A 61,224-nucleotide genomic window follows, 5' to 3' on the forward strand; every position below is an offset into this window, starting at 1 on the left:
CTCCTCTTCCAATGTTCAGTACAGCACCCGCAGTGCGTCCCCGTCGCCTTATCATGCCAGACAACATTCCAGAGACTATTGCTCGCCTGAGAGGCGTTATCATCGTGATCCAGAGTCTCACCGTGAACGTCCTTCTTCCCCTGTTCCCCAGAGGTTCAATGAGTGGGACAAATGTGAGAAACACGATCAACGCACATACCCTTCCCAACAGCCCCCCCAGTATTCCAGGTACAATTACCCTGACAATAACAGATACCGACGCAGTCCCAGTCCTGCTCCACGTAGAGTTAGAGATGCTGCGTCCTACAGTAGGACCGGTGTTCGTTTCCAGTCCCCGGAAAGGCCTGCACATTTCACCTCCGGCCCACAGGGAAACTTTCATTAGCTGCTGTTGAGGGGCAAACATCAGCTACAGTATCAGGGCCCCAAAACCACATCCCCCAGTTCCCCTCAGAATCTGATGGCTCAGTCTCCTCTAACGTCTTGGCTATTGTCGAGGGCATTGAAGTGTGTGCTCTAATTGACTCTGGTTCCTTTGTCTCCCTTGTGAGTGAAGATTTTCGAAACGCTCATCCAGCTTTGAAAAAACGGCCTATGGTAGCATCCTCTGTGCCAGCTCGTTCGGTCAATGGAGAACGTCTGGAAATCTTAGGCAAGTTAACCGTTGGTATTAGGCTTGGGACTCAGGTATGGCAGCAGGACTTTGAAGTCCTCAGAGGTGCTTACCAGCCAGTCATTCTAGGTTGGGATTTTCTGCAGAGGCACCATGCTCTTCTCGACCTCAAAAACAAAGTGCTGCAACTGTGGGACATGAAAATTCCCCTGTTGCCCAAAGGACATGAGGTGGCTGCCTGCTGTAATGTTTCCGTGTTAGCGCCAACCAAAATTCCAGCTATGAGCGAAACTCTGATCACAGCCTGTGTGTCAGCAGCCACACCGGCTTCTCCTGTTCCAACAGACTACTATGGTGTCTTGATCCCTAATCCAACATGTGACATTGTTGTGGCTCACACTCTCAGTGAAGTTCAGAATGGTACTACAGTGGTTCGAATGCTTAATCCCTCCAGTGATGAAATCGAACTGTACCCTGGACAGCATCTTGGTGAGTTTCATTCAGGCTCATCTGTTGATATCATTCCACTGGAGCAGACATGTTGTGCTACTTCACCTGTGTATGATTCGACTCTGCCAGTAGAAATAGATGAAACAAACTTGTCACACTCCCAGGTTCAGTCCCTGAAATCACTTCTCCAGAAGTATTCAGGAATCTTCAGTAAGCACTCAGAGGACAGAGGTCACACAGGCATAATTAAGCATCATATTCACACAGGTGATGCTACACCGATTAAACAAAGAGCCTATAGAGTGACACCTGAACAGAGAGCTGAAATACAGACTCAAGTTGACAACCTTTTAAAGGCAGGTGTCATCGAAGAAAGCTACAGCCCATGGGCCGCCCCAGTTGTTCTGGTGCGAAAGAAAAATGGTACGTGGCGTTTCTGTCTCGACTATAGGAAACTCAATGCAGTGACAATCAAAGACTCTCATCCTCTTCCAAGGGTTGATGATGCACTGGATGCCCTGTCAGGTTCTGCCTGGTTCTCCACAATGGACCTTCAACATGGCTATTGGCAGGTTGAAATGGAAGAGAAGGATCATGAGAAAACTGCTTTCACAACCGGCAGTGGACTTTACCACTTCACTGTTATGCCCATGGGACTCACAAACGCTCCAGCCACATGTCAGCGGTTAATGGAGATGGTACTTCGTGGCCTTCCCTGGAAAACCTGCTTAGTGTATTTGGATGATGTCCTCATTTACAGCCGCTCTTTCGCAGAACATCTCCAGCATCTGGAAGAAATTTTCGGCAGATTCCAGGCAAGTGGCTTGAAGCTAAACCTCTCAAAATGCTGTTTTGCCAAAGATCAGGTACAATTTCTGGGCCACATTGTATCAAAACATGGCATCCAGCCTGACCCCAGAAATGTGAACAGTGTGCAAGCCTGGCCTGTTCCACAAACAGTGACAGAAGTAAGGTCATTCCTTGGACTTTGTTCATATTATCGCAAGTTTATTCAAAACTTTGCGCACCACAGTGTCCCCCTACATGCTCTCACTGAGAAGCACGCAACTTTTCAATGGACTTCTCAGTGCCAGGATGCATTCATGTATCTGAAACATGCCCTCTCAAACCCTCCAGTGGTTTCATTCCCTGACTTCACATTGCCATTTTCTCTGTATACTGATGCTTCTAGCACAGCTATTGGCAGTGTACTAGCTCAAAAACAGGGACAGCAAGAGAAAGTCATTGCCTATGCTAGCCATGCGCTTACAAAGGCAGAAAGAAAGTGGTCGACTTATGATCGAGAACTCTGGGCCATTGTTTGGGCAGTTAGACATTTTCGGCACTACCTCTACAAGCAGCCATTTGTTATTGTCACGGATCACAAGCCCCTCCTGGGTCTTCGGAAAATACCCATTGACAGTGATAGAACTGGTCGCCGTGCTCGCTGGGCTCTTGAACTTGATCCTTTTGAGTGGACTGTGATTCATAAAGATGGCCACCGCCACCTCAATGCGGACGCACTGTCACGTCGCCCTGTCACTGGTGAAACCGTAGAGCAGGACACAGTCTGCACTGCTTCTGCTACCTTGAAACCTGAAGAGAGGTGCGTGGGTCCTGCAGGCCCGCCCAACCATAGTCCCTGCAGTACTGACCAAAAACACATTCCATGCAATGACCTTCCTGATCCACGACTGCAGTGTGCAGCGCTATCTGTTTCATCCACATTTGTGCTTGAGCTGCCTGAAGATGATCTCAAAAGTGAACAACAAAAAGATCCTGTACTGTCAGAAGTCATTGGCTGGAAAGCTAAGGGTCAGAAACCACCCTACTGGCGTATGAAAAAATGCCTACCTCAGGAAAAAGTGCTATGGCATGAGTACTCTAGACTTACCTTTCACAATGGCTTACTCTGTCGTAAAGCTTTCAACCCATCCCAAAAGTCAGTGTTGCATCAGTTGGTTGTTCCTGAATCTTTAAAAGACACTGTCCTACAGCTGCTGCATGGCAACCCAGTGTCCGGTCACCCATCAGCAGATAAGGTCCTGAAACGTGCTCAGCAGCTATATTACTGGCCATTCATGTCACGTGACATCAGAATATGGTGCACACAATGCCCTCCATGTGATGCCAGACGGAATCCCACACCTCATCACAGAGCTCCAATGAAAACAATTGTTGCTGCGGAGCCATTTCAAAAGGTGGCAGCTGACATACTTGAACTCCCCATTACGAGTCGTGGCAACAGGTACGTGCTCGTTGTTCAAGACTATTTCTCGAAATATGTCAATCTCTATGCTATCGCAGACCAACGTGCCACAACAGTTGCAAAATGCCTGTTTGACAACTTCATCTGTCAGCACGGCATCCCTGAAATGCTACACACGGACCAAGGACGTCAGTTTGAATCTGACCTGGTGAAACATCTGTGTCAGCTGCTAGGCATCCAGAAGACACGGACCAGCCCATATCACCCTCAATGCGACGGGATGGTCGAGAGGTTCAATCGAACACTTATTGACCAGTTAGCTAAGTTACTCCTTCAGCAGCCTGGCGAATGGGATGACTGCCTCAATCAAGTTGCTTTGGCTTACAACACCAGTCCTCACTCTACCACGGGGTTTACGCCATTTTTTCTCACACATGGACATGAGGCACGGATGCCTGCTAATATGCTGTTGCCTACCAACATGTCAGCATCATCTACTTCTGTTTCTCCTGCTGAATACGTCACCCAGTTGACTCAGAGACTTCAGTCTGCCTTCAGCACTGCTGCATGGAACAGAGATTGTGCCCACAACCAGCAGAAACAATTGTACGATAGGGGCATCAAACACACTCCTTATGTTCCGGGTGACTTGGTGTGGTTAAATGACCCCACTACAGCAAAGCAGAAACTTGCTCCACATTGGAAGGGCCCCTTTGAGATATTGGAGTGCCTTGGAACAGATGGAGAAAACCCTGGTGTCACATACAGGATTCGCTACCTCCTGGACCAATCAGACAAGACTCAAATTGTTCACTACAATCATCTCAGGCCGTACAAAGCACCTGTCCCTAAAGGTGGAACCAACTCACCTGCTGGTGACATACCTGTACAGCCCCAGATTCCACAGTTGACTGCATTATCAGGTGCGTTGCCCTTCACAGCTTCAAAATCTGCAGCTGAAGGGAGCTGGAATGTTCAGGGCCGCAGCCCTGCAACCTCATCAGACCCTCAGGTTTGTCAGCCACCACCTCTAAACCAGTCACGACCCCATTCCCACTCTCCTTTGTCCCCTTCTCCTCGGTCTGAGACTGTAACGACTTCCCCCTCTGGCCATGTGGTGATACACCAATCAGACATTGTCCCTTCAACTCCTCATCGAGTATCTGGTGTTTCACGGCAATGTGGGAGACGTCAAGTTGTGCCTCCCAGATACCTCAAGGACTATGTTTTGAACTGAACTTGTTTTTGGTTTTGATGTTGTTTCATTGTTGTCCCCTTTGCTCGCAGCATGTTGGGTTTTTTTTTCTTCCTTTTCTGTAGGGAAACGGGGACGTTTCTTATGTGAGGGGGGGGAGGAAAATGTAAAGTGTAGAAGTAAATTTAAATCTACTTTGATATACAAAGAGGTGTTTACAAAGGTTATAAAGCTAGTTATGTAGCTATTTGGTGGTTACGTGTTTTGATATTTACATGTTTACATGTTTGAATGTTTAGACATGCATGTTCAAACCAGTAATAAGTATGTGTTATATCTACCTGGTTGTTTTCCCTGTTTTGATCTGAGTATAAGATTTCCTGGCTTCTGAGAGGCCAGTGAAGTATTCATGAGGGCGGCACACAGGAAGTGTGGGTTGTTGTTGCAGTGTGCTAAAAGTAAAGAGGCTGCTAAAAAGTTATCCGTCTCCGTCTTGCTGTTCCTAATTATTCAGAGAGATTCCCAACCATCTAGTGAACCCTCACGTTACACTAGCGAGACAGTACAGAGACAGTGAGTGAATACTTTGGCTATAAATTAGGTAGTGAGTACACAGAAAGTGTGCTTCGGATGAAGCACGTGAAGATTATACTATGAAAAAAGAATGTATTTAAAAGTTGTTAATTTATATTGCTAAGCAAATAAGCTACTCAGAAACACCACTGTGTTTGAGCAGGAACAGGAAGTGATACTCTACCACAGAGCGAGCGAACACCAAGTGACAGCGCCACGCCTTCTGCTCTGACTCTACCACACTACCACCATTATATGTTACTGTTGGTATGTTCTTTTCTGAAATAGTGTGTGTGAAATGCACTACACACAGGTACACACACGCACAGGTCTTTGTCTCCAGATGCCTGTGTTACGACCGACTACAGTCTGACAGCTGTCGGTCTCAGCCGACTTCCCGCTCCCCTCCGCTCCTCTCCCGTCTCACTATAGAAGGGAAGGAAACCATCATCAGTCCAAAACGCCATCAGATGTTCTCACCTGCGTCTCCAGCACCGCCCCGTTGAGCTCACCGCACCACTCCTCCCCTGCAGCTGCGCCCGGGACCACACCTCCACCACACACCCTCACCGCCCAACTGAGGCCGGGGAGCCGTCCGGCCGAACCTACTCCCCCCGCTAGCGAGAGAGGAAATCGGCCACAGCCATCTGCGCCCCCGGCCTATGGACCACCTTGAACTTAAAGGGCTGTAAAGCCAGATACCACCGGGTGATCCGGGCGTTGGCATCCTTCATGCGGTGGAGCCACTGCAGCGGGGCGTGGTCTGAGCAGAGGGTGAATGAGCGCCCCAGGAGGTAATAGTGAAGGGAGTCAGAGCACCCTTTCGGGTGAGATCGGTCAAGGGGCTGGTCAGCTGCGCAAACCCCGGCACGAAACGGCGGTAGTAACCTGCCAGCCCCAGAAACCGTCTCACCTCCTTTTTAGTCTTGGGGCACGGGCAGGATGCGATAGCTGCCGTCTTCTCCACCTGTGGACGCACCTGCCTGCCCCCCAAGTGGTACCCCAGATACTGCACCTCCCTCCGTCCAACCGCACACTTCTTCGGGTTGGCCGTGAGCCCCGCCCTCCTCAGGGACTTCAGGACCGTGGCCACCCGCTGCACATGCTCCGCCCAGGTGTCACTGTGGATGATCACGTCATCCAGGTAGGCAGCAGCATATGCAGCATGCGGACGCAGCACCCGGTCCATGAGGCGCTGAAAGGTGGCAGGGGCTCTGAACAAGCCGAACGGAAGCGTAACGAATTGGTACAAACCGTACAGAGTGGAGAAGGCCGTTTTCTCCTTGGACTTGGCAGACAAGGGAATCTGCCAGTAGCCCTTGGTTAAATCCAGTGTCGTGAAAAAACGGGCCGTGCCCAACCGATCCAGGAGCTCGTCGACCCGGGGCATGGGATAAGCATCAAAGCGTGACACTTCATTCACCTTGCAATAGTCAACACAGAACCGTATAGACCCATCCTTCTTCACCACAAGAACGATGGGGCTACACCAGGCGCTGTGCGACTCTTCTATCACTCCCATTTTCAGCATTTCAGCCAATTCCCTCTGAACGGTTTATGCTCAGGAAGCCTGTAGGGCCGTGAACGCACCGTCACGCCAGGCTGCGTTTCAAAATGATGCTCAATGAGAGACGTTCAGCCGGGCAGGGGGGAGAACACATCAGCAAAACGCTGTTGTAACGTGACAACGTCCGCTCTCTGGGCCTGTGTGAGATGGTCATCGGATGATGGAATTTGGTACCTCCGGCCCCAACTCATCTCTCTCCTTAACCAGGCTTACCAGAGAAGCGGTTTCAGCCTCTCTTCACCCTTTAAGGAGGTTGAGGTGATAAATATGCGTGGCCCCTCCCCTGTCCGACCGAGCGACCTCATAGTCAACGTCCCAAACTCGCCGTGTGACCACAAAGGGTCCTTGCCACTTGGCGAGCAACTTTGAGCTAGAAGAAGGGAGTAATACAAGCACTTTTTCTCCCGGTAAAAATTGCCTGAGTCTAGCCCCTCTGTCATACAGGCGTTGCTGACGTTGCTGAGCCTGGAGCAAATTCTCCTGTGACAACCTCCCCAAAGTGTGGAGTTTCGCTCTCAGGTCCAACACGTACTGAATCTCATTCTTGGCGGGGCTCGGACCTTCCTCACAGCTTTCTTTAATCAGGTCGAGCACCCCACCCGGCTTCCTGCCGAACAGCAGTTCAAAGGGAGAAAATCCCGTGGAGGCCTGGGGCACCTCCCGCACTGCAAATAACAGAGGGTCTAGCCAACGATCCCAATTGCGTTCATCTTCTGTAATGAACTTACAAATCATGGACTTTAAAGTCTTATTCAGCCGCTCCACCAGTACATCCGTCTGAGGGTGGTAGACGCTGGTCCGAATAGATTTAATACCCAGTAATTCGTACAGTTCCCGCAGTGTGAGAGACATGAACGACGTGCCCTGGTCAGTCAATATCTCTTTCGGGATTCCGACTCGGGAGATGACCTGAAACAGTGCCTGCGCTACACTCTTTGCAGAGATGTTGCGCAGCGGGACTGCTTCCGGGTACCGCGTTGCATAATCCACCAGGACTAATACAAAGCGGTAGCCGCGTGCACTCCGATGAAATGGCCCGATGAGGTCCATGCCAATGCGCTCAAACGGGACCTCTATGAGTGGGAGCCGGCGCAAAGGAACTTTTGGTATGGCCGGCTGATTAACAAGTTGGCAATCCGGGCAGGACGCGCACCAGCGGCGCACATCCGCTCGGATGCCCGGCCAATAAAATCGGGCCGTTATTCGCTCCAGAGTTTTTTCGTATCCCATATGCCCTGCCATGGGGTTATAATGAGCCGCCTGGAAAATCATTTCCCGGCGGCCCTGCGGCACCAACAACTGGGTGTGTGTCTCCTCCGTGCGAGTGGCACGACTCACTCGATATAACCTATCTTTTAATAAAATGAAGCGCGGGTAGGTCCGCACGGCTTCAGGGCGCACCACGTGACCATCAATCTCAATCACCTGGTCAAAGGCTGAGCGTAGGGTGTCATCACGAGACTGCTCCAGTGGGAAATCACCCGTGGGGGACATTTCCGGAGCCGGCAGGGCCTCCCATGAAGGACTCGCCGTCTCCTCCGCCCCGGAGTCAGTGTCGGACGACCCCGCGTCACCGCTGAGCGCCGCGCAGAAACTACACGCTACTAACGGTCGTGATCGCATCTGCCCTAACAGATGATGAAACCCCTGCCAATTCGTGGCCAGAATTAGGGGATGCGACAGGCGCGGGCTAACCGCAGCCGTTACTCTATGCGTTTTGCCCTTATACTTTAATAACAGCGGCACTATGGGATACCTGTGAACATAACCATGAACACACTTCACCTCCACCCATTCTGCCTCCAGCAATGCCCCGGGGCGAACCGAGCTTTGTTGCACGAGGGTCTGCGTACAGCCCGTGTCCACCAAAGCATGGCGTATACCCCCTCGAGTCCTTACCGGAATGCTGTATGTCCCTCCTGGACCGGGAGAGGGTGATGGGGCACCGGCGACGTGGAACACCTGCCCCACTTCCATCAGAGGACAGTTCCTCCTCAGGTGTCCCGGTTACCCGCACTTCAAGCACTCCTGCCCCGGCGTCTGTGCTGCTCTCCATGGCTCAGGGGCGGCACTGCTCATTTCTGATCCCTGGGAAGGCACAAACGAAGCAAACCGATTAGTGGGGCTCAGCGCCGGCGCCCGCTCTGCCTGCCCTGGCGCAGGTACCCGGCGCCTCGGTGCCGGCACTGGGGCTTGTTTGCTCGGTCTCCGGCCGCCGTCCCCGGGCTCCCCCACTCTAGCGGCAAGGTGGTCCTCCACCAACGTTACCGCAACCTCCAGACTCGCAGGACGGTGGCACCGGACCCATCTCGCCGTCTCCGCAGGAAACCCCTCCACGAACTGCTCCAGCACCACCTTGTCCACCAGCAGCTTCTCTCCCTCTGACGATCCCGATACCCGGGACCACACCTCCACCAGAGTGTGTTACTTTTACGCCAGATATAATGAGACACATACCTTCCAAAAAGTTCAAATTTTGTTTTGTTAGTTCACAGAGTATTTTCCCAAAAGTCTTGGGGATCATCAAGATGTTATCTGGGAAAGCTGACATGAGCCTTTATGTTCTTTTTGCTCAGCAGTAGTTTTGTCTTGGAATTCTACCATGCAGGCCGTTTTTGCCCAGTCTCTTTTTTTATGGTGGAGTCATGAATACTAACCTTAAGTATGGCCATGTTGTTTTGCGGTCTTTTGTGACCTCTTGGATCGCACAGTTTTAAAAATGGCTTTATAGAAAACTTTTCCTTTTACTCAATTACTCAAATAATTTTCTCTTATTTGTGTTATCTTTGTCTAATATTTTTTATTCTTTAATAATTTCTTCGACGAGCTGAAACATTTAAGCGTGACAAGTGTTTTTTTGACGTGCAAAAAATAGGAAATCAAGAAGAGGGCAATCATTTCACACAACTTTAGATTGCCTTTGTCAATGCAAGTTATGGCCCAAGAGGGTTGGCGAGGGACTGCTATACAAAACCTTGCTTTGCTCATGGGCTGGTTAGACAGAAAATGTAAAATCTGCCACCCATGGTATAAAGGTTTTTTTTTACTTTAAGTCTCTGGCCTTGCCTCATACACTAGGTGAAGTCTAGAAGCAGGTGGAACAGATTAAACTTTGTTTAGGTTGGGACCAAGAACTCCATATTGTGTTAGGACAGGGTGGCCTGGAGTCAGGGCTACTAATCATCGGATGCTCCACTGTGAACATTAGTGGCAGCAACATCTAGCCTCCAACTGGTTAGATTGATGGATATTAATGGACTGAATATTTATTGTTTCACCACAACCCAAAAGGTTGATTCCGTTCAAATGTACTATATATACAGTTAGCGAAACTTGCAGTCTGCTGAAACTGAAGAAGTCACTTGGATGAGTGACATTTTCTCCCACTGAAAATGATACGTCCAGATAAACAGAATAAACTTTTTGCAATTTATTAAGGCTTTCACCACAACATTTTATTTCCTCATTCATGATACTGATTTTTTGTTTTCTATTTTCAACTGCAGAATCAGATCTATGAGCTGTATGCATTTCTGGAGCACTCTGGTGAGCTGATATCTGGACATTACACAGTAACAATCAAATCTCAGGATGAGGACAAATGGTTCATTTTCAATGATAACGATGTAAAACAGGTAAGTCTGATCGCTTTGCTTTAGTGTTGCTGTTCCCAAAGCATTAAAACATTAACACAAATTTATGTACTTCTGTGCTTGATGGAAAAACTATATAGCCTGTAACTGATCAACTTTCTGTTCTTTTCATTAACACCTTCAGTTCAGACCACACCAGCTGGACAATGTTAAGATGTACGTTTTTATCTGTAGTTTCTTTCCCACCAAAGACTTTCTAAATAACTGACCTTGGTAAATGACCTTACCTTCTTTTCCCATTGCTCTCCCTAGATCTAGAGGTGCTTATCTTCTGTTCTACAGGAAAAAGAAATGTAAGATTGAAAACATTATAAGAAACTGACTGGTGTACTGTCAGAATGACAGTTTAAAGTGATTTCATGACTGTTTTGATTTAAATTTCCAGTGGAGAATTCCAGTGCTGCAGAAGCTTTACACAACACCAACGCGGTGCCCACTGCTGAAGCTCCAACCACTGAAAAACGTCCACAACCTTTAATGCTCAGGTCAGATGTTGATCACCCTCATAAGGGCGAACAGAATAATGATGAGAAGAACAAAAAAAGAGCTAGAATGGACACAATGGAAGTAACTGGCAATGAGTGTAATAAACAGGTAAAAATGAGTGATATACAGCCACACAGAGTTGTGAAATACACAGACAATAACAATTTTTACCCACTCGGCCACACACCCACTCTGCTAATTGGCGATTTTGCTCTGAGACATGTGAAGCTAGAGACACCAGCAACCAGAGTCATTTGTCTTCCAAGGGCCAGAGCAGGTGACATTGAGGGAAATTTAAAACTGCTTGCTAAGAGTAAACGTAAATTCAATAAAATTATAATTCACGTTGGCAGTAATGACACCCAGTTAGAGCAATCAGAGGTCACTAAAGTCAATATAGAATCAGTCTGTAACTTTGCCAAAAGAATGTCAGACGATGTAGCTTTCTCTGGTCCTCTCCCTTGCTGGACCACGGACTTTAGCCGCGTGCATTCCTTAAACCACTGGTTGTCTAAGTGGTGTCCAAAAAACAATGTGGGCTTTATAAATAATTTCAAAATGTGCTTCAGCCATTTGAAAAGAGCAGCTCTCATTTCTAAAAATCTGGCCAAATTTATTACCCCCACCCCCCCACAAAAGGTGACTATGCAGAGTAGGGACCAGGAAGCAGAGTTGCAGTCTCACACGCCTCTCTGCAGATTCTCTCCTCCTGTTATTCCCCCCAAAGCCCCATCCCTTTAGAGGCTGCGTCAGCTCTCAAAAGGACAAAAACAAACTAAAAACAGCAAAAAACGACTTAAACATTAAAAAAATCACAAAGAGTGAACAATACAGTGTCCACATCTGCAACAAGGAAAACAGTAAAATGTGGATTACTAATCAGAATCAAAATCAGAATCAGAAATGGTTTTATTGCCAAATGTAGGATCTCTCTCTTTCTATTCTTATGTTTTTATTTCTTTCCCCTCATGTGACTGCAATGCAGGATGATTTTTCCTTTTTGTATCATATTGTAAGACATTTTTACTGACGATTTTTAGCAAAATGTTCTGAGTCAACCTTAATTTCCTGCTTCTATGTTTAAAAGGAAGATTAAGATTCATAGGTGTTTGGTATTAGTTATGTGACAATGTCATTTAAGGCTCAATTTAGTTGAAATTTTGTACAGGTAAATACTTGTACAGAAGCTGAAATTGTTGTCAAATAATATAGTTCTTTAAACGTGTGAAGACTTGAGGTCATTCATACCAGCTTGCTGCTTTCTCTCTTATGCTATTAAAACTTCAGGAGCTGTAGAAATGTTTAAAAAAAATTAAGTTATATTTGTGTAAACCTGTTTATTCATAAAAGCAGGTTGCTTTTTTTCCAGGTAGTCTTAATTTAGTTTAAATTTTGTTTTAGTTTAAATTTTCAATTGTGTAATAAATACAAATGTTATATGTAAGAGATGACAGGATCATCCATAAGCACTTTCATTTTTTTGCTGCTCAGGTCAGTTTTTTGTGAAATATTTGCAAATGCTTTAAATTTTTTCTTTTAGTTATTTCTGCAGGCTATCTTTAAAAATGTGTTAACAAGTTTATATGGATGTGATTTGGGGGTTGTTCATGGCAGCTTCCTGCTTTCACTGCTGTTGCAGTTTAATAAAGATGAATTGTTGGGCAGCACTCACAGTCTTTGCTTTTTTTGTCAATAATGATCAGTTAATATTTACATTGAAAAAATTAAGTAGGATTTTAAGCCATAGGTTCTTGTGCAGGAACATAATTGCAAAGTGTTTACATTACACAATATCATTGGTACCACAAGTTGGTGTTAAAATTTAAAATATATTGGCTTTATGCAATACATTGATATTATGGTAACATATAAATAGTATGTATATAACTTTTTAAATATAACCTGATGTAAATAAAATACCTTGATTTGACAAGCATTAATTACTTAATTAAATTAAGTCAGTCAAACTTATTCAAATTATGTGGGACCGATGTACACAATAAAATCAAGTAAACTGAAAACCTTTTTTTAGTGTGGTTTTCCATAAAGCGCACCACGTCTTCAGGGAGTGGCAATTCAGTTCAATTTAATCACAACAACATGCACCTCAAGTATTTAAGTATCAGCTTAATATCGTGTGTAGCCTACAAAACACAGTAACATATACTGTACTAGTTATTGAAACGAGGGGGAAATACTGATCACCTGACACCAAACAAACAACAGAGTCGACGAGAGAACTGCAAACATCCGTCCTGATATAGCTGAATACACTCTCATTAGCCTAGCACTTGGGCTCCCAGGTCTTGTTTTTGCATTTTAGGGAAATCAAAGTTATATGTTCATTGTGTGATCAACACAATCGTCTTTTAGTTGTGTTGATCTAATAGACTCTCAATATTGATTTCAATATCAATAAAACAAACAGAATAAAAGCAGACTGATCGTGCTTGACCATTATCAAGCATGATTACAAACTAGAAATCGTACTTAACATGATTCTGATGAAAAGCGAAAGCGAAACCCATTTGGTGGCGGGTGAATAATAAAAAGAGCTTCAGCTGTTGTTCAGAGTTAAGTGCACATGACTCGTTTTGACCTCTCCCGAAAAACACCCCACAAAAAACACAAACCATGGGTGAAGTCTACCAGGTCAAGGTTTTTGGGATTGAAGGCGAGATGAAGATAATTGACCTCTGCGACACGGAGGAGAAGATGATGAAAATGACCGTGCTACAGCTGAGGAAGAAAGTAGCTGAGAAGTTTCCCGACAGCACAGGTAGAGTAAACACGGGGGCGAAATGCAGAGTTCGGCTGTATCTTTGCAGTTGTGTGCACGCTGCTGAACACAACAACAGACTGTAGATAAAGTCATGTAAAATTGTACTTATACCACGCGTTTGAATAACGTTTATCTTTCGACTAAAATAACCAAACATTTTGATTTTGATTGTGACGCTGCGGTTGTACAGATGATCTACAGATGATCTTCGCAAACCAGCGGCTGGAGGGGGACACCGTCCGTCTGTCTTCATATGGAATTCTGCACCTGTCTGTTATCCAACTGGTGGTGCGGGTTCAAGGAGGACTGGCAGCCTGACGGAGCTGTATAAAGATCACAACCATCGTGGCAATGTGTGTTTACTGTTCATGAATAAAGTGTCTCTAAAACGGAATATATTTTACTCCGTACACAGACATGCTGATCTCAATAAAATCCAAATATATCCAATATACATCGTATCTGAGATATCCATTGACTTTTATTGCAATGTTAATTCCTTGATGACTAAAATGAAAAGTCGAAAAATAAATAATTTTTCACAGAAACAAAAACTACTTCGTCTGATGTCTCTGTACAGCAAATGTAATGAAAATGAATGATGAAGGTGGCTCTGACAAATCAATAACGTTTACGGTTTTATCAAAGATAAATGTGTCATGATTCGGCTGTGTGGCAGGCAGGAGAGGACCCAAACTCAAACTCACGGGGAATAAACTCAGAGAGCACAGCTTTATCGCTGGAAAGACAGATCACGAGTACTACAAAACTAAACTGGGAAAAACTAAATATAAAGCTCACCAAGAAACACCGGGAGACTGACACACAGCATGAGGGAGAACGCGACACAGAACTGAGGGAGACGCAGACATAAATACGCAGAGGGTTAACGAGGGAAGTGGGAGCACACGGGGAACACAGGTGACACTGATAATCATAACAAGACACGGCAGGAGTGAACTCTACACTGACGGGAGACGGGCAAAGTAAAACAGGAAGTACACAGAGGTGAATGATGAAGGTGGCTCTGACAAATCAATAACGTTTACGGTTTTATCAAAGATAATATTGTTGACGCTTTATTTCTATGTTCTCTGCTGAAAACTTGCTCACTTCAGTGGCTCTTTGATTAAAATGCAGCAACAAGGCTCTCACTATGTTTTCAGCTATTCTTGATTTGAATATAAACTTTATGGAAGGAAACCGTCCAGGAGGTCACTGTAACAGGTGTCAAAATATATTTTACGTCGAAACTATGAAGACAAACAAGAAGGATCTACAGGTGTAAAGATGAGAGCAGGAGAGTTAAATATCCGGATATAAGAGCTACGTGACGGCAGAAAGCTGAAAACGCGTGCGTAGTGACAATTTCTTATGAATGCAGCCGTAGGTGTGGCGTCCAGCGAAAGAGAAAGTGAGTTGCTGCAAGGTTTGAAATAAGCAGAATTTCGGTTAAACAGCAGGAAGGTCTGTCAACGACACCGCCTGATTCTAAAAACTAGAGGTATATTAATTTTGTTTCTTTTTGTCTACCTTTAATTTTATAATCAGATCATGACTTTTTTTTAAAAATCTTTTGTAGTTTAAAGTAGGCTGTATGTAATGGGGTGATATTTTTTAGCACATCAAAGGAGCCACAATGGATGGCGTTAACCGTTCTGGTAAGACGCACAGCTGTATCTGCAAAGCCAGCATTTGATCCAAAAAGATAAAACTACGTGTGATACTTATTATCACTCTCCAACAGACAAAAGATTCCATGGGTTAGTAAACCAAGGAGCAACATGTTACTTGAACAGTGTTCTGCAGGTGTTGTTCATGACCTTAGACTTCAGAGAAGCAGTGCAAAGGTCTGTTACAGAATTTTATATTTTAAAAAAAGGAAAAGAAAAGCTCTATGTTTTGTATTTGTTATGTTTAATTTATTTATTTTTAAATAGATACTCTGCAAACTGTGACAATGAATATATTGATCCACTTCTTGGAGACCTATTTACCACCTTAGCGAGTTCTAAAGGAGACACATGTCGGATCATAAAAAAACTGAACATCAGAGGTGCAGTATCTGTTATCAAGTCTAAGGAAACTTGAGAATGTAAAATTACACTTCGTGAACAAAACATCTTATCGAGTTAGTGGTAACTTGATATGATGTTTTGTCATAGCCACTTTAAGAATTTAAATTTTATGTCTTTCTGCTTTGGACTGATCAAGAATGAGTTAAACCAAACCTGAAAACCCAGCTGTACAGGAACTACATACATTATGTTTTTCTTTCTCCTCACAATCTCAGTAAATGAACAATGTGATGCTGCTGAGTACTTGGAGAAGATTTTAAGACAGACGGGACCTGAGGCTTCACAGGTAATTTCATTATCCTGTAGATGTTGTTTTAAGATGATCCCTGTACATTTATATAACTTTATTTCGGGCTTATCAGATGTCTCTGTATTTTTTGAACATTTAGATATTTAAAGGAGAGCTTACTCATCAGAATAGATGTAAGCATTTAAAACACACCACACACACCAGAGACCCATTCTGGAGTCTGCCTCTTAAAATGGAGCAAGACAATCAAGACTATAGTGTGGTAAGGAACCCACTGTAAACTCTGAAATGTGATTTTATTTGTTATTGAGTTGTATAAATAGGCCACTTACATAGCAGATGCCAAGTTAAGCATTTTATTATAACGATTTTGATCTTTTAAAATATAAAATAGAACACAATGTGTTGAGCATTGTAATATGTTGCAGTAAAGGAAATGTCCCAGGGGCCTGTGCTGATTAGAAGTGTGTTCAAGTGACATAATTTTTTCTTCTTTTTCCAGGAGAAAGGAGTTATTGATTTTTTCAAAAAAGTAGACATTTGTGGAGAAAACCAGCTGTACTGTCATCAGTGTGGAAAAAAAGCTGATGCTGAAATAGTGAGTTACTAAGAAATACATGATTTATGCCCAAAGGCATTGGATTTAAGGTGATATGCACACTGGTGGTAATGGCTAATAATGCCAGTTCAGTGGGTGTGTGTGTGTTTTTTTTTTATTGTTCAAGTGGATAGATTGATGGATGGATGGAGTTAAAAAGTAACTCCTGCGGTGGAGGAAAAGCTCAGGAACAGGTTCAGGGAAATCTATATACAGACAGATGGGGGAATAATTAAAACCAAGAAAATCACTGGGAAAACACAAGAGATTGCTACGGCCAGGGTTACACTAATGTGTGTCAATACAACAGTCCAGCGATGAGAAACTCTGAACCACCATCTTAAACAGTGGCCAGCAGACTGCCAGATAATGAGCCTTGGGTGTAGGATTGTCAGCAGGTGGTAGACATTGAGACCATGCCAGGGAAAATTTGTCCTGGCCATCTATTTTTTTTAAATCTTTTTATATCTCTATTCCGATCTCTTGTGTTCTGTACAGAAAAATAGTGTTTGACAAAATCAATCAATCAATCAATAAGTAAATAAAGGAATCTTAAACAAAACTTTGAATTACATTTGAACTGTATGTAAACATAGTCCCCTGTTCAGCTGCTCAGCAACTCAAGGTTTGACAGTCACCAATATTTAGTGTCATTTTGGGGCTTTATTTTGTTTTGTTTTCCACAGAAACAGTTTCCCTTTTTAAAACTGAATAATTTTGAAACATGTCATATAAACATTATATTTTTATGTAGGTTCTGATAATTATTCATCTTTATTTTGGTGCATCTGCATTAATTAGGAAACGGGAATGAGCCATGATCCAGAAGTTCTGACTCTGCTGTTGAAGAGATATAAGTTTGACCACAGTTGCAGGCGCTATGTTAAAATAAATTGTAAAGTGAGGATTCCTGACATCCTACAAATAAAGGTATGTCACAAGACAGAATATTCAATTGATGTAATTTTCATTTTTTTAATTTCTCATTGTATTTTAAATGTTTTTGTATAATTTATGTTTTATTTGTTTTAGAGCTTTATTCATTTTGTTCATTTTTAACTGTTTTTCTGTTTAATGGGATATTCTGCCAGGCTGCATGCTTTAAAGACTCAAGATTGGCTCATTTATACAATTAGGTAGTCTTATAAAAGGCTAAAAGAGCTAATGTGCTGCTGGGGGACAGGCTGCCAAGGGTCAATCGGCACTTGTGGTGTAGAGCTGCAGGTGTAATGATTAAGAAGGCCTACATAGGACTGGGTAGAGAAGCAAACTCAGGGAGAGAACAGAAACAGGAACACAAAGTGGATGTCTGCAAGAGACAGTGCTGTAGTTTCCTGTCATTACCCTTCAACTTGCTTTACACTGTTCAGGGAAAGTGCTCCTGCACTGGGTGACACCACTGACTACAATGGTTACTGGGAGAGAGGCTTGGGGCTCACCCAGTAACCATCTTAGTAGCTAATGGACCAACCATGAAGGTGCTATTGGAGGGAAAACGCTGCAGTCATAGGACCAGGGCTGGACTGGTAATCTGATTATTGAACATTTTGCCTGCACTTTTGAGCTGATGGGCTGGTTTGATTTACCACCACTTTTAATATGATCATCGGGATCTGGTTATTAGAATATCAGTCGTGTGAAAAAGTGTTTTCCAATTTCCTTATTTTCTTTCTCTTTTTTTGTATGTTTGTCACATGTAGTCAGATCAAACTAATTTAAATATTAGACAAAGACAACACAAGAAAAGACAAAATGCAGTTTTTAAATGAAATGAAATGAAATCAAAATTTATTTCTTTAGCACATAATAATACAACAAAGTTGACCAAAGTGCTTCAGAGTGGGTCAGAGCAATAGCATAGGACAATTAAAATAAAACAGTTAAAAGGAGGACAAGAAACAATATGGGTAAACAGCATAATTAGCCACGAAATAACCAACTATTTTGAATCAAAAGCCTGACTAAAATAGTAAGTTTTAGGATACAATTTAAAAGACTGATTTGAAGGTGTATATTTTTAGTGGGGTGGATCCAAACCTACGTGGCCCTGTGTGAAAAAGGGATTACGCCTAAATTTAACAACTGGTTGGGCCACCGTTAGTAGCAATAAATGCAATCAAGTCTTTGCAATAACTCGCAATCAATCTTTGCAGAAATGTTGTAACTAAGTCACACTGGAGAGTTTTCTGCCTTTTTAAGGTCATGCCACAGCATCTCAACTGGATTCAGGTCAAGACTTTGACTTGGCCATTCCAAAGTCTTCATTTTGATTTTTATTAAGCTATTCAGGGGTGGACTGGCTGGTGCGTTTTGGATCATTGTCCTTCTGAAGAGCCTTAGTACACTTCAACTTAAGGTCACTAACTGATGGCTGGACATTCCTTCTCAAGATGTTTTGGTAACAGCTTAATTCATGGTTCCATTTACCACAGGAAGTCTTTCAGGTCCTGAGGCAGCAAACCAGCCCCACACTACCACCATTATATGTTACTGTTGGTATAATGTTCTTTTCTGAAATAGTGTGTGTGAAATGCACTACACACAGGTACACACACGCACAGGTCTTTGTCTCCAGATGCTACGTTTATTTATAGTTTCCTGTGTTATGACCGACTACAGTCTGACAGCTGTCGGTCTCAGCCGATTTCCCGCTCCCCTCCGCACCTCTCCCGTCTCACTATAAAAGGGAAGGAAACCATCATCAGTCCAAAACGCCATCAGCTGTTCTCACCTGCGTCTCCAGCACCGCCCCGTTGAGCTCACCACACCACTCCTCCCGTGCAGCCGCGCCCGGGACCAAACCTCCGCCACACACCCCCACCGCCCGACTGAGGCCGGGGACCCATCCGGCCGTACCTACTCCCCCCCCCCACCCCACCCCACCCCCGCTAGCGAGAGAGGAAATCGGCCACAGCCATCTGCGCCCCCGGCCTATGGACCACCTTGAACTTAAAGGGCTGTAAAGCCAGATACCACCGGGTGATCCAGCGTTGCCATCCTTCATGCGGTGGAGCCACTGCAGCGGGGCGTGGTCTGAGCAGAGGGTGAATGAGCGCCCCAGGAGGTAATAGCGAAGGGAGTCGGAACACCCTGTTGGGTGAGATCGGTCAAGGGGCTGGTCAGCTGCGCAAACCCCGGCACGAAACGGCGGTAGTAACCTGCCAGCCCCAGAAACCGTCTCACCTCCTTTTTAGTCTTGGGGCACGGGCAGGATGCGATAGCTGCCGTCTTCTCCACCTGTGGACGCACCTGCCTGCCCCCCAAGTGGTCCCCAGGATACTGCATCTCCCTCCGTCCAACCGCACACTTCTTCGGGTTGGCCGTGAGCCCCGCCCTCCTCAGGGACTCCAGGACCGCGGCCACCCGCTGCACATGCTCCGCCCAGGTGCCACTGTGGATGATCACGTCATCCAGGTAGGCAGCAGCATATGCAACATGCGGACGCAGCACCCGGTCCATGAGGCGCTGAAAGGTGGCAGGGGCTCTGAACAAGCCGAACGGAAGCGTAACGAATTGGTACAAACCGTACAGAGTGGAGAAGGCCGTTTTCTCCTTGGACTCGGCAGACAAGGGAATCTGCCAGTAGCCCTTGATTAAATCCAGTGTCGTGAAAAAACGGGCCGTGCCCAACCGATCCGGGAGCTCGTCGACCCGGGGCATGGGATAAGCATCAAAGTGTGACACTTCATTCACCTTGCAATAGTCAACACAGAACCGTATAGACCCATCCTTCTTCACCACAAGAACGATGGGGCTACACCAGGCGCTGTGCGACTCTTCTATCACTCCCATTTTCAGCATTTCAGCCAATTCCCTCTGAACGGTTTATGCTCAGGAAGCCTGTAGGGCCGTGAACGCACCGTCACGCCAGGCTGCGTTTCAAAATGATGCTCAATGAGAGACGTTCAGCCGGGCAGGGGGGAGAACACATCAGCAAAACGCTGTTGTAACGTGACAACGTCCGCTCTCTGGGCCTGTGTGAGATGGTCATCGGATGATGGAATTTGATACCTCCGGCCCCAACTCATCTCTCTCCTTAACCAGGCTTACCAGAGAAGCGGTTTCAGCCTCTCTTCACCCTTTAAGGAGCTTGAGGTGATAAATCTGCGTGGCCCCTCCCCTGTCCGACCGAGCGACCTCATAGTCAACGTCCCAAACTCGCCGTGTGACCACAAAGGGTCCTTGCCACTTGGCGAGCAACTTTGAGCTAGAAGAAGGGAGTAATACAAGCACTTTTTCTCCTGGTGAAAATTGCCTGAGTCTAGCCCCTCTGTCATACAGGCGTTGCTGATGTTGCTGAGCCTGGAGCAAATTCTCCTGTGACAACCTCCCCAAAGTGTGGAGTTTCGCTCTCAGGTCCAACACGTACTGAATCTCATTCTTGGCGGGGCTCGGACCTTCCTCACAGCTTTCTTTAATCAGGTCAAGCACCCCACCCGGCTTCCTGCCGAACAGCAGTTCAAAGGGAGAAAATCCCGTGGAGGCCTGGGGCACCTCCCGCACTGCAAATAACAGAGGGTCTAGCCAGCGATCCCAGTTGCGTTCATCTTCTGTAATGAACTTACGAATCATAGACTTTAAAGTCTTATTCAGCCGCTCCACCAGCCCATCCGTCTGAGGGTGGTAGACGCTGGTCCGAATAGATTTAATGCCCAGTAATTCGTACAGTTCCCGCAGTGTGAGAGACATGAACGACATGTCCTAGTCAGTCAGTATCTCTTTCGGGATTCCGACTCGGGAGATGACCTGAAACAGTGCCTGCGCTACACTCTTTACAGAGATGTTGCACAGCGGGACTGCTTCTGGGTACCGCGTTGCATAATCCACCAGGACTAATACAAAGCGGTAGCCGCGTGCACTCCGATGAAATGGCCCGATGAGGTCCATGCCAATGCGCTCAAACGGGACCTCTATGAGTGGGAGCCTGCGGCACCAACAACTGGGTGTGTGTCTCCTCCGTGCGAGTGTCACGACTCACTCGATATAACCTATCTTTTAATAAAATGAAGCGCAGGTAGGTCCGCACGGCTTCAGGGCGCACCACGTGACCATCAATCTCAATCACCTGGTCAAAGGCTGAGCGTAGGGTGTCATCACGAGACTGCTCCAGTGGGAAATCACCCGTGGGGGACATTTCCGGAGCCGGCAGGGCCTCCCATGAAGGACTCGCCGTCTCCTCCGCCCCGGAGTCAGTGTCGGACGACCCCACGTCACCGCTGAGCGCCGCGCAGAAACTACACGCTACTAACGGTCGTGATCGCATCTGCCCTAACAGATGATGAAACCCCTGCCAATTCGTGGCCAGAATTAGGGGATGCGACAGGCGCGGGCTAACCGCAGCCGTTACTCTATGCGTTTTGCCCTTATACTTTAATAACAGCGGCACTATGGGATACCTGTGAACATAACCATGAACACACTTCACCTCCACCCATTCTGCCTCCAGCAATGCCCCGGGGCGAACCGAGCTTTGTTGCACGAGGGTCTGCGTACAGCCCGTGTCCACCAAAGCATGGCGTATACCCCCTCGAGTCCTTACCGGAATGCTGTATGTCCCTCCTGGACCGGGAGAGGGTGATGGGGCACCGGCGACGTGGAACACCTGCCCCACTTCCATCAGAGGACAGTTCCTCCTCAGGTGTCCCGGTTACCCGCACTTCCAGCACTCCTGCCCCGGCGTCTGTGCTGCTCTCCGTGGCTCAGGGGCGGCACTGCTCATTTCTGATCCCTGGGAAGGCACAAACGAAGCAAACCGATTAGTGGGGCTCAGCGCCGGCGCCTGCTCTGCCTGCCCTGGCGCAGGTACCCGGCTCCTTGGTGCCGGCACTGGGGCTTGTTTGCTCGGTCTCCGGCCGCCGTCCCCGGGCTCCCCCACTCTAGCGGCAAGGTGGTCCTCTGCCAACGTTACCGCAACCTCCAGACTCGCAGGACAGTGGCACCGGACCCATCTCGCCGTCTCCGCAGGAAACCCCTCCACGAACTGCTCCAGCACCACCTTGTCCACCAGCAGCTTCTCTCCCTCTGACGATCCCGGCTGCAGCCAGCGCACCACTGCGTTGTGCAGCTTCCGGGCCCAAGCAAACGGCCGATCCTCCGCGGCCAGCTGACAGGCCCGGAACCGCCGGCGATGATCCTCAGGGGTGAGTCCCATCCTGTTCACTACTGCCTGGCTCACGTGCTGGAAGCTGCCCCTCGAGGTCGGCGGCAGACTCAGGGCCGCCGACTGAGCCTCCACCGACAGCAGAGGAAGCAAACGCGGAGCCCACTCCACCTGCGGCCACTGGCAGGCCTCCGCCGTGGCACGAAAAGTCTCCAGGAAAACCTGGGGGTCGTCCCCGTCACCCATCCGGGGCATCGCCACCGACAGCGGGGGGGGGGCTTCGGCGGAGCAGCGGCTCCAACCAGCCACTCCAGAACCTGGGTCTGCTGGTCCGTCTGCTCCTGCAGCTTAGCCAGGTGAGCTCGCTGGCCTTGGCTTATCTTCGCCATCTCCGCCAGCATTTGCACCAGGAACTGCAAAGGCTGGGCGGGCGGCGCAGCCTGTGGGTCAGACATCCCCACGTCGGCTGGGTTTGGGCACCACTTGTGAAATGCACTACACACAGGTACACACACGCATAGGTCTTTGTCTCCAGATGCCACATTTATTTATAGTTACCTGTGTTATGACCGACCACAGTCTGACAGCTGTCGGTCTCAGCTGATTTCCCGCTGCCCTCCGCTCCTCTCCCGTCTCACTATAAAAGGGAAGGAAACCATCATCAGTCCAAAACGCCATCAGCTGTTCTCACCTGCATCTCCAGCACCGCCCCGTTGAGCTCACCACACCACTCCTCCCCTGCAGCCACGCCCGGGACCACACCTCCCCCAGAGTGTGTTACTTTTACGCCAGATATAATGAGACACATACCTTCCAAAAAGTTCACTTTTTTTTTTTGTTAGTTCACAGAGTATTTTCCCAAAAGTCTTGGGGATCATCAAGATGTTATCTGGGAAAGCTGAGATGAGCCTTTATGTTCTTTTTGCTCAGCAGTAGTTTTGTCTTGGAATTCTACCATGCAGGCCGTTTTTGCCCAGTCTCTTTTTTTATGGTGGAGTCATGAATACTAACCTTAAGTATGGCCATGTTGTTTTGCGGTCTTTTGTGACCTCTTGGATCGCACAGTTTTAAAAATGGCTTTATAGCAACCTTTTCCTTTTACTCAATTACTCAAATAATTTTCTCTTATTTGTGTTATCCTTGTCTAATATTTTTTATTCTTTAATAATTTCTTCGACGAGCTGAAACATTTAAGCGTGACAAGTGTTTTTTTGACGTGCAAAAAATAGGAAATCAAGAAGAGGGCAATCATTTCACACAACTTTAGATTGCCTTTGTCAATGCAAGTTATGGCCCAAGAGGGTTGGCGAGGGACTGCTATACAAAACCTTGCTTTGCTCATGGGCTGGTTAGACAGAAAATGTAAAATCTGCCACCCATGGTATAAAGGTTTTTTTTTTTTACTTTAAGTCTCTGGCCTTGCCTCATACACTAGGTGAAGTCTAGAAGCAGGTGGAACAGATTAAACTTTGTTTAGGTTGGGACCAAGAACTCCATATTGTGTTAGGACAGGGTGGCCTGGAGTCAGGGCTACTAATCATCGGATGCTCCACTGTGAACATTAGTGGCAGCAACATCTAGCCTCCAACTGGTTAGATTGATGGATATTAATGGACTGAATATTTATTGTTTCACCACAACCCAAAAGGTTGATTCCGTTCAAATGTACTATATATACAGTTAGGGAAACTTGCAGTCTGCTGAAACTGAAGAAGTCACTTGGATGAGTGACATTTTCTCCCACTGAAAATGATACGTCCAGATAAACAGAATAAACTTTTTGCAATTTATTAAGGCTTTCACCACAACATTTTATTTCCTCATTCATGATACTGATTTTTTGTTTTCTATTTTCAACTGCAGAATCAGATCTATGAGCTGTATGCATTTCTGGAGCACTCTGGTGAGCTGATATCTGGACATTACACAGTAACAATCAAATCTCAGGATGAGGACAAATGGTTCATTTTCAATGATAACAATGTAAAACCGGTAAGTCTGATCGCTTTGCTTTAGTGTTGCTGTTCCCAAAGCATTAAAACATTAACACAAATTTATGTACTTCTGTGCTTGATGGAAAAACTATATAGCCTGTAACTGATCAACTTTCTGTTCTTTTCATTAACACCTTCAGTTCAGACCACACCAGCTGGACAATGTTAAGATGTACGTTTTTATCTGTAGTTTATTTCCCACCAAAGACTTTCTAAATAACTGACCTTGGTAAATGACCTTACCTTCTTTTCCCATTGCTCTCCCTAGATCTAGCGGTGCTTATCTTCTGTTCTACAGGAAAAAGAAATGTAAGATTGAAAACATTATAAGAAACTGACTGGTGTACTGTCAGAATGACAGTTTAAAGTGATTTCATGACTGTTTTGATTTAAATTTCCAGTGGAGAATTCCAGTGCTGCAGAAGCTTTACACAACACCAACGCGGTGCCCACTGCTGAAGCTCCAACCACTGAAAAATGTCCACAACCTTTGATGCTCAGGTCAGATGTTGATCACCCTCATAAGGGCGAACAGATTAATGATGAGAAGAGCAAAAAAAGAGCTAGAATCGACACAATGGAAGTAACTGGGAATGGGGGTAATAAACAGGTAAAAATGAGTGATATACAGCCACACAGAGGTGTGAAATACACAGACAATAACAATTTTTACCCACTCGGCCACAAACACACTCTGGTAATTGGCGATTTTGCTCTGAGACATGTGAAGCTAGAGACACCAGCAACCAGAGTCATTTGTCTTCCAAGGGCCAGAGCAGGTGACATTGAGGGAAATTTAAAACTGCTTGCTAAGAGTAAACGTAAATTCAATAAAATTATAATTCACGTTGGCAGTAATGACACCCAGTTAGCGCAATCAGAGGTCACTAAAGTCAATATAGAATCAGTCTGTAACTTTGCCAAAAGAATGTCAGACGATGTAGCTTTCTCTGGTCCTCTCCCTTGCTGGACTACGGACTTTAGCCGCGTGCGTTCCTTAAACCACTGGTTGTCTAAGTGGTGTCCAAAAAACAATGTGGGCTTTATAAATAATTTCAAAATGTGCTTCAGCCATTTGAAAAGAGCAGCTCTCATTTCTAAAAATCTGGCCAAATTTATTATGCAGAGTAGGGACCAGGAAGCAGAGTTGCAGTCTCACACGCCTCTCTGCAGATTCTCTCCTCCTGTTATTCCCCCCAAAGCCCCATCCCAGAGGCTGCGTCAGCTCTCAAAAGGACAAAAACAAACTAAAAACAGCAAAAAACGACTTAAACATTAAAAAAATCACAAAGAGTGAACAATACAGTGTCCACATCTGCAACAAGGAAAACAGTAAAATGTGGATTACTAATCAGAATCAAAATCAGAATCAGAAATGGTTTTATTGCCAAATGTAGGATCTCTCTCTTTCTATTCTTATGTTTTTATTTCTTTCCCCTCATGTGACTGCAATGCAGGATGATTTTTCCTTTTTGTATCATATTGTAAGACATTTTTACTGACGATTTTTAGCAAAATGTTCTGAGTCAACCTTAATTTCCTGCTTCTATGTTTAAAAGGAAGATTAAGATTCATAGGTGTTTGGTATTAGTTATGTGACAATGTCATTTAAGGCTCAATTTAGTTGAAATTTTGTACAGGTAAATACTTGTACAGAAGCTGAAATTGTTGTCAAATAATATAGTTCTTTAAACGTGTGAAGACTTGAGGTCATTCATACCAGCTTGCTGCTTTCTCTCTTATGCTATTAAAACTTCAGGAGCTGTAGAAATGTTTAAAAAAAATTAAGTTATATTTGTGTAAACCTGTTTATTCATAAAAGCAGGTTGCTTTTTTTTCCAGGTAGTCTTAATTTAGTTTAAATTTTGTTTTAGTTTAAATTTTCAATTGTGTAATAAATACAAATGTTATATGTAAGAGATGACAGGATCATCCATAAGCACTTTCATTTTTTTGCTGCTCAGGTCAGTTTTTTGTGAAATATTTGCAAATGCTTTAAATTTTTTCTTTTAGTTATTTCTGCAGGCTATCTTTAAAAATGTGTTAACAAGTTTATATGGATGTGATTTGGGGGTTGTTCATGGCAGCTTCCTGCTTTCACTGCTGTTGCAGTTTAATAAAGATGAATTGTTGGGCAGCACTCAGTCTTTGCTTTTTTTGTCAATAATGATCAGTTAATATTTACATTGAAAAAATTAAGTAGGATTTTAAGCCATAGGTTCTTGTGCAGGAACATAATTGCAAAGTGTTTACATTACACAATATCATTGGTACCACAAGTTGGTGTTAAAATTTAAAATATATTGGCTTTATGCAATACATTGATATTATGGTAACATATAAATAGTATGTATATAACTTTTTAAATATAACCTGATGTAAATAAAATACCTTGATTTGACAAGCATTAATTACTTAATTAAATTAAGTCAGTCAAACTTATTCAAATTATGTGGGACCGATGCACACAATAAAATCAAGTAAACTGAAAACCTTTTTTTAGTGTGGTTTTCCATAAAGCGCACCACGTCTTCAGGGAGTGGCAATTCAGTTCAATTTAATCACAACAACATGCACCTCAAGTATTTAAGTATCAGCTTAATATCGTGTGTAGCCTACAAAACACAGTAACATATACTGTACTAGTTATTGAAACGAGGGGGAAATACTGATCACCTGACACCAAACAAACAACAGAGTCGACGAGAGAACTGCAAACATCCGTCCTGATATAGCTGAATACACTCTCATTAGCCTAGCACTTGGGCTCCCAGGTCTTGTTTTTGCATTTTAGGGAAATCAAAGTTATATGTTCATTGTGTGATCAACACAATCGTCTTTTAGTTGTGTTGATCTAATAGACTCTCAATATTGATTTCAATATCAATAAAACAAACAGAATAAAAGCAGACTGATCGTGCTTGACCATTATCAAGCATGATTACAAACTAGAAATCGTACTTAACATGATTCTGATGAAAAGCGAAAGAGAAACCCATTTGGTGCCGGGTGAATAATAAAAAGAGCTTCAGCTGTTGTTCAGAGTTAAGTACACAGGACTCGTTTTGACCTCTCCCGAAAAACACCCCACAAAAAACACAAACCATGGGTGAAGTCTACCAGGTCAAGGTTTTTGGGATTGAAGGCGAGATGAAGATAATTGACCTCTGCGACACGGAGGAGAAGATGATGAAAATGACCGTGCTACAGCTGAGGAAGAAAGTAGCTGAGAAGTTTCCCGACAGCACAGGTAGAGTAAACACGGGGGCGAAATGCAGAGTTCGGCTGTATCTTTGCAGTTGTGTGCACGCTGCTGAACACAACAACAGACTGTAGATAAAGTCATGTAAAATTGTACTTATACCACGCGTTTGAATAACGTTTATCTTTCGACTAAAATAACCAAACATTTTGATTTTGATTGTGACGCTGCGGTTGTACAGATGATCTACAGATGATCTTCGCAAACCAGCGGCTGGAGGGGGACACCGTCCGTCTGTCTTCATATGGAATTCTGCACCTGTCTGTTATCCAACTGGTGGTGCGGGTTCAAGGAGGACTGGCAGCCTGACGGAGCTGTATAAAGATCACAACCATCGTGGCAATGTGTGTTTACTGTTCATGAATAAAGTGTCTCTAAAACGGAATATATTTTACTCCGTACACAGACATGCTGATCTCAATAAAATCCAAATATATCCAATATACATCGTATCTGAGATATCCATTGACTTTTATTGCAATGTTAATTCCTTGATGACTAAAATGAAAAGTCGAAAAATAAATAATTTTTCACAGAAACAAAAACTACTTCGTCTGATGTCTCTGTACAGCAAATGTAATGAAAATGAATGATGAAGGTGGCTCTGACAAATCAATAACGTTTACGGTTTTATCAAAGATAAATGTGTCATGATTCGGCTGTGTGGCAGGCAGGAGAGGACCCAAACTCAAACTCACGGGGAATAAACTCAGAGAGCACAGCTTTATTGCTGGAAAGACAGATCACGAGTACTACAAAACTAAACTGGGAAAAACTAAATATAAAGCTCACCAAGAAACACCGGGAGACTGACACACAGCATGAGGGAGAACGCGACACAGAACTGAGGGAGACGCAGACATAAATACGCAGAGGGTTAACGAGGGAAGTGGGAGCACACGGGGAACACAGGTGACACTGATAATCATAACAAGACACGGCAGGAGTGAACTCTACACTGACGGGAGACGGGCAAAGTAAAACAGGAAGTACACAGAGGTGAATGATGAAGGTGGCTCTGACAAATCAATAACGTTTACGGTTTTATCAAAGATAATATTGTTGACGCTTTATTTCTATGTTCTCTGCTGAAAACTTGCTCACTTCAGTGGCTCTTTGATTAAAATGCAGCAACAAGGCTCTCACTATGTTTTCAGCTATTCTTGATTTGAATATAAACTTTATGGAAGGAAACCGTCCAGGAGGTCACTGTAACAGGTGTCAAAATATATTTTACGTCGAAACTATGAAGACAAACAAGAAGGATCTACAGGTGTAAAGATGAGAGCAGGAGAGTTAAATATCCGGATATAAGAGCTACGTGACGGCAGAAAGCTGAAAACGCGTGCGTAGTGACAATTTCTTATGAATGCAGCCGTAGGTGTGGCGTCCAGCGAAAGAGAAAGTGAGTTGCTGCAAGGTTTGAAATAAGCAGAATTTCGGTTAAACAGCAGGAAGGTCTGTCAACGACACCGCCTGATTCTAAAAACTAGAGGTATATTAATTTTGTTTCTTTTTGTCTACCTTTAATTTTATAATCAGATCATGACTTTTTTTTAAAAATCTTTTGTAGTTTAAAGTAGGCTGTATGTAATGGGGTGATATTTTTTAGCACATCAAAGGAGCCACAATGGATGGCGTTAACCGTTCTGGTAAGACGCACAGCTGTATCTGCAAAGCCAGCATTTGATCCAAAAAGATAAAACTACGTGTGATACTTATTATCACTCTCCAACAGACAAAAGATTCCATGGGTTAGTAAACCAAGGAGCAACATGTTACTTGAACAGTGTTCTGCAGGTGTTGTTCATGACCTTAGACTTCAGAGAAGCAGTGCAAAGGTCTGTTACAGAATTTTATATTTTAAAAAAAGGAAAAGAAAAGCTCTATGTTTTGTGTTTGTTATGTTTAATTTATTTATTTTTAAATAGATACTCTGCAAACGGTGACAATGAATATATTGATCCACTTCTTGGAGACCTATTTACCACCTTAGCGAGTTCTAAAGGAGACACATGTCGGATCATAAAAAAACTGAACATCAGAGGTGCAGTATCTGTTATCAAGTCTAAGGAAACTTGAGAATGTAAAATTACACTTCGTGAACAATGGTAACTTGATATGATGTTTTGTCATAGCCACTTTAAGAATTTAAATTTTATGTCTTTCTGCTTTGGACTGATCAAGAATGAGTTAAACCAAACCTGAAAACCCAGCTGTACAGGAACTACATACATTATGTTTTTCTTTCTCCTCACAATCTCAGTAAATGAACAATGTGATGCTGCTGAGTACTTGGAGAAGATTTTAAGACAGACGGGACCTGAGGCTTCACAGGTAATTTCATTATCCTGTAGATGTTGTTTTAAGATGATCCCTGTACATTTATATAACTTTATTTCGGGCTTATCAGATGTCTCTGTATTTTTTGAACATTTAGATATTTAAAGGAGAGCTTACTCATCAGAATAGATGTAAGCATTTAAAACACACCACACACACCAGAGACCCATTCTGGAGTCTGCCTCTTAAAATGGAGCAAGACAATCAAGACTATAGTGTGGTAAGGAACCCACTGTAAACTCTGAAATGTGATTTTATTTGTTATTGAGTTGTATAAATAGGCCACTTACATAGCAGATGCCAAGTTAAGCATTTTATTATAACGATTTTGATCTTTTAAAATATAAAATAGAACACAATGTGTTGAGTATTGTAATATGTTGCAGTAAAGGAAATGTCCCAGGGGCCTGTGCTGATTAGAAGTGTGTTCAAGTGACATAATTTTTTCTTCTTTTTCCAGGAGAAAGGAGTTATTGATTTTTTCAAAAAAGTAGACATTTGTGGAGTAAACCAGCTGTACTGTCATCAGTGTGGAAAAAATGCTGATGCTGAAATAGTGAGTTACTAAGAAATACATGATTTATGCCCAAAGGCATTGGATTTAAGGTGATATGCACACTGGTGGTAATGGCTGATAATGCCAGTTCAGTGGGTGTGTGTGGTTTTTTTTATTGTTCAAGTGGATAGATTGATGGATGGATGGAGTTAAAAAGTAACTCCTGCGGTGGAGGAAAAGCTCAGGAACAGGTTCAGGGAAATCTATATACAGACAGATGGGGGAATAATTAAAACCAAGAAAATCACTGGGAAAACACAAGAGATTGCTACGGCCAGGGTTACACTAATGTGTGTCAATACAACAGTCCAGCGATGAGAAACTCTGAACCACCATCTTAAACAGTGGCCAGCAGACTGCCAGATAATGAGCCTTGGGTGTAGGATTGTCAGCAGGTGGTAGACATTGAGACCATGCCAGGGAAAATTTGTCCTGGCCATCTATTTTTTTTAAATCTTTTTATATCTCTATTCCGATCTCTTGTGTTCTGTACAGAAAAATAGTGTTTGACAAAATCAATCAATCAATCAATCAATAAGTAAATAAAGGAATCTTAAACAAAACTTTGAATTACATTTGAACTGTATGTAAACATAGTCCCCTGTTCAGCTGCTCAGCAACTCAAGGTTTGACAGTCACCAATATTTAGTGTCATTTTGGGGCTTTATTTTGTTTTGTTTTCCACAGAAACAGTTTCCCTTTTTAAAACTGAATAATTTTGAAACATGTCATATAAACATTATATTTTTATGTAGGTTCTGATAATTATTCATCTTTATTTTGGTGCATCTGCATTAATTAGGAAACGGGAATGAGCCATGATCCAGAAGTTCTGACTCTGCTGTTGAAGAGATATAAGTTTGACCACAGTTGCAGGCGCTATGTTAAAATAAATTGTAAAGTGAGGATTCCTGACATCCTACAAATAAAGGTATGTCACAAGACAGAATATTCAATTGATGTAATTTTCATTTTTTTAATTTCTCATTGTATTTTAAATGTTTTTGTATAATTTATGTTTTATTTGTTTTAGAGCTTTATTCATTTTGTTCATTTTTAACTGTTTTTCTGTTTAATGGGATATTCTGCCAGGCTGCATGCTTTAAAGACTCAAGATTGGCTCATTTATACAATTAGGTAGTCTTATAAAAGGCTAAAAGAGCTAATGTGCTGCTGGGGGACAGGCTGCCAAGGGTCAATCGGCACTTGTGGTGTAGAGCTGCAGGTGTAATGATTAAGAAGGCCTACATAGGACTGGGTAGAGAAGCAAACTCAGGGAGAGAACAGAAACAGGAACACAAAGTGGATGTCTGCAAGAGACAGTGCTGTAGTTTCCTGTCATTACCCTTCAACTTGCTTTACACTGTTCAGGGAAAGTGCTCCTGCACTGGGTGACACCACTGACTACAATGGTTACTGGGAGAGAGGCTTGAGGCTCACCCAGTAACCATCTTAGTAGCTAATGGACCAACCATGAAGGTGCTATTGGAGGGAAAACGCTGCAGTCATAGGACCAGGGCTGGACTGGTAATCTGATTATTGAGCATTTTGCCTGGACTTTTGAGCTGATGGGCTGGTTTGATTTACCACCACTGGTTGGTTTACCATCACCAGTTTGTCCGTCTGTATCTGAAAGTTACACAGGATCTTAGCTCGCACATTTTCAACCACCCTAGGGGGCATCTCCCGTTTTGACGTCGGGACTTCCAGACCATATTCGGTACAGATGTTCTTATATAGTATGCAGGCCTCTGGATATGGCTTTCCATGTATGCCCTGCCTGTTAGCATCTTGGCGTCTTGTCTGGTATGGTAGATGCCAGCCTCTATGGATCTCGTGCTCAGAGCATGTTCCTGTGCTGTCATAATTAGTGTCTCTTTGCTGTCTTTCAGTTGAGCTTTGACCAGCCACACTGTTAGGATTTATGGATGTCAGCCACTTCCTCTATCTGCCGGTGGTACATATAATGCCTATCCTATTATTACTAAGTGTTATAAAGTCATATAAGATAGTATTAAGTGGACACAGCCCTGAAAAATAAAGGCATTAGACTATGTGTCCTGAATCTACAGAATCTACAGAATGCTGTAGACTCTTGCTCATGCTTGCCTGGGAAAAAGTAGATAACAGGGGACCATCTCTAATGGAAAATTACTGAGACACTGTTGTTTAGACTAGAGTGGGACGCCCTGCAATTAAACTGTTATTGGCACACCACCATTTTGAGATCCGTGGCAATGTGTCATGAAGGACGCATCTCCCTTCTACGACTAATGTGAAAGAGAAAAAAAGCATTAAATGGCCTACTGAGCAGTGTTTTGTCTTCCATCGGATGCCTCTGAGGAATCAAAAGAACTCGGTGAAGGGTTCATATTTAACAGTTCCTGATGAAGGCTCTTAGGGTCCTGTTGATTTTATACAGTTCTAGGCATTGCAGGATCCAGGTGTGAGACATCAAGTCATGGACTTCTTGTAATCAATCCAAGCAGTGCACAGGTTGGTCAGTCTAGTCTTGCAGTCTAGGTTGAGAGATTGGTCTGCTAGTTGCTGGTTTTTTTGCACCGCTCGTATTCTTACCAATTCCTTTCTGTGCTTCGCTCATGTATATGTATATAGTTTTGTCACTATTCATCATAGGCAAGTTTATTTGTATAGGCAAGTTTATTTGTATAGCACAATTCAACAACAAGGTGATTCAAAGTGCTTTACAGAGACATTAGAAACAAAAACAAATAAAAAGCATGATTTAAAATTTATTAAAACAAGCAAACAAACTAACTAACTAATTAACAAACAAACAAACAAACAAAACAGTATATAAAATCAAAACAGATAAAATCAGAACAATAGATAAAATCAGTAGTTAAAATGTTAGCTTTGAAATTTAAGCTTAAAAGTGTGGTTTGGTGCTTTATTCAAATGCAGCTGAGAATAGGTGAGTCTTCAACCTAGATTTAAATAAACTGAGTGTTTCAGCTGATCTGAGGCTTTCTGGGAGTTTGTTCCGGATATAAGGAGGATAAAAGGTGAATGCAGCTTCTCCGTGTCTGGTTCTGACTCTGGGAACTGATAAAAGACCGATCCAGATGACCTGAGGGATCTGGAAGGTTCATACTGCGTCAGGAGGTCACTGATGTATTTTGGTCCTAAACCATTCAGAGCTTTATAGACCAGCATCAGAACTTTAAAGTCTATCCTCTGACGGACAGGCAGCGAGTGTAAAGACACTATGATGCCTGGCAGGACCTTCTATGTGGTACTGAGGCAGGTTATTGGCTGGTAGTTGGATGAGACCAGTCCAAATCTTCATCCCGGAGACCCTTTCTTGGATATCTGCGCCACTTTGATGGTTACCGGATCTTACTGGTTACTGTGATCTGCTCTTAGATCCACTAGCCACTCTGGCCTTGATGGTGCTGTTCCCATATTCTTCCCTTGCCACTGAGAGTACACCACGGCTGGTTCTGTGGAGAACAACTTGTTTATTCTCCTACCTTCTGTCTCTCTGGTGTACCTCTTCAAGCAGCTGGCAGAGGCTGTGAGTCTTTGCTTGGCAGTTTCCAAGGCCTCAGGTATAGACAGCTTGCTATACTTCTTAGGCACCTTCTTCATCGCACCTTTCTGCAGCTCTGATAGTTGGCTAACCTCCCTCTGTGTTACCTTAATCTTGGCCTATAATCTCCTTCTCCATGGAGGGTACTGCTCCTTGCCGCTGTTTAACTGATAGCCAAACATCTTACTGATCACTGCTGCCGTGGTGTAGATCAGCTGGTTATTCAGTAATGGTCGTGGTAGGTCTCATCCATACTGCTGCACTCACATCATCTAGTAGATCTTCTGAGGGTACTTCACGTAGTCTAGGTAATTGGTTAATCTGGGTGACTTCCGAGTCAGTATGGCTTTATATTTATCTATCTTGCTTATGTCTGAAGTACACTTGGTATTCAGTCTGTATCCAGTAAGGGTCCAAGGCTAGCCAATATTAATAAAACACTAGTTGAAGCTGTCACCTGTGTTGTGATTTGGGGCAGGGGCGTTGTTACGTCCCTCTGCAGCCACTAATCTGCTCAGTGTGTTCAGCTGGTGCTAATTGACCACACCTAGTCAGGTGTGGATAAAAGCATACCTGAGGCATGCGTCCAGGGAGCTCACTAGTCTTTGCCTTGGTGGTACCAGCCATTTGAGCCAACCTGCTATGCCATTTTAATATAAAACCTCTTCTCACCCATACTCTGGTATTCATCTCCTTTTTTATGTTGCAGCTTTTGAGCCAGGTTGTAACATAAGTGGGGGCTCGTCCGGGATATTTGGACATTTTAGTGGAGACTGAATGTCAGTTTGTTTTGCTTTTAAGTGGGTGAGTGGTGGTGTTCACTGTAATTGAGCAACGTCCCTTTAGTCAGTGTGTTTCAGCTGGGTGGCTGTGCTGCCCTTCCAGCGAAGCACTTGTTTGTTGTTTTGCTTTGTTGTTTTAATTTGTTGTGTTTGGTGGTTATCCTGGGTGGGGGTACGCTTCGGAGTTTGGTAGGAGACTATATCTCTGGTCTGCTGCCTGCTCTCGAGTTCGCGTTTAAAGTTGCCTCGAGCCTGGTACACCACTGAAGACTAGGGTAGGTAAAGTTAGGGTTTTGTTGTTTTTAGTGTTTTAGGCTGGGAGTTGCACATAGTAAATCAGTGGCACCAAACTTGGTAGGAGGTTTGAGACCATTCATGATTATGGTCTGTAGCTGAGGCAGGTAGGCTGTTTTTAAGTTGGTGTTGTGTGTACACCATGTGTGTGCATATGTCAGTGTTGATGGATGCTAATGAGATCCTTGTGAGGTGAGTGTTTTGTGCTGTGACCTTTAGTGTTGTGGGGAATATGGCTATTTTGTTAGATCACTTGTGAGTAGGGATGGGTACCGGTGTCTACTACCGTTTATGTCAGAACCGGTGCCATCATGGCACCGGTTCTGACATAAACGGTAGTAACCAGACCGAAAAGCAGCGCACATTTCGGTGCTTTATTTCGGTGCTTTTTTTTCGTGAGCTGTGATACACTTTAGATTCTAGCCAATCATTTTACGTTTCCGAGGATAGTAGGCGGGGCCAGGTACGTACGTTCTTTTAGAGCAGAGCTACAGATTAAAAATGCCCAAGGAGAAGCGGTCAAAAGTCTGGCTGTACTTCACAGCAAAATATGCAAACTCAGCAGCCTGCAACAAGTGCTTTAAGCTGATACTGTGATGCTGTCAAAGGAAGTAACACCTCAAATCCGATGAAACACCTGGCGATGCATAGCATTTTTTTTAAAGCCGAGAAATGCTCCGTATTTGATAGCTTGCTGCGAGACCTCACACCGAGCGCATCTACTGCGGGTGGGTTGCCTGTTATCGGACCCGGAGTTAGCAACATCCACCAAAAACACAAAGAGTAGAGTCCTGGCCCCTAGCCCTGCCAGTGTAGCAGAAATGATGACGGATGATGATGGCAGCAGCAGCCGTTCTTCTCTGCGTGAGTAGCTTAATGTTGTTCGTGTGTAATTTACATTGAGTAGGCTAACCACGTTATTACATTAATGCATGTAAGGTGAACTAGCAAACACCGTTGTAGTTACATGCAGCTGTCTACTTGTTAGATGGCAGATACTCCCTTCACCCTGGCCAAAAAGGCTAAAATGACCAAAGAAAAAGTGGAAAACAGTTAAACATGAGAGGTTTTTGGACAAAGTTTGTGCTTTTTCCATTGTTTAAGCACTGCTTCCAGCCAAGAGTGATACCATATATGCCCCATAGCTGCAGAAAAGGCTAACATTGTTATCTTTTTTTTTTTTTTTTTTTTTTTTTTGTCCCGTTTGGATCTATAGCCATCAGAATTGTTGTCTTAAGGCCAAGAAAGATGCCAAGCGGATTTATTTTATCAAGTGGATCATCGTGGCCTTGCCATATTGGTCCATTTGATTGACCTTTATTATAATTATGAGTTTATTTTATTTTCAGTTGTTACAAACGGGACAGACATGACTGTGGGATAGGACAGGGGGAAAGAATGAAAGAGAGGGAGAGAAAGAAAACCAAAGGGGAGAAGAGACAGTGAGAAGGGGGGGAAGAGAGAAAAAACAAACAAACAAAAAAAACAAAACACCTGGATCACCTGTATGGAGAGAAAAAAAAACAGAAGAGAGAGCAAACAACAAAGAGCAACATAATAAGAAAAAAAAAAAGCACCATCACAATAAACTAGCTAGCAATAGATATCAATAGTTACTAAATAATAAACGATATTGTGCAGCACGCAAGATAGACAGCGCACAATGTGCTTTGAGGCAGCAGCCAAGAAAGCTGTAGTCCACGTCTGTGAATACCCATGCGTACACCTGTGTGCATACCTGTGTGGATCAGCATGCTTGCATTCCAAAGGTTTCTCCATGTAATGATCTGCTAGGGAGTGTGGGGAGCCACAGCCCTGTCCTCTATGGTATGAAGCAGGTATGGAGGAGATCAAAACTCCAGACATCCAGAGGCCCCCAGAGCACAAGAGACCAAGGAAGATCCACAGAGGGGCAGCCGCGCCACTGTTCTAGTAAGAGCTGAGGAGAGTCCCAGATGAGGGCTCATTCAGCAGCCGCGGAGCAGAAGCCAGGGGGAGCTGCAGTGACCTGCCCGTGAGCTCCGCCGGCAGCCAGCTGTGCCTGAGTGACCGAGCCCCAGGCCGAGAGGCCGGGGGCACCCCACCTCCGAAATGGCCCGAGCGAGCCCCAATAAGCGGCCGCCAAGGAGTGAGCCGGTGTGTACCCGGACGCCCACCCCCAGACACAAAGAACCACCAACGCACCGACACCTGAGGGAGTCCGCCACCGGCAGGGGAAGTGGTGGTGGGTGGAGATAGGCCCTCCAAGGTTTGGAGGCCTGAGATGTCCCCAGAGAGGTGGCGTCTGATACCCAACCTGACATATAGACACAGACATACAGGCACACACAGACACAAACATCCATTCCCACCCTCATGCTCTCATATGCACTTACACCACACTCAACTGACGTGGAGACAGACATAAAGAGACGCTGTATACACGATCACACTCCCCAAGCGTACTCTACCAACCGGGTCTAGGTACCCTTGCCCCTGGAGGGGGGAACTGCACCCAGACCCAGGTGGTGTTACCCTTTTCCCTGCGGTGGGGAGAGGCAGACCGCCCCGACTCCGCAGCAGCAGGGAGGCCCCACACCCCAGACCGCAGTCGGACGGCCAACTCCTCCTACTAGCCCTCCCGCTCCAGCAGGCCGCAGAGAATGGGGGTGAGAGAAGACTCCAAACCTCCCTCCACCCGCTCATTGTAGTGTTGATGTATGTGTGTTCTAAGGTGCAATTAAAACCCAGGAGGGCATGGAGCTACCTGCCAGAGAGCAGCAGGTAAGCGCATAGTCCCTCCTGCTAGCCCTCAATGTCTACGTGTATTTAAAATTGAGAGGTGGGCAACGATGCCAGGGGTGAGGTGTACACCTTGATGGTAACTTGGACTCCGTGTATCGTGCCCACCCCCAAGAACCTATATGTATGTGTAATGAGGGTGTGAGTAATGTGAATGTCTAAGTTGTGGGATAAAATTGAGGCAGAGGCAGCCAGAAGGGGACAGAGGGGGGGGGTAGCCTCCTCTGCACCCTGGTGACATACCCCTACTCCAAGGCCCTGCATGTGTGGGTGGTTGTGGTGGAGCGGGAAGAGGGAGGCAGCTGGAGATGGGGAGGGAAGGAAGGGAGGGGCAGGTGACCCCTCCCTGGGGCCAGCTCCCCCGCTGACCCCAGTAGGCACTCCCATACTCTGCGACCCACCAGGGAAAGGGGGCCCAGGCCCATCCAGACCGGGGCCCAGCGCAGCAGCGCCCCCCGGCCCCACAGAGCCCGGGACAGTCCACCCAACCCCACCACAGAGAAAACTGCACCCACCCCCCCATCCACTCATCTTCCAGATTACATGAGACGATAGACGCCCAGGCTGAGATCTTCCTCCACCTCTCCTGTATCTCCCCCTCCTGCAGAGAGTTCCTGAGGAGAGGAAAGCTCCTGCAAGGTGTGACAGTCTCCCCCACCAGTTGAAGAGCCCCCCAGGTGACTCGACACACCGGTGGCACCATGCGCCAGGGAAGGGCCCCCATGCACCCACCCGCCCACAACCCCGGCAACACACAAACCAGGACCCAAGGCTCCGAGGCCCGACCAGGGCCCCAGCCCAGAGACGGAGCGCCCCCAGAACCTCACGCCCATCCCGGACCCACCCAGGGGCAGACAGGCTACCAGGTCAGTAACCCACGTCCGTCAGCACAGACCCTCCCCTAGCCCCGCTGCACGCAGCCACGAGGAAACAGTCAGAAAAGAGCCCCCAACCGGACATGACCGCTATCCCGGGTTGGGCCCCCCAAGGAAGATGTCTCCGGGGAACCCCCCGACGCCCTAAGCCTGTCCCTACCCCCACACCAATCACAACGTTGAAGGCGGGACCAAACTATGACCCCCCCACCCCCACTAGGTGATGGAGCTGATCAAAGGAGCCCAGAGCAATTGATCTGATGTGGTGGTAGAGGCTGTATCAAGACTAATGTAATCTAATAGATAATTTCTATATTGGTTAGAATTAAGATTGTTTTTATTTTTCCAGTTCATGAGGACAGTTTTCTTGGCTATGCATAGGGCAATGAAAACCATATGGGCTATATTCTTTTCTGAAGTGACATTATCTAAGCTGCCCAACAAACACACTAAGGGGGAAGTTGGAATGTTACATTTCAGACACTTTGATAAGTCTTCACATACCTCGCGCCAAAACTTCTGCACTGGTGGACAGAACCAAAGAGCGTGGATGTAATTGTCTGGTGTATTGCCTTGACAGTGTGAGCAGTTGTTGGAAGATGTAAAGCCCATCTTGAACATCCGATGACCTGTATAGTGCACTCTATGTAGTATTTTGTATTGTATTAATTGCAGACTGGGGTTTATAATCAATTTAAAGGTTTTTAAGCATACCTGAGACCAGAATTTTTTGTCTAAACTGACTGATAAATCTGCTTCCCACTTTGCAATAGGAAGGGATATTGATTCATCTAATTTAGAAAGTGTTCTGTATATTTTAGATAGTAATTTGGGGGATTTAAGAGTAAGGAAATGTGCCGCACTTGGTGGTGTTTGTAATTCAACTTGACTGAGGTTAAATTTCTTTTTTATTATGGATTTAATTTGTTGATATTCTAAAAATCTTTTCTTGTTGATCCCATATTGTGCAACTAGTCTGTCAAATGGGATAAATTCTGTTCCCTCTAATATATGTTCTAAGTATTTAATTCCTTTACAACTCCATTCTGGGAAATTAATCATATTATTGTTTTGTAATATGTCAGGGTTATTCCAGATAGGTGTACGTTTGCATGGGATTAGTGAAGACTCCGTTATTTTTAGAAACTCCCACCATGCTGTCAGAGAGAAGCTGATGTTGATACTTTTAAAGCATTCATGTCTTTTGATGTTTGAGCTAATAAATGGTAGGTCTGAAATCTCTAGATCCTTGCATAGTGCCTGTTCAGCATCTAGCCAGGGCTCATCTAAGAAGGTATGTTTTGACCATTCTGAGATGAACGGAAGCCTGTTGGCTAAGAAGTATTGGTGAAAATTAGGCAGATCTAATCCTCCTCTATCCTTGGTTCTTTGTAGCGTTTTTAAGCTGATACGCGGGGGTTTATCTTTCCAAAGGAATTTGGAAATATATGAATCCAGAGATCTGAACCAATCTTGTGATGGTTTGTTAGGGATCATCAAAAATAAGTTATTTATTTTTGGCAAGATCATCATTTTTATAGTGGCGACCCTTCCCATGAGTGATATGGGTAAAGATTTCCATCTAGTCAGATCGCCTTCTACTTTCTTTAGAAGTGGGATGTGGTTTAATTTAGTTAAGTCTGAAAGCTTAGGAGAAACATTAATACCTAAATATTTAATATTTCCGGATTGCAGTGGGGCAGAGGAAGAATTATGGAAGGAGCAGTTAATGGGGAGAACTGTAGATTTTGGCCAGTTAATTGAATAATCTGAAACTCTTGAAAACCAGTTTATTAGAGTAATTACCTCAGAGAGGTTGGTTTGTGTGTTTTGCAGAAAAAGCAACACATCATCCGCATAGAGACTGATTTTATGTTCTATGTTCTTACATATTATGCCCTTAATTGTTGTAGCCTGTCTAAATGCTGCTGCTAGAGGTTCGATAAAAATTGCAAAAAGTGAAGGGGAGAGTGGGCATCCCTGTCTGGTGCCCCTCAGGAGACAGAAGCTGGAGGATGTCTGGTCATTTGTTCTGATACGAGCTGTTGGGGAATTGTATAATATTCTTATCCAGTTTATAAAAGAGTTTCCAAAACCAAATTTGTGTAAAGTTGCGAATAAAAATTTCCAGTTAACTCTGTCAAATGCTTTTTCTGCATCTAGAGATAATATTATGGTTTCGATGTTTTTATTGTATGAGTAGTCTATTAAATTAAGTAATCTACGAGTGTTTGTTGAGGAGTGCCGACCTTTTATGAAACCAGTTTGGTCAGGATGAATTAAGAGGGGGGTTATTTTCTCTAATCTCTTTGAGAGAGCTTTTCAGATTATTTTAAGGTCTACATTTAAAAGAGAAATTGGACGATAGCTTGAGGGAAATAAAGGGTCTTTGCCTGGTTTTAGCAGGAGACTAATGTTGGCAGAATTCATATTTGGTGGTAGTCTGCCATTTTCCTCGATTTCCTGCAACATTCTGTGGAATACTGGTGCCAGAATTGTCCATAATTCTTTGTAGAATTCTGCAGGGAAGACTCCAAAGACTCCATTATACTCACCATGTCTCCTGATTTTCCTGTGTCCTCCTCTTCTGTCATCCAGGAAGAGGCTGCCCTCCACAGGAACAGCCACTTACAGCACCTGGCATGAGTTTCTTTTAGGTCCTTAATTTCTCCTCTGGCTTTCCTGTTCACTGAATGTCCCTTAGACTCCTCTTCTAATTGTTTCAATTTCTGTTCACATCTCTCTCCTTCAGTTTTTAACACCAAGCTCAGAGCTATTTTATCACCCAGCCCTTTCTGTTGGGATGTAATAAGTTTGCTTACCTCAACTTCCATCGCTTGGCACTCCTTCTCTGCTGATTTTAATACTCCAGGGGAAGCCAAACGAATAGCTTTCTTAAGCTGTTCAAGCTGATCCTTCAGAGGTTTGCATCCCCTTTTCCCACTAGGTGTCGCACCCGAGCTGTCAGCCATTCTCTGAAACACAGACTTACCTCTTCCAATGGCGTTGGTCGACTCCACCTTCTAGGTCTAGGTCACCCAGACACGCTTAACTTTCGGTTTCAGTCTTCGTCTCGCTGTTCTCGCAACCACTGGCTCCTCTTCCCCTGCTCGGTGACACACAAAGTTTAACCCAGCACTTTAGACGCTGTCCTCGCGTTCTCAAGCGTTGACACTCAATCAAAATTATTCGCCCTCAAAGTGTTAATATATGACACCAGCAACCCTTATGCGCAACGCGCTCACCTCCGTATACTTACCTCTCCAATAGTTCCTCGGATTAGTGTTTTTCGTTTTTTCATTTATTTTAAACCCATTAACGGCGCTGCGCGTCCCTTATATACTTTACAGCAACACACCCTCAAGCGTCCCTCAACTTGTCCCGTACTAATAAATCTAAAACCAAGAAATCACCTTTATGTCATTATGTCAAAGCTTTCTCCATTTTGCACAGCCTGCCACATGTTTAACAAAAAAATCGCTGCCCGAGAAGGCTCCCACATATCAAGGTGGTCGTTCTCACAAATTTCCATCAGACCCTAAAATAAACAAAAACAACGACCCAGGCAGGCTTCCAGTTCAGCCTCCTCAATTTCTATGCACACCGAAAACTCATGGGGAGATTCTTCTGTCTCCCCGTGTCCTACACAATTCACCTCCAAATGATCCCCTACAATTGAAATTTCAGTGTGGAATGACGCAGAGATTAACATTCCCTTATTTATTTACTATATGTAACCTGAATTTTTCTCTCTCTTATCAAATAACAAAGGTTATCTTTAAAATTTGTTATTGAACTACTAATTAAGTTGCTTTTTATGGTATCAGTGGTAAACTACCCCTAAAAAGTCCACTTTATTGCGTGTTCATTGAGTTACTTCTATTAAGGCTATTTAACAAGTTCAATTTACACATACTCATTAATCTGTCACGCTTATTAGTGGCTCATGGTTGCTTAAAGCCTATGTCTGACTTGACCACAGAGTTAGAGCATCATTCAATCCTCTCAGGATGACCACTCCACTTACTCTGCATCCAGTCAGCTCATGAATTAACAACACTTGCAGACTGTAACCCTTTTTATTAACATCACCCTTTTATTTTTTGTTTATGCCTTCAAATCCACCTTAAATCTTCTTACCTAAACGTTGGTTTTAAACACAAACAATTCTTATATTCTACTTTGAAACGCTGTCACCATTCATATATTTACAATGTTATTATATACTAAGCCAGCATTTTAATCGCAGACATTTATCCACATTTGCAAACAATAGTTATAGAGCTGAATAACACACAAAACCGAAAGCATAGTCCTCTCATGCGCTCTGCATCAGCTGCCTCATTTGCATGCACACACACTCTTCATCTAAGAATAGCAGCAGGCAGTCAGTGCATTGCTGACTCGACCCACAGAGATCTCTCACACCAAATTTTCTTATTCTATATTACAACGACGTCTTATATTTACAACCACTGTCAGATCTGTCAGCTTTAGCGCCTACACAATTTCGACAAATTTAAAATAACCGCCCAGCGGATAAACTCCCTGAGTTTTTTGCGACCAATTAACCAGTATCAGACTTTACTGTTTCTGGCCTCATCTCTAAAATCCCTAACTCAATTTAAAAGCGTCCACCAACCCAAACTTTGCCTGAAACTCTATTTTTGGCGTTTCACAGCCAAGGCTTACCCTGAAGTTTTAAGTTAAAGTTACACGCCCGAAGTCCACTTCTGCTGGCCAAAAAAGCGCAGATACCGTTCCAAACGGTTCCGGTTCCCGGTTCCCGGACGAGCCCCCAAAATGTTAAGGTTCAAAAATTGAGAAAGGGTACAAGAGGTGATCGAAAAATAACCACACTGGTCCGGCCGGGTGAAGTCAAACGAAGATTTTAATTCACACGTGGGAAGATCACTGGAAACAGCAATTGATCTTCGACTTACTAAAGCACAAACAATTATTTTATAACATCAGGGTTTGTTTACTGACGCCCCTTCATGCGTCACAGGTACATTTTATACATAGATCAGATCAACACCACAATGACTTTTAACCCAGAAGATCATCTTCTATTTTCATGGCTGGTACTTTCCGTTCTTATCTTAAAGTGAATTGTTCCTCTTTCTTGTCGAGACATAACTAATCTCTCCTCTAAATAAATCTAACTAATGTGTGTGTATGTGTTGACCTCACATGCTCTTTGTGTCACCTCTTCACCTACTAACTGTCTGTGTCTCGTCCTCAAATGCTTTTCTCAATTCACCTGTTGCACTTCTGACCTTTCACTAGACCAGAAGCTCACTGAGACTATGTGTATGTCTTCTACTAAATAAATGTTTTAACCAAGAACCTCTACTAAAACCTTAATATAAAATGATCTGATATATAAGTGTTTTGTAAGCATGTATTGCAATTCCTTCTATGGCTCCAAGTCACTTGCACAATAGATTGTCCGGACATCGCGCCGAACAAAGCTTCCAACCCCCAATTAATTGACCGAGCTCCAACTCTTTAATAAGCACAGATATGCATTGTGTATAAAATAGTCATAACTGCACCTGAAATACAAAGTCAACATAATAACTGTATGCATAACATCTTAAGGCCATCTTAAAGCTATCTGTTACATTGTTAAAGCAATGATCATACTGCAGATTATATTATGCTGGTCAAATACTTTTTGTTCATCCCCACAACCTGGAGCCTTATTATTGGGCATACTTATCAGGGCTTCCTGGAATTCACTTGGTGTCAGTGGCGAATCCAGTTCCATTGCTTGACTGTCTAGTAATTTTGGGAGAGTTACGTTGTCAAGAAACAGATCAATTTCATTTTTAGATGGGTTTATTTGTGGTGAGTATAAAGTTTCATAGAAATCCCTAAAAATGTTGTTTATTCTTCCAGGGTCATATATTGTGTTCCCCGATAAATCTTTAGCAGCACATATAGTTGTTTTTTCTTTATTTATTTTTAACTGGTTAGCTAGAAATCGACCTGATTTGTTATTGTGTTCAAAGTTCTGCAAGCGAAGTCTTTGTATGAGGAATTGTGTTTTTTTTATTAATAGTTTCATTTAATTCTAGTTTTGTTTTGCATATTTTGTTCAATGTTTCCTGATCTTGGTCGCGCGCGTAGGCTTCTTCTAATGATTTGATGGTTTTTTCTAATTCCTGAATATTTTTGTTTTCTTCTTGTGTGATGAGAAAGAAATTATTTTACCTCTCATCACAGCTTTCCCTGCTTCCCATAGAACAGAAGCAGATATTCCGGGAGTGTCATTAAGGTCTAAATATGAAGTCCATTCCTTTTTAAAATATTTAATAAAGTCTTCATCTTTAAGCAGTGATGTATTAAATCTCCAGTTTTTACTTGGCGTAGTATTATTCTTGTGCATTAGTTTTAAAGATACAGGAGCATGATCGCTGACAGCTATAGGATGAATCTCAGTGTCTGAAATGTCGCTCAGTAGTGAGTTGCTGACCAAAAAATAATCCAGATGAGAGTAAGAGTGATGAACATGCGAGAAAAAAGTATATTCCTTACTGTTGGGGTGAAGGGAGCGCCATGCATCGCGAAGGCCAAAGTCGCTCATATACTGTTTGATTATATTTGTGGATTGCCAATTGCGCTGAGTTCCTGTTGTGTTGAGCCTATCCATTTCTTCATTTAGTCCAAGGTTGAGGTCACCGCCAAGAATGAGTGTGCAATCGAGGTGTTCAGAGAGTGCACTAAAAAATCCGTGGAAGAATGAGGGTTCATCAACATTTGGACCATATATACTTACAATACATAGTTTTTTGTTCAATATTGATAGTTTAATAATTAGAAATCTACCCTCTGGATCTATAACTGTATCGAGTACTGTAAAATTAACATTTTTATGTATTAAAATTGCTACTCCCCGTTGTCTAGAATTATAACAGGCTGCAAACACGTTAGGAAACTCAGGTGTTTTAAGTTCGTTTAAACCTGTGACAGGTCTGTGAGTTTCTTATAATAAAACAACATCTGCCTGTAGTTTTGTAAGCTGGTTAAATATCTTTAACCTCTTTCCTCTGGTGCCAGCTCCATTTACATTCCATGTGACAAACCTCAGCATGCCCATAATTGTGTGTGTATGTCTAATGATGTATGCTGGGTGTTTCGTTTAGACAGGTGAAGAGAATGTGGAAACATCCCTTGTTTGTAAATGGAAAGAGAGAGAGAGAGAGAAAAAAAAGCGTGCTGTGAGGCTGTTGTGAATGTGCTGCCGTTGAGCGGATGTGTTTGCGTGATCGTGGTGTGAAAATATGGAGAAATAGAGGGTGTTGTTTGTAGGTGAGTGGGGAAGTAGGTGATCACAGCAGTGAAAGACAAGAGAAAGAAAGAAACCACATGAACTGTGAGCAACAACAAAAAAAAAGAAACGAAACGGAAACATTCCAATTAAAGTAATGACGGAGGGTGACGGTGTTATATCTGCTATGACATCATACTGATATTACTAGGTTAAACCCATGTTAAAGGCGAAAGTGTGAATGAATAAGAAAAGAGTGTAGCGGGTTCTTATCTGGAGTGCAGTCAGTATAACCACGGTGTGGTGCCGGGGTCACGGTACAGCTGTCCGTCCACGTAGAGCCGGTCCACGGCGATGACAGCACGGGAGCCTTTCTGGATGAAGCTACGTCGAATTGGGAACAGGACCTTGCGTCGTTCCAGGATCTCTTTGGGGAACTGGTCGTTCACGCTGAAGTCCGTTCCTTTCAGCTCTCTGCTGCGACTCTTCACCTGTTCCTTCTGTTTGAATTGACCGAATTTGGCCACAATAGGCCGTGGTCTCCCGGTCCGCGACCGCACGCCCCCCAAGCGATGTACTCTATCGAAGTCGATGTTCTTTACGGTGTCCTCCGGCAGCTTCAGGTGGATTTTGATGAAGCTTTTCACCGTTGCCTCCGCGTCCTCTCCGGCGGATTCTGGAATACCAGAAAACACAAGATTATCTCTCATGCTACGGGCTTGTAGATCGATAACGGACTTTTATTTTTTTATTTTCAATGTTTAGCTGCGTCACGTTATCGGTGAGAGATTTGACCGACTCCCGTAGCGTGGTATTTTCAGCGGCAAGCGTTTCCACCTGCTGCTGGCTGAATTCCAGGGATTCTCTCAGAGATTTAAATTCCCGGTGTAAAATCTCCACCAGGGCCAGCCTCGCATCAAAACTGGACAATCGCTTGTCGATTGACTCCAGGATGTCTGCGATGTCATTGCCGGCAGGCGATGTTGTACCGGGGGAGTCTGCCGGGCGACATCGCTTCGATGACGGCGTCTCAATTTTGGTCGGGGAGGATGTACTCTGGGCCTTCTTCATTACTAAATCTTGAAAACAGCGGTCGATGTAATCTTGGAGAGCGTCTAAACTCTCCCCATTGTCCTCCAGGGTGTTAGAGATGATAGAACAGATGTTGTTAGTTATATGACAATCGATTAGTATATTTGGTAATACTGAAGCTTGAAAAACCTTTGTTAAACTCTATGCTACCATTTGCTTTTTTTTCTCCGCCAAAATCTCCGGCTTCTGACGTCACCTACAACATGGGTCGCTTACCTTACTCGTCACTCGTCACATACCTTACTCCTCGTCCTCCCCATTGTTATCTTTTTACAAAAAAACAGCTGAACATGAGAGGTTTTTGGACCAATTTTGTGTTCTCCATTCCTTAAGCACCGGTTTGAGCACCGTTTAAGCACCGGCACCGTTTCAAAAGTACCGGTTTGGCACCGGTATCGGATAAAACCTAAACAATACCCATCCCTACTTGTGAGTGTTGTTGGCCAGGTGATGGCAATAACACTGTGGGGTGCTGAGCCACCCTTGATGTGATCATTGTGTGGCCATAGCTCTCCATTTTGTAGTTGGTCACTAGTGTGCTTGATTTACTAAACTTTTTGGATTAAAGTAACTTGTTGTGGTATAGGGCCACTTGTATGTGACTGTGTGGTGGAGACAACAGATCACTTAGTTGTGATTATTTGTTGCTACTTTTGATTTTGTGTTGTAGCAGATCAGGTAATCATTTTGGGGTTGTGACTGTTGTGCTCCTTTGTGTTGGTCACATGTTACTTTTTGTGTGTGTTCAGTGTGGCAACTTAAAATCCTCATGCCCATCCATGCTTAGAGATGCCAACTATAATGTGAACACTGTGCTTCTGTTAGCTTTAACTTTTATTCCAGGTTTGTGGGTCAAGGACGGGAAGGCTTCTGAGGGGCTTTTAATAAATTTAGGGGTCCTAGAGGAACCCTTTTAAGGGAGGAGGTGTTACATCCCTCTGCAGCCTCTAATCTGCTCAGTGTGTTCAGCTGGTGCTAATTGACCACACCTAGTCAGGTGTGGATAAAAGCATACCTGAGGCATGCATCCAGGGAGCTCTTGGTGGTACCAGCCATTTGAGCCAACCTGCTATGCCATTTTAAGATAAAACCTCTTCTCAACCATACTCTGGTATTCATCTCCTTTTTTATGTTGCGGCTTTTGAGCCAGGTTGTAACAGGCATATAGATATGGGATGAGTTTTAGGGCACAGAATTATTAATGAATCGTTGTCCAACAATAGGGTAGCATGGTGACGCAGTGATTATCACTTTTGTCTTACAGCAAGAATGTCCTGAATTTGATTCTATCACCTGGCCAGATTTTTTCTGTGTGGAGTTTCCATGTTCTCTCCGTGTTTGCATGGGTTCTCTCCAGTTGGTTAGGTTAATTGGTCATTCTAAATTGCCCATAGTAAATAAGAGTGCAAATGTGTTTGCGACAGACTGGCGACCTGTCCAGTGTGTACCCTGCCTCTCATTCTATGGTAGCTGGGATAGGCTCCAAAGGATAAGAAGAACAGAATGGATGGATGTTCAACAACAGGATGTCACCAAGGTGAAGGAAGGCCATGGTTGGCTGCTATGCAGAAGTGCTGGAGACACATGACCATGGCAGTCCTTAGCTAAGAGATGTTAACGGTGACTCAATAGTAGCTATGCTAGATTGATAATAAATATGGATTTTAATATGGTTTAATATGATCTGGTTATTAGAATATCAGTGGTGTGAAAAAGTGTTTCCTTATTTTCTTTCTCTTTTTTTTGTATGTTTGTCACATGTAGTCAGATCAAACTAATTTAAATATTAGACAAAGACAACACAAGAAAAGACAAAATGCAGATTTTAAATGAAATCAAATCAAATCAAAATTTATTTCTTTAGCACATAATAATACAACAAAGTTGACCAAAGTGCTTCAGAGTCGGTCAGAGCAATAGCATAGGACAATTAAAATAAAACAGTTAAAAGGAGGACAAGAAACAATATGGGTAAACAGCATAATTAGCCACGAAATAACCAACTATTTTGAATCAAAAGCCTGACTAAAATAGTAAGTTTTAGGATGCAATTTAAAAGACTGATTTGAAGGTGTATATTTTTAGGGGGGGGTGGATCCAAACCTACGTGGCCCTGTGTGAAAAAGGGATTACGCCTAAATTTAAAAACTGGTTGGGCCACCGTTAACAGCAATAAATGCAATCAAGTCTTTGCAATAACTCGCAATCAATCTTTGCAGAAATGTTGTAACTCAGTCACACTGGAGAGTTTTCTGCCTTTTTAAGGTCATGCCACCGCATCTCAACTGGATTCAGGTCAAGACTTTGATTTGGCCATTCCAAAGTCTTCATTTTGATTTTTATTAAGCTATTCAGGGGTGGACTGGCTGGTGCGTTTTGGATCATTGTCCTTCTGAAGAGCCTTAGTACACTTCAACTTAAGGTCACTAACTGATGGCTGGACATTCCTTCTCAAGATGTTTTGGTAACAGCTTAATTCATGGTTCTATTTACCACAGCAAGTCTTTCAGGTCCTGAGGCAGCAAAACAGCCCCACACTACCACCATTATATGTTACTGTTGGTATAATGTTCTTTTCTGAAATGGTGTGTTACTTTTACATCAGATATAATGAGCCATATACCTTCCAAAAAGTTCAAATTTTGTTTTGTTAGTTCACAGAGTATTTTCCCAAAAGTCTTTGGGATTATCAAGATGTTATCTGGGAAAGCTGAGATGAGCCTTTATGTTCTTTTTGCTCAGCAGTAGTTTTGTCTTGGAATTCTACCATGCAGGCCGTTTTTGCCCAGTCTCTTTTTTTATGGTGGAGTCATGAATACTAACCTTAAGTATGGCCATGTTGTTTTGCGATCTTTTGTGACCTCTTGGATCCCACAGTTTTAGAAATGGCTTTATAGCAACCTTTTCCTTTTACTCAATTACTCAAATAATTTTCTCTTATTTGTGTTATCCTTGTCTAATATTTTTTATTCTTTAATAATTTCTTCGACGAGCTGAAACATTTAAGCGTGACAAGTGTTTTTTTGACGTGCAAAAAATAGGAAATCAAGAAGAGGGCAATCATTTCACACAACTTTAGATTGCCTTTGTCAATGCAAGTTATGGCCCAAGAGGGTTGGCGAGGGACTGCTATACAAAACCTTGCTTTGCTCATGGGCTGGTTAGACAGAAAATGTAAAATCTGCCACCCATGGTATAAAGGTTTTTTTTTTTACTTTAAGTCTCTGGCCTTGCCTCATACACTAGGTGAAGTCTAGAAGCAGGTGGAACAGATTAAACTTTGTTTAGGTTGGGACCAAGAACTCCATATTGTGTTAGGACAGGGTGGCCTGGAGTCAGGGCTACTAATCATCGGATGCTCCACTGTGAACATTAGTGGCAGCAACATCTAGCCTCCAACTGGTTAGATTGATGGATATTAATGGACTGAATATTTATTGTTTCACCACAACCCAAAAGGTTGATTCCATTCAAATGTACTATATATACAGTTAGGGAAACTTGCAGTCTGCTGAAACTGAAGAAGTCACTTGGATGAGTGACATTTTCTCCCACTGAAAATGATACGTCCAGATAAACAGAATAAACTTTTTGCAATTTATTAAGGCTTTCACCACAACATTTTATTTCCTCATTCATGATACTGATTTTTTGTTTTCTATTTTCAACTGCAGAATCAGATCTATGAGCTGTATGCATTTCTGGAGCACTCTGGTGAGCTGATATCTGGACATTACACAGTAACAATCAAATCTCAGGATGAGGACAAATGGTTCATTTTCAATGATAACAATGTAAAACCGGTAAGTCTGATCGCTTTGCTTTAGTGTTGCTGTTCCCAAAGCATTAAAACATTAACACAAATTTATGTACTTCTGTGCTTGATGGAAAAACTATATAGCCTGTAACTGATCAACTTTCTGTTCTTTTCATTAACACCTTCAGTTCAGACCACACCAGCTGGACAATGTTAAGATGTACGTTTTTATCTGTAGTTTATTTCCCACCAAAGACTTTCTAAATAACTGACCTTGGTAAATGACCTTACCTTCTTTTCCCATTGCTCTCCCTAGATCTAGCGGTGCTTATCTTCTGTTCTACAGGAAAAAGAAATGTAAGATTGAAAACATTATAAGAAACTGGCTGATGTACTGTCAGAATGACAGTTTAAAGTGATTTCATGACTGTTTTGATTTAAATTTCCAGTGGAGAATTCCAGTGCTGCAGAAGCTTTACACAACACCAACGTGGTATCCACTGCTGAAGCTCCAACCACTGAAAAACATCCACAACCTTTGATGCCATGGTCAGATGTTGATCACCCTCCTAAGGGCGAACAGAATAATAATGAGAAGAACAAAAAAAGAGCTAGAATCAGAATCAGAATTGTGTTTATTGGCCAAGTATATGTGCAGACACATACAAGGAATTTGGTTCCGGTAGATGGTGGCTCTCAAGCACAGCAATGTAAAACACACACACACACACACACACACACGCACACGTGTCTATATATACACATTACACATACATACACATACATACACAACGCTGTGTAAACCGACTATAAATAACTAATCTAAACTTATATACATAAAATACAGAAATGAAATGAGGTGGAATGAATACTACACAATGTACATAAGGTGCAGCTGCAGTCTGGCAGTGGGAGCAGTGTGACAGGTCAACTGTTTAGAAGGGAGATGGCGAGGGGGAAGAAACTGTTCCTATGTCAGGTGGTCCTGTTCTGCAGGCTTCTGTACCGTCTGCCAGAGGGCAGCAGATCAAAAAGTCTGTGTCCAGGGTGTGAGGGGTCTGTGATGATTTTCCCTGCCCATTTCCTGGTTCTTGAGAGGTACAGATCCTGGATGGAGGGCAGGAGGGCGCCGATGATCCTTTCTGTTGCCCATACAGTCCGCTGCAGTCTGTTCCTGTCCTGTTTAGTGGCTGCACCATACCAGACTGTGATGGAGGAGCACAGGACAGACTCAATGACCGCAGTGTAGAACTGGATCAGCAGCTCCTGTGGGAGACTGTACTTCCCCAGTAGTCTCAGGAAGTACATCCTCTGCTGGGTCTTTTTGAGGATGGAGTTGATGTTGGTCTCCCACTTCAGGTCCTGGGAGATGATGGTACCCAGGAACTTGAAGGTCTTCACAGTCGACACAGGTCTGTCTGATATGGTGATGGGGAGCAGAGTTGAGGGATGTCTCCTGAAGTCCACTGTCATCTCTACAGTTTTAAGAGTGTTCAGCTCCAGATTGTGCTGACTGCACCAGATTACCAGCCACTCAACTTCCTGCCGGTATGCAGGCTCATCACCATCCTGAATGAGGCCAATGACAGTGGTGTCATCTGCAAACTTTAGGAGTTTTTAACAGCTGAGTTCTTGGAGGTGCAGTCGTTGGTGTAGAGGGAGAACAGTAGTGGTGAGAGGACACATCCTTGAGGGGCACCAATACTGAGGGACCGAGTTTCAGAGGTGATCTTCCCCAGCCTCACTTGTTGCTTTCTGTCAGGAAGCTGGTGATCCACTGACAGGTAGCTGGTGACACGCTGAGCTGGGAGAGTTTGGAGGAGAGAAGTTCAGGCACAATGGTGTTAAAAGCCGAACTAAAGTCCACAAACAGGACCCTGGCATAAGTTCCCGGGCAGTCGACGTGTTGCAGGATGTAATGCAGCCCCATGTTTACTGCATCATCCACCGATCTGTTTGCCAGGTAGGCAAAATGCAGAGGGTCCAGCTGGTGGCCTGTAATGTCTTTCAGATGGGCTAACACCAGTCGTTCGAAGGATTTCATGACCACAGACGTCAAGGCAACAGGTCTGTAGTCATTCAGTCCTGTGATGGTGGGTTTCTTGGGAACAGGGATGATGGTTGAGCGTTTGAAGCAGGGGGGAACTTCACACAGCTCCAGGGATCTGTTGAAGATGTGAGTAAAGATGGGAGCCAGCTGTTCAGCACAGGTTTTGAGGCAGGAGGGTGAGACACCGTCTGGTCCGGGGGCTTTCCTGGGCTTCTGTTTCTGGAATAGTTGGCTCACATCCTCAGTGAGTATTCTGAGTTTCAGGGAGGAGGAAAGGGGGGTGAGAGGTGTGGTGGAGGTCGTTGAGTCTGGATTGGAGAGGGTGGTGGTGGTCGTTGAGTCTTGATTGGGGAGGGTGGTGGTGGTTGTTGGGTCTGGATTGGGGAGGGTGGGGGTGGTCGTTGAGACTGGATTGGGGAGGGGGAGGGTGAAGGGGGGAAAGGTGGAAGGTGTGTTGGGGGTCAATGTCTGAAGCAATGTCTCTGGGGAGGGGAGGGTGAGGCGTGGGAGTCTGTCCGTCTCAAACCTGCAGTAGAAAGTGTTTAACTCGTTGGCCAGGTCTTTGTTTGCTTCAATAGTGGGTGGGGGGGCGTCTGTAGCTGGTGATTTCCTGCAGGTCCCTCCACACTGATGCTGGGTCGTTGGCTGAAAGCTGTTCTTCCAGCTTCTGAGAGTAGATCCTTTTAGCTGCTTTGATCTCCTTGGTCAGTGTGTTCCTAGCTTGCTTGTACAGGGCCCTGTCACCACTTCTGTAGGCGTCCTCCTTGGCCTTACGAAGATGTTGGAGTTTAGAATTGAACCATGGTTTATTGTTGTTGTATGTGCAAAAGGTCTTTGTTGGTACACACACGTCTTCACAAAAACTGATGTATGATGTCACAGTGTCCGTGAGCTCATCTAGGTTGTCAGATGCAGCTTCAAAAACAGTCCAATCAGTGGAGTCAAAACAGTCCTGCAGTTCCTGCTTTGCTGCATTAGTCCACTTCTTCACAGTTTTGACTACAGGCTTCGCACGTTTGAGTTTTTGCCTATAAACTGGAATAAGATGGACCATGCAGTGATCAGAATGTCCCAAAGCTGCCCGGGGCACAGAGCGATAGGCATCTTTTATAGTGGTGTAACAGTGATCCAGTATGATGTTGTCCCTGGTGGGGCAGACTATATGCTGTCTGTATTTAGGGAGTCCGTGGTTTAGGTTTGCTCTGTTAAAATCCCCAAGAATAATTGTAAAGGAGTCCAGGAATTTCCTCTCCAGGGTAGTAATTTGGTCAGCCAGCTTGCACAGTGCGTTGTTCGCATTGGCCTGTGGAGGGATGTAAACTCCAACCAGCATGAAGGAAGAAAACTCCCGCTGTGAATAAAACGGTTTACAATTGATGAAAAAACTTTCCAAGTGTGGGCTGCAGTGTTTCTGTAACACTGTGACATCAGTACACCAACCTTCATTAATGTAGAAGCAGACTCCACAATGGAATGAATGGACACAATGGAAGTAACTGGGAATGAGTGTAATAAACAGGTAAAAATGAGTGATATACAGCCACACAGAGTTGTGAAATACACAGACAATAACAATTTTTACCTACTCGGCCACACACCCACTCTGGTAATTGGCGATTTTGCTCTGAGACATGTGAAGCTAGAGACACCAGCAACCAGAGTCATTTGTCTTCCAAGGGCCAGAGCAGGTGACATTGAGGGAAATTTAAAACTGCTTGCTGAGGGTAAACGTAAATTCAGTAAAATTATAATTCACGTTGGCAGTAATGACACCCCATTAAAGCAATCAGAGGTCACTAAAGTTAATATAGAATCAGTCTGTAACTTTGCCAAAACAATGTCAGACTATGTAGTTTTCTCTGGTCCTCTCCCTTGCTGGACTACGAATGAAAAATTTAACCGCGTGCGTTCCTTAAGATAAGATAAGATAAGATAACCTTTATTAGTCCCACACGTGGGAAATTTGTTTTGTCACAGCAGGAAGTGGACAGTGCAAAAGTTATGACGCAAAAATTAGAATACAATAAGAATAAATACAGTACACAGCTGTACAGAATAGAATAAAATAATATACTATATACAGTAGAATAAAATAGAATAAAAATATACAATAAGATAAAAATAGAATACGAATGCTATATACAACTGAGTAAAAATACAACGATGCCAGAAAAGATTATTGCACTTAGTGTTATTGCACATGTGTGGATGTGTGTGTTTGTTCAGTTAAAGTCTTTGTTGTGGAGTCTGACAGCAGTGGGGAGGAAAGACCTGCGAAATCTCTCCGTCCCACACCGTGGGTGCCGCAGTCTCCCACTGAAGGAGCTGCTCAGTGCTGTCACAGTCTGCTGCATGGGGTGGGAGACGTTGTCCAACAGGGATGACAGCTTAGCCGCCATTCTCCTGTCACTCACCACCTCCACTGGGTCCAGAGGGCATCCTAGAACAGAGCTGGCCCTTCGGATCACCCTGTTCAGTCTCTTCCTGTCCCCAGCAGAGATGCTGCCGCCCCAGCAGACCACACCATAAAAGATAGCAGAAGCCACCACAGAGTCATAGAAGGTCTTCAGGAGTGGGCCCTCCACCCCAAACGACCTGAGTCTCCGCAGCAGGTACAGCCTGCTCTGCCCTTTCCTGTAGAGGGCGTCTGAGTTATGAGTCCAGTCCAGTCTGTTGTTCAGATGAACACCAAGGTACCTGTAGCTGTCCACAGCCTCAATGTCCATACCCTGGATGTTCAGTGGTTGCAGTGGAGAATGCTTGTGCCTGCGGAAGTCTACCACCAGCTCCTTGGTTTTACTGGCGTTGATCTGGAGGTAGTTCAGCTGGCACCAGTCCACAAAGTCTTGAGTCAGTCCTCTGTACTCCTTGTCGTCCCCATCAGTGATGAGGCCGACTATTGCAGAGTCATCAGAGAACTTCTGCAGGAAGCACTGGGTGGAATTGTGGGAGAAGTCTGCAGTGTAGATGGTGAAGAGGAACGGAGCCAGAACCGTTCCCTGTGGGGCCCCCGTACTGCAGACGACCCTGTCCGACACACAGCCCTGAGTCCTCACATACTGTGGTCGGTCGGTGAGGTAGTCCAAAATCCAGGTAGTGAGGTGATGGTCCACTCCAGAGTTCTCCAGCTTGTCCTTCAGAACCGAGGGAAGAATGGTGTTGAAGGCACTGGAGAAATCAAAGAACATGATTCTCACAGTGCTTCCAGCGGTCTCCAGGTGAGCGAGGGAACGATGTAGGAGGTGAATGACGGCATCATCCGCGCCAATGCCAGGCTGGTAGGCAAACTGAAGTGGGTCCAGTGATGAGCTTGTTAGGCGCCGAAGCTGAGCCAGGACCAACCGCTCCAGGGTCTTCATCAGGTGGGATGTCAGAGCCACCGGCCTGTAGCTGTTGAGGTCCTTGGGGCGTGAAGTCTTTGGCACTGGTACAACACCGGAGGTTTTCCAGAGCTGTGGGACTCTTCCCAACCTCAGGCTCAGGTTGAAGAGGTTGTCTAAGTGGTGTCCAAAAAACAATGTGGGCTTTATAAATAATTGCAAAATGTGCTTCAGAAAATCTGGTTTTGTTATGAGAGGCCATCCCACTTTGAGAAGAGCAGCTCTCATTTCTAAAAATCTGGCCAAATTTATTAACCCCCCCACACACCATTTGAAAGCCTGATGGTTAGCCTTGTCCACCCTAGCTTCAAAACTCAACATACAGTCTTATTTGTGATCATCTATCATCTATCCTCCACCTGGGCCTTACACTGAATTTCTGTCTGATTTCTTAGACATTTTATCTGATTTAGTGCTCAGCTCAGATAAAATAATTATTGTGGGTGATTTTAACATCCATGTAGATGCTAAAAATGACAGCCTCAACATGGTATTTAATATGTTATTAGACTCAATTGGCTTCTCTCAAAATGTAAAAGAACCCACCCACCACTTTAACCAAGCTCTAGATCTTGTTTTAACATATAACATAGAAACATGTAATAATGTTTCCTGAAAACCCTCTCCTGTCTGATCATTTCCTGACAACAATTAAATTTAAAATAATTGATTACACCAGTGTTTCCCAACCACTGTGCTGGGGCACATAGGTGTGCTGTGAAAGATTATCTGGTTTCACCTGATTGGTACACTAAGAGACCAGCGTGAGTCGGGCAGAATAATTACATTCTCTTCCACTTGATTGGAAGAGAGTGTTACAACCAACTGCCAGTAAAACAGAAGAAGATGAAGAAAAAATTACATAGTCATGCTGCGATCGTGACAATGCAGCACATAATAACAATAGATAAATATTTTATTAGAAACTGTAGCTCCTGTGAAAACAAGGGGCCTCAAATCAGAAGTACTTGACTCCGTGGTACAATTCTCCAACTCGTAAGTTGGAGAGGAAATGCCTTGTCACAGATTTATTAGATCATCATTTAGCCTGGAGAAATAGTTTGTCACTTTATGATAAAGACCCCTGGAAAGCTAAAACATCTTCCTATACATCACTGATTGAAGAAAATAAGGACAACCCTAGGTTTCTCTTCAGCACTGTAGCCAGGCTGACATAAAGTCAGAGCACTGTTGAGCCAACTATTCCTTTAACATTGACTAGTAATGACTTCATGAGCTTCTTCACAAAAATTACCCTCATAATCATGTGACAGATATATCATTATCTACAGCTACTTTCAGTACCATTTATATTCATTTATGAATATCATTTACATAGTGCAGAACTGTCAAAAATAAATAGGAAACATAAGACAGTTCACAAAGACGCAGACTAGACACTAAGACGTGGAAACATGACAGAGCTAACAGAAACAAGACCAAGACTAAATACAGAATAAGTTCAAGAGTATAATAATACTGGGCTAGGAAATATAAAATACACAGAGAACCTAACAAATAAACCAGACTCAAGAGGGAATCTAATGAATAACAGGGCACTCAACAGCATAACTAGACTACCAGCGAATCAGAACATAAAACCATAATACAAAATACTACCAAAACACAAGAAATTCAAAGAGCTGGGTCAAACTGACCCAAAACCTTGACAATTTAGAGTCTTTTTCTCCAATTGATCTGTCTGAGTTAACTTCAGTAATTACTTCCTCCAAACCATCAACGTGTCTTTTAGACCCCATTCCTACAAAACTGCTCAAAGAGGTCTTGCCATTAATTAGTCCTTCAATCTTAAATATCATCAACCTATCTCTAATATTTGGCTATATACCACAGGGCTTCAAGCTGGCAGTAGTTGAACCGCTATTTAAAAACCCATCTCGAGTGGTCTTAGCTAATTATAGGCCAATCTCCAATATTCCTTTCATATCAAAAATTCTTGAAAGAGTAGTTGTCAAACAGCTAACAGATCATCTGCAGAGGAATGGTTTATTTGAAGAGTTTCAGTCAGGTTTCAGAGCTCAGCACAGCACAGAAACAGCTTTAGTGAAGGTTGCAAATGATCTTCTCATGGCCTCTGACAGTGGACTCATCTCTGTGCTTGTCCTTCTAGATCTCATTGCAGCGTTCAATACTGTCGACCATAATATTCTATTAGAATGATTACAGCATGCTGTAGGTATTACAGGCACTGCGCTGCAGTGGTTTGTTTCATATCTATCTAATGGACTCCAATTTGTTTGTTTAAATGGAGAGTCCTCTTCACACACTGAGGTTAATTATGGAGTTCCACAGGGTTCAGTGCTAGGACTAATTCTGTTTTCTCAGAAGCTCCCAAAGATCCGTAATCAGCGCCTTACAAACGTTTTTTCCTCTGGTCTACATGGTCTATCGCTCTGCGGTAGAGTATCACTTCCTGTTCCTGTTCAAACACAGTGGGGTTTTTTTTTTGTTGCTAAAAATCAATAAAATGTTATGAAGCGTAAATGCCTTCAGAGCATTTTTTTTTTGTATCATTAATAATAGTATCATTAATAAAATTGCTACCAGTCAGCTTTATTTATTATTACATTCTGATGAGGCTCACTCTAACATAGGGAACAGAATAAAATTATTTATGACATAGTAAAGTAAAATCCTCTCTGTGCTTTGTTAAGCTGTTGTAGGTTATGCTAAGGATAATATGAAGCTGCACGTTGATGGCACGCCACTGGACGACGACTCTGCACCAGTGACAAAATACGGAATCAAAACCGGCTCAGTTGTGCAGATGGTGATTAAGGTTCATGGAGGATGAAGGAGTCCATCATGAATTCATCTGATTATATCAAAGTTACAGGATACACCGAAGCATAAATACATGTAAAGAACAAAACTCTAAAGTATGGCATATATGGCTTTCCTTCTCCTTTGTGCTTTCTTCGAATTTTATGCCTCCTGCCATACCAGCACTAATTCAATATTGCATGGAAGGAATAATGACTAATTGGGGTGTACATTTTTAATTAACCAACTTGTTATTTTTATTAACAAGTTGGTGGGGATTTATGCTCACAGTCAGAGGTGTGTGCGTGACGTCACACAGATCCACTGTCTGAAACTGAGGATACAAACAATAAGGGAGGAACCTTGTAAAATTATCATTACAGGAAGAACTTAGAAAAAAAATGTAACAGTACAGAGAGCAACCTCCACAGAGTAAATGCTGAGAAAAAAAGTGATTTTCTATTTACTACTTCACGCATTATCCTTTTACAGTCTACATGAATAAATACATATCACCAAATGTCATTATTCTGCTCACATTCCTTTGATTTCTGTATGTCGAGTGGTTTAGTTTTTATGTCAATGACAACATTTGAAAACATTTTGAAATCACGTTTGACTAATTTAATCTAAACTGAGCTGAATAGCATTATGATGAGCATTGTGTGTTTTGTATCTATTTAAACTTTTTTATTCAAAAATGACCCTGGATCATGTTTTTCATCTAATTGTTTATTTTCTGTGACATGTTTTATTCTATTAGCAATCACAAAAATCAAGAAAATGTATATTCATAAAATGTTAGATGACTTTTAAATATCGAAGAAACAAAAATAAATCTGGCTTTCTCATGGTTTGCTTTGACAAAAGAGAAGACTGTTTCAGAGGAGTCAGGGGGCATGGAGAAAATGAAGTCCAAAACCTTAGTTTTGGGGAAAAGAAACATTCTCTGGGAAAATTTCCAGCTTAACCTGATTATTGTACTAGTTTAGCTGTTCCTGTAAATACTTCTAAATCAACATTGCTGCATTTGGACCACATTTTTCAATAAAGTATTGCAAAAGATCACATTTAACGTTTTCACTTGTCAATATGGTCTGTCAGCAATAACATTACAGGAAGGAAGGAAAACCCACAGGTAAAATAAGTAAAATATTAAAAGGTGCAACATTGGTTACATGTGGATAAACTGAATAATGACATATACTAACCATGTAATGCTGCTCAGCTTTCACACAATATTATTAAAAGTTAACTCATTTATTCTAAATGTCTAAAGAGAAAGTGATAGTGAAACTACTTTAAACACAGGATTTCCCCTGGGACTCTAAAAGCCACTGTCATGTTCATTTGATAGCCTTCACTCCAGGCCTATAAAACGAGTGGAATTCCCAGCATTTATCATTTCATGATTCTAATAAAATTACGATAATATTTCTAAACAAAGAGTACAACAACAATACCACTCTATCTCTAAGGCTGAGCCCTCACCCTTCAGGAGAAACTTCTGCTGCTTGTATCCACAGTAGAGAGATACTCCCATACAGTATGTGACAAAATTTGATTCGATTTGATTGATGACCCTAATCACGACCTTTTGACCTCCCCCCTCCCCCCCGGAAGTGTGTAATTTGATCCCCTAAGCGTGACGAATTGCATCCGGAGAAGGGAGGGGGAAACCCCCGGAAGCGCGCCACCTGTTGTTGGAAAAAAAAGAAAAAAGTTTTTAGAGGGAGGGAGGGTCTGCAGCAGGGGAGTGGAATAAAAGCAGAGAGGAGGCCGTCACAATTTCTAGGCACAGACGCAAGATGGATCCTTTAATTCTGTTTCAATATTATGACAATTTTCTCTGTATTTTTTTTTTTTTTTACAATAGCGGATGTAATTTTAC

The 61,224-nt window shown here is 43.6% G+C and overlaps 2 protein-coding genes and 1 long non-coding RNA gene across 10 annotated transcripts; all 3 read left to right on the top strand.

Moving 5' to 3' along the window:
- Positions 1 to 13,269: 13,269 nt before the first annotated feature.
- On the top strand, positions 13,270 to 14,070 carry LOC146580161 (uncharacterized). The gene is made up of 2 exons (XR_014891216.1): positions 13,270 to 13,525; positions 13,719 to 14,070. It is a non-coding gene; the product is annotated as an uncharacterized LOC146580161 (long non-coding RNA).
- A 641-nt stretch (positions 14,071 to 14,711) lies between these two features.
- On the top strand, positions 14,712 to 26,680 carry LOC146580162 (ubiquitin carboxyl-terminal hydrolase 47-like). Of its 3 annotated transcripts, XM_085266727.1 has the most exons (12): positions 14,712 to 15,032; positions 15,150 to 15,189; positions 15,276 to 15,378; positions 15,469 to 15,584; positions 15,822 to 15,892; positions 15,996 to 16,118; positions 16,359 to 16,454; positions 17,256 to 17,384; positions 24,418 to 24,546; positions 24,689 to 24,720; positions 24,817 to 24,857; positions 24,950 to 26,680. In XM_085266727.1, the coding sequence occupies exons 2-12, from the start codon at positions 15,168 to 15,170 to the stop codon at positions 25,825 to 25,827; spliced, it is 1,740 nt and encodes a 579-aa protein (XP_085122853.1). In that variant the 5' UTR covers positions 14,712 to 15,032; positions 15,150 to 15,167; the 3' UTR covers positions 25,828 to 26,680. The 3 variants fall into 3 exon arrangements, with proteins under 3 accessions (XP_085122853.1, XP_085122854.1, XP_085122852.1); XM_085266728.1 differs by lacking the exon at positions 15,469 to 15,584 and having other exon boundaries at positions 14,714 to 15,032; positions 15,276 to 15,291; XM_085266726.1 differs by having other exon boundaries at positions 14,717 to 15,032; positions 15,276 to 15,584.
- Positions 26,681 to 28,928: 2,248 nt separating this feature from the next.
- LOC146580163 (ubiquitin carboxyl-terminal hydrolase 46-like) lies at positions 28,929 to 60,365 on the top strand. 6 transcript variants are annotated; one of them, XM_085266742.1, is made up of 13 exons: positions 28,936 to 29,305; positions 29,423 to 29,462; positions 29,549 to 29,651; positions 29,742 to 29,857; positions 30,077 to 30,147; positions 30,251 to 30,373; positions 30,614 to 30,709; positions 31,512 to 31,640; positions 51,037 to 51,165; positions 51,308 to 51,339; positions 51,436 to 51,476; positions 51,569 to 51,668; positions 59,225 to 60,365. In XM_085266742.1, the coding sequence occupies exons 2-13, from the start codon at positions 29,441 to 29,443 to the stop codon at positions 59,241 to 59,243; spliced, it is 981 nt and encodes a 326-aa protein (XP_085122868.1). In that variant the 5' UTR covers positions 28,936 to 29,305; positions 29,423 to 29,440; the 3' UTR covers positions 59,244 to 60,365. The 6 variants fall into 6 exon arrangements, with proteins under 6 accessions (XP_085122867.1, XP_085122866.1, XP_085122865.1 ...); XM_085266738.1 differs by lacking the exon at positions 59,225 to 60,365 and having other exon boundaries at positions 28,933 to 29,305; positions 51,569 to 53,442; XM_085266741.1 differs by lacking the exons at positions 29,742 to 29,857; positions 59,225 to 60,365 and having other exon boundaries at positions 28,929 to 29,305; positions 29,549 to 29,564; positions 51,569 to 53,442.
- The last annotated feature ends 859 nt before the right edge of the window (positions 60,366 to 61,224 follow it).

Source organism: Mchenga conophoros, linkage group LG3 (genome assembly GCF_057382185.1).
Source record: "Mchenga conophoros isolate Kocher_MC1m ecotype Shallow Benthic linkage group LG3, M_conophoros_male_GT1.1, whole genome shotgun sequence".
Lineage (NCBI taxonomy): Eukaryota > Metazoa > Chordata > Actinopteri > Cichliformes > Cichlidae > Mchenga > Mchenga conophoros.

Coding starts and splice junctions, on each gene's coding strand:
- LOC146580162 (XM_085266726.1), top strand. CDS start 15,168: ATGGATGGCGTTAACCGTTCTG. Junction 24,547..24,688: donor ATGATAACAATGTAAAACCG/GTAAGTCTGATC, acceptor TAACACCTTCAG/TTCAGACCACACCAGCTGGA. Junction 24,858..24,949: donor GTTCTACAGGAAAAAGAAAT/GTAAGATTGAAA, acceptor TTAAATTTCCAG/TGGAGAATTCCAGTGCTGCA.
- LOC146580163 (XM_085266739.1), top strand. CDS start 29,441: ATGGATGGCGTTAACCGTTCTG. Junction 30,374..30,613: donor ACAATCAAGACTATAGTGTG/GTAAGGAACCCA, acceptor TTCTTTTTCCAG/GAGAAAGGAGTTATTGATTT. Junction 51,166..51,307: donor ATGATAACAATGTAAAACCG/GTAAGTCTGATC, acceptor TAACACCTTCAG/TTCAGACCACACCAGCTGGA.